Genomic DNA, 72,089 nt, shown 5'->3' with positions numbered 1-72,089 from the left:
CAGGGTGTACCCTGTCTTCCTCTGGAAGTCTGTTAGCACCAATACAGTTGCAGTTACTGTATCAGGCCACATTTACAGCTGATGAACAGCAGGTGGCAGCACTGTGTTGCAACATATTATTTTGGCCCTGCAGGCTGTCCTCTCAGTGTTTGATTAGTGAGTGTGGAGCTGTAGGCTCCTCACAGGCTCTCATGTAGTCACACAGACACAGTTCCCCTCTCTATCTCACGGCGTATACTCACTGCATAGACACTCATACACTTACAAATGTCCATGTGCACACACAATCTCACATATTGTACAGGCATACATAAATGCACATACATGCGCACTCACACAAACCATAAACACGCTCACATATAAGTTCCCATGAGCATGCACACACTAACATAAAGTCCCGCACACAAGTACACAGGTATTGACATTTACCCTAAAGATCCCATGGGTGCACTTGCATTGGCACACACATGATCAAACATAAATGATAATGCACACAGACACATTTACAAATTCCTATACACACACACGCGCACAAACACACCCTCACACGTCCCACATTCACACATTCCCCCCTCTCTCTTCCCCTCTCTCTCTCTCTCACTCACCCAGCCTCTGTCTAACAGATGGGACGAGGGCACTGCTAGATCCTGGTCCCCTGACAGAGTCCAACAATCTGATATGTGAGAGAGAGGAGGAAGAAGGGATGGGGTTTGATGATGACACACAGGGCTCAGAAGACCCCAGACACAGACAGACAGACAGACAGACAGACAGACAGACATACATACATACAGACAGACAGACAGACAGACAGACAGCCAGACAGCCAGACAGACAGAGACAATAGGAAAAGAGAGTGATAAAGTTAGAGATGAGAGAGAGATAGGAGTGATAGACAGATAGGAGCGAGAGAGCAGGGGGGGTCAAGAGCTCTTTAGCGACTGGCTAATGGCTTTGAAATGACAACCTTGGTGACATATTCATGACATATTTATTTAGCACAGTTAGCGATGCAAATCAGTGGGCGACGGGGAGCGATAATTTACATGCTAATACGTTCTTGTTTATGTGTAGAAAAAAGCAAAACGGTCATAATGCACAAGCTTCTGGTCAGTTAGTCCCAATTTTATGTTAAAGGCTTAAAGGCAAATTATTTCAAAAAAGTGTGTGTCCCTGGTGAGATGCAGAGGAACTGTAAAAAAGTATTTCATTTTACAGTTTGTCAACTTTGAATCATTTTATGGTTATCAATTATGAGTCATACCTCTATGACAATACACATTGCCTGTAAGGTATATCCCAGGGACCAACCAGCTTAGCCTGCTACAGCCTGATAGGAGACTGTCCTATTGTCCTATTGTGTTCAGATTAGTCATGTAAATCACATTTCTTCATTTGTTTTCATTCATTTTAATTGAATAAAATTGAATTGGGAAATTGCCTGTATGTGTGTACTTGTTTGGGCAGAGAGGGGTCTCTGTTTCTCCTTCTTTGACAATATCATGATTTCCCTTTTCTTCTAAAACCTTTATTAACCACATTAAGACCAATCTACAGTATGTAAATGTTTTCAGTGTGATTCAAATCCTTTTGGATGTATGGATCAGGTATGAAGCTGTGAGATTTGGCATTACTCATGATAGGATTGGAAAATAGCATGAAAGGCATTTAAAGGATTAGTGTAATGATGAGTGAAGGTAAACAAATCACATTGAATCAGAACTGACTGGCTCTCTATCTCTGCCACACACACACATACATGCGCACACACACGCACACACACACTGATATGAGAGAAATCTGCCTAAGCCCTCTGCCAGAGGGAATGAGATAATTTTAGAGAGCGTGTGTGTGCGTCTACATGTACGTACATGCAGGCGGGCATGTGTGTGTATGTGTGTGTGTTTGTGTGTGCGTGCAGGAGTGTGTTTAAATGTCCGAAAGGATTGTAAGCAATCACGGCACAGCTGTGCGAGAGGGAGAGAGACACAAGTTATCAGTAATGACTGTCTGAAACACGTGTCAAACATCTGGACACATTGGGCAATACCCTCCACATGGCTTCTCATTTGGCAATAGTGGGGCACTCACAGCCTTACTGATGAATCCTCTCGGCACCCACACAGAAACAGCCAGATGGAGTGAGAGTGAGGAGAGGATGAGAGAAAGAGAGGGAGAAAAAGAGACAGAGACCGGAAATGAGCGTGCAGGAGAGAAAGAGGAAGAGAGAGAGAAAGAGGGAAAGGAAAGAGAGATGCAAGAGAAATAATCTAGCAGGAAATGAATGCACTTTGAAGATAAGTACTGTTCCAAAGATTCAAGGAGAGGCCCCACGGCCCACAGCCCACCAACCACCATCACTCAACAACAAAATCCCAAACAGAAACCATTATCTCTCTTCCACCAAAAAAGGTACTCCCCATCAGATTCCATATTGCATTTTAATATCATGATGTTGTTAGCTTAAGCAGGTCTGAGCATAAACAGCATAAACATGAAAATAACTAATGTAACCGGACTATGTAACCAGACTCTCCCTGCTCAGCCAGGTGAACCCAGCAAACCAGCCACATAAATAGACACAAGGCAGGCATATGAGGCTATCGTAGCATAGCGTAGCATAGCCCAATTAAAAAGCAGTGAGCAGGAATGCGGTCGATGCTACATGCCGTACCAAAGAGATACCAAAGAGATGCTAACGACTACATGGTTGAAATAATACTTTGATACTCTGAGGGGGGAGGAGGGAGGAGAGGCAGGGATGAAGGGGGGAGAGGTTGAAAGGGTTCACTCGGGCTTAATTCAAATATGCAACATTACAGGAATCTAAATATAGCACCTAGTCTACTACTTAACAGATGAAAATTAATTACGTTTGCTATTCCTGGCTCCAAAAACAGAAATGAAATAAACTGTAACAGGTCCAGTATGGAAAATGTATGCACTCACTAACTGTAAGTCGCTCTTTTTTTTTTATCTCGCTAAAATGGGCGAAATTGTGTTTCAGTAGATTTTAGATAGTCAAGTCAATCCCAAGCTGATGTTCTACATGCTGTTAAAATATTAGGCGATTTAGGCCATAAAATATTAGGCGATTAAGGCCACAATTTTATGATATGCAATCTGACAGGATTTAAAATGCTTCTCAATTCACAGCCTGTGGCTTATTGCTCATCTGGCTATATCTGGCTATAGCCAGCATGGCAACAAACTGCTAAGCCGCTCACAGCAAGCTGCTTTCAAATAGCCTCCTACAAAAAGTGTTTGAGCCCAGATCTGATTCTGACTCTATGGCATTTAAAAACTAAACAAGCCACCACAATCAGTAAAGACCTACCAACTAGGGGTGATATGTTAATTCGCCAGTAAGCATTTAGTGAAATTCTGTGGCTGTTAGTTATCCAAATGTGGTAGCAAACAATAAAGTTGTATTACAATACTACTCCTTTGATGCAACACACTGAATACACACACCAACACGTCTGTGTCAAGCTTTTCCAGCTGCTGTACTGCAAGAAAGAAGAGACATTAACACTGCAAAAGGAAGATATTGGAGTCTACTTTGTGTGCAAACCTATTCTCTTTTTCCTTTGATGTAACAAAGACATCATGACCTGGAGCAAACTACTGTTCACATCTACTGTAGAATCATTTATTGTGAGATGCAGTCAACTCCCAATGAATGTAATGACTGGGACTGCTGTAAATGGGTGTACTAGACCAGAACAGGGAGATATCCAGAGCTATAAATATTATTTTATTTTTGAATTGGGACGGGTGAACTGCAATGCACTGCTATACAGTGTGCACTTACAGTGAGGGAAAAAAGTATTTGATCCCCTGCTGATTTTGTACGTTTGCCCACTGACAAAGACATGATTTTACTTTTTTTCTTTTTTTCTTTTTTAGTCATTTAGCAGACGCTCTTATCCAGAACGACTTACAGTCTATAATCATAGACTTACAGTCTATGATCAGTCTACAATTTTAATGATAGGTTTATTTGAACAGTGAGAGACAGAATAACAACAAACAAATCCAGAAAAACCCATGTCAAAAATGTTATAAATTGATTTGCATTTTAATGAGGGAAATAAGTATTTACCATTAATATTACCATTAATATTAATATTAATATTATAGACTGATCATTTCTTGGTCAGTGGGCAAACGTACAAAATCAGCAGGGGATCAAATACTTTTTTCCCTCACTGTATATAATATGCCCTATTGATTTAAGTTATAGGCCCTACGTGATCACATGTACGGTGTCCATTTTAGGACATTCATCAGCCAAAGACCTTATTTCACCTATTCAAAGTCACCATCCAAACATGTGTTTTCCCTAGCACATAACACGCTCTATAGAGTGAACACTTGTATTGGCTCGGGTACCCATTCTACTCGATTGTTATCTGTGTTCTGGCCTCAGGGGCTGAGTCCTGGGACCTGGGACATCATTCTGTGTCTGCATCTGCATCACAACGTATAGTAATAGGGGGCCTCTGCCCCTCGCTCTCTAGTCACTGCAGAGAGGTTTGGACCATGGCCTATCCAAATCGCTCTCTCTCCCTCCCTCTCTCTCTATCTCCCTCTCTCTCTCCCTGGTCTCCGGCCACTGTACAGAGATTTGGGCCATATGCCTCTCTCTCTCTCATTATCTTTATCTTTATCCCTCTCCCTCTCCCTCTCCCTCTCCCTCTCCCTCTCCCTCTCCCTCTCCCTCTCCCTCTCCCTCCCTCCCTCTCTCCCTAGTCCTGTGCCTGTTGACTTTGAGCCGTGCTCCAGGAGAGGAGCCAAATCCAGGGTGCTGTGGTGCACTCCCCCTGCAGCAGTAAGGAGCCAGGGCTCCAGATGAGCTGAGCTGCTCTCCAGTGTGGAAAAGGAGCAGTCACACTAGAAGCTTCGCCTCACTGCAGCTGCCACCCACACAGTGCAGAAACACATTGACACACACACACACTCTGCCACTTCACTTCACTGTAGCCTACCTGCAGAGATTAGAGTAAAATAAAAGGCATGTGTACAGTGGGCTGAAAACAGATATAAAACTGTAATACACACACACCGGATGGCACACATTGCTGGGAAACCAGAAGTGTGGAGAATGCCCTCCAGAACAGGCAGCTACACCAGCTGACAAGCAGCAGCCTCATTACCGGCACTACTTCACTCACACACTCTATGCCTCTCGGACAAACATATTGTACACAGCATGCATGCACACACACACACACGGTAAAACACACACACACACTACACACACATTCTCACACATGAGAGAGCTTCACATCACTCCCCTCTGCAGGGGAACTAGCCCTCCCCACAGCACTCCAGCACCAGTCTCCATAGCGACGTCCAATCCAGAGCTGAGGAAAAAAAGATTTTGTCATCTTTAAAGCAGAACTGGCAGAGGAAGTCCAGGAGAGGAGAGGTGCAGGGAAATATGGAGCAGGAGAGTGAAGAAGAGGGAAAATACTCTGGGGCCAGAAAGCAGAGGTCAAATTAAACCTGAAGAGAAGAGATGGAGAAGAGAGGAGAGAAGAGGAGAGCTTGGGGTGTAGAAGTGAGAGGTTGCTGTGAAGCCTTGCAGTTTTCACTTCCGCACCCAACACCACTGAATAACTGTCAAATCTCCACATGTATACTGTACAGTTGTACAACTGACCAGGTATCCCCCTTTCCTTTCCCTTTCCATTTAAAGCCGTTCCATTCGTTTGCCACCATCCCATTGAGAGGCTGTAATAGGACAATAGATTTTAGTCACATGGAGCGCTGTTACAGTGCACTCAAAGTATTCAGACCCCTTGACTTTTTTTTATTCTAAAATGGATTACATTTTTAAAAATCCTCATCGATCTACACACAATACCCGATAATGACAAAATTACAACAGGTTTTTACAATTTTTTGCAAATGTGTTAAAAATACAAAACAGAAATGCCTTATTTACATAAGTATTCAGACCCTTTGCTATGAGACTCGAAATTGAGCTCAGGTGCATCCTGTTTCCATTGATCATTCTTGAGATATTTCTACAACTTGATTGGAGTCCACCTGTGGTAAATTCAATTGATTGGACATGATTTGGAAAGGCACACATCTGTCTATATAAGGTCCAACAGTTGACAGTGCATGTCAGAGCAAAAACCAAGCCATGAGAAGACAGGATTGCGTCAAGGCACAGATCTAGGGAAGGGTACCAAAACATTTCTGCAGCATTTGAAGGTCCCCAAGAACACAGTGGCCTCCATCATTCCTAAATGGAAGAAGTTTGGAACCACCAAGACTCTTCCTAGAGCTGGCCGCCCAGCAAAACTGAGCAATCGGGAGAGAAGGGGGAGAAGGGCCTTGGTCAGGGAGTTGACCAAGAACCCGATGGTCACTCTGACAGAGCTCCAGAGTTCCTCTGTGGAGATGAGAGAACCTTCCAGAAGGACAACCATCTCTGCAGCACTCCACCAATCAGGCCTTTATGGTAGAGTGGCCAGACGGAAGCCACTCCTCAGTAAAAATGCACATCACAGCCCGCTTGGAGTTTGCCAAAAATCATCTAAAGGACTCTCAGACGATGAGAAACAAGATTCTCTGGTCTGATGAAACCAAAATTGAACTCTTTGGCCTGAATGCCAAGTGTCACGTCTATAGGAAACCTGGCACCATCCCTACGGTGAAGCATGGGGTTGGCAGCATCATGCTGTGGGGATGTTTTTCAGCGGCAGGGGCTGGGAGACTAGTCAGGATCGAGGGAAAAGATGAACGGAGCAAAGTACAGAGAGACCCTTGATGAAAACCTGCTCCAGAGCGCTCAGGACCTCAGACTGGAGCAAAGGTTCACCTTCCAACAGGACAACGACCCTAAGCACACAGCCAAGACAACGCAGGAGTGGCTTCGGGACAAGTCTCTGAATGTCCTTGAGTGGCACAGCCAGAGCCCGGACTTGAACCCGATCTAACATCTCTGGAGAGACCTGAAAATAGCTGTGCAGCAACGCTCCCCATCCAACCTGACAGAGCTTGAGAGGATCTGCAGAGAAGAATGGGAGAAACTCCACAAATACAGGAGTGCCAAGCTTGTAGCGTCATACCAAGAAGACTTGAGGCTTTAATCGCTGCCAAAGGTGCTTCAACAAAGTACTGGGTAAAGGGTCTGAATACTTATGTAAATGTGGTATTTCAGTTCTTTATTTGTAATACATTTCTAAACATTTCTAAAAACCTATTTTTGCTTTGTCATTATGGGGTATTGTGTAGATTAATAAATATATATATATATATATATATATATATATATATATATATATATATATATATATATATATATATATTTAGAATAAGGCTGTAACGTAACAAAATGCGGAAAAAGTCAAGGGATCTGAATACTTTCCGAATGCGCTGTATGTACATCGACATGTGAAGCATCCTCTATATTGTGCCACTATTTTCTGTTGTATATAGCCAGGTGTGCAACTTTGGTTTAAGAAGTGGTGGGGACAAAAAAAATATTATTATTATTATTTGAACACTCCAAACAGCCTACCCGACCGCTCGGAGGTGTCCGCATGGTCCTAAAGCACACAGTTGCCTCGTTTTATATCACATTCCAATGATAAAACTGGGGGGGTCAAAAATGCAATTTCAGAATGTGGGGGGAAAGTTGCGCCCTGTATATAGCGATAGAGGAATGATACTGTACATTGATGTGTTGTGCCTGAGCTTGAAACTGAACTGTAAAGTCAGGTATATCTCACTGTTCCTCCCCAAAGCCAACACCTCCTTTGGCCGCCATTCCTTCCAGTTCTCTGCTGCCAATGACTGGAACGAATTTCAAAAATCTCTGAAGCTGGAGACTTATCTCCCTCACTAACTTTAAGCATCAGTTGTCAGAGCACCTTACCGATCACTGCACCTGTACACAGCCCATCTGAAATTAGCCCCCCAACTACCTCATCCCCATATTGTTATTTATTTTGCTCATTTGCACCCCAGTATCTCTATTTGCACATCATCTCTTGCACATCTATCATTCCAGTGTTAATACTAATTGTAATTATTTTGCACTATAGCCTATTTATTGCCTTACCTCCATAACTTGCTACATTTGCACACACTGTATATATATTTTCTGTTGTATTTTTGACTTTGTTTTGTTGTACCCCATATGTAACTCTGTGTTGTTGTTTTTATCGCACTGCTTTGCTTTATCTTGGCCTGGTCGCAGTTGTAAATGAGAACGTGTTCTCAACTGGCTTACATGGTTAAATAAAGGTGAGAAAAAAAACATGAAAAAAAATGAAAATGTGCATTCTGTAACATAACCACATACAATTAATAAAGGATTTACAATTATTTCACAAAAATAATTATTGAAACACAAAAGTGCCCACATTTCCAGGTCAGAATCAGACACTGATTTGAAAGAAAGAGCAAAAAAAAAACAGGACACTGGCCCCAGAGAACCAAACTTGCTTGTCCCCAGGGTCGTTCCATTTGATTTCAGGGGTTGCATTAGCTTTTAGAAGTCTGCACTTTCAAAACACAGACCATCAAAATCTGCGTTTTAAAACATTTAATCTACATTTTGTATTGAAATGTGTTTTTTTGCGTCAATAGTGATCAGGGGCGTGCAACAATAGCTTTTCTCCACACAAAATAAATTAATGCAACACATTCGGCAGAAAATAGCTTGACTTTCCTTAGATGACAACAGAAGTGCAATGCTATTTGGCTTGCATTATGTGGTCCTCTGTAGCTCAGCTGGTAGAGCACGGCGCTTGTAACGCCAAGGTAGTGGGTTCGATCCCCGGGACCACCCATACACAAAAAATGTATGCACGCATGACTGTAAGTCGCTTTGGATAAAAGCGTCTGCTAAATGACATATTATTATTTATATTATTAAGTTGAACTTGAGAACACATTCAAGTCCTATTTCATCACTGTTGTTGTCAGTAAAAAAAATATCCTTACATATCGCAACGCAACCTCCAAAGCAAATGGAGACATTTGCCGTAACTGCAGGCAATGGAGATTATGGTGTGTGTTGCCCTTTTAATATACTGCCGTATTTATTCATGTTGATACTTAAAGGAAAAAGGGATTCACAATGATTTACAAACAGTTCCCTAATGGTTAATAAACTACTTATAACAGTTAATAAGTAGTGTGTGACCTTCCTGTCCTTGTGTTACTTGGTTATTCACCATTGTCTTCTATATCCTACCCCTCATTACTCATCGCTCACTTTGCTGTCAACTCTGCACTGCAACCTAAACTATAAATGTCAGGAGTCATATATCTTGACAACCCTGCACATCAGACAGGCTTACACCATATATATCCACCACACTGGTGATCACTTACAGCCTACATTACATTACAGCCAGGATAGAATAGGCACACGTCATAGAATACATCAGTGGGATTTAGATAGGGCCTTCGAATCTGATTCCGCACGGAATTCGATACCTCCCCGAAACAATTAGACGTCTGATTCAGTAATCAGTATGCTCGTGACATTTGGCTCGCTCGTTATCGCGACAGTTTTTCCAGACATGTCAAATATGCCAACCTCCTGTGCCACCGCCGCGGAACTGCTCTTCGGGCCATCGGCACGCTCAGCTACAGTGGAGGAGGAGGTGGGAGAAGGAGGTGGAAAAGGAGGTGGGAGGTGTTTACATGCGCTGTGCGCTTGCACCCCCCCCCCCCCCCCCCCCCCCAAACACACACCCAATAGCATAGTGTAACAGGTTGGTTGCCAGGGAGATGGAAAAGTCAGAAGAAGGGAGGGGAGGAGGAAAGGAGTGTACAGTCCATCTTCCTTGGCTGTCAAAATGGTTATTAAAGAAAGCTTTGGGGTGAAAGAGATAGGGAGGGGGTGAGGAGTTAGTGGGGGGCAGGGGGTGTCCAGTAGGATAGGGGGTAAAGTGAAAAAGATGGGGAGAGAGGGAGAAAGTGAGAGACAGAGGGGTGTTTGTGGGGTTTTGAGGAGAGGAGAAAAGAGAGAAGGAGAAAGTGAGAGGGAGGGAGGAATGGTGAGAGGGAGGGAGGGGTAAGGAGATGGGGGTACATAGAGAGCCAGAGAGTCGGGGGGCGGAAGGTAGCCAAGTGGTGAAGTGTGTTGGGCCAGTAACTGAAAGGTCACTGGTTTGAATCCCAGAGCCAGCTAGGTGAAAATATGTCTCTTGAGCAAGGCACTTAACCCTAATTGCACCTGTATGTTGCTCTGGATAAGAGCGTCTGCTAAGTGGGAGGGTAGAGAAGAGAGAGGGACCTTACATTGTGGCATGGCACATCCATTGAGGCATGGCACATCACACAGCCGTAATGAAGGGAACCTCTCATCCAGTTCTGTAGGGAGCTGAGGGAGGCTTTGAAGAGCACGGAGACGGACATTCAGACAAGTAGAGACATTACACTGCCACACTCTCAAGCATGCACTCTTTGTCTCTCAGGCCCAAACTCTTGCATAGGCACACCAACTTCCACACGCGCATTCTCTCTTTGTAAGCTATTAGACTAATTGTCTTCTCAAAGGCTCACACACACACACTTTCCACTCATCCCTCCTTGCAGTAAGACAATAAGTACAATTATTTCCCTCAAATAATGTTCCTGTTCTCTACCCTCTATTATTTCTTTCACACAGCACTGTTCTTCTTCCAGTATTTCCCTAGCTCAGTGATGACATCAGAATAACACTCCATACTGGTTTAATCAGTAGCAGGCCAAGGCCTTGATACCGTGGTCAAAACACTGGATGCGTCTTAAATGGCACACTATTCTCCTTATAGTCCCCTACCTTTGACCAGAGCCCTGGATAAGAGCGTCTGCTCAAAAGTAGTGAGCCCTGGTCAAAAGTAGTGCACTAAAAAGTGAATAGGGTGCCATATGGGACACAACCAAAGTCGGCTCCCTCCTCTAATGGAAGGAAACACATTTGTCCTCCAGCAGTGTTGTCAAGGACACTATGAGGCCATCATAATTGAATGTTTTGCAGTGTGTCCACCACTTAATCACTGCTCGTGATCACTGCTCTGATGAAGAGTGATAAACTTGCCTTTGGCTTTGCTCCTATCGAACAGCCTCATATTTTGGTATTCCTGCAATGCACCATCTAATACTGTAACACATGCTCTGCTAGATCAAGATCAATGACTTAGTCTAGACTGTTTTTCTAGCCCCAAAGCATACTCAAACATTGTCTGCATTGCCATCACATTATTGTAATGTAATGTCATCCAGGAGTTGTGGACGGTTCTTTGTTGTCATATGTGAAATCAACCTGCGCTAAAGTCTTTAATAAACTACAAACATACAAAATGGTTATGTACAACCTAATATTTACTTATTTATTTTTTAGCGTTTACTTCACCTGGGAAATCAGATTGAGATTTACATATTTTTATCAAGTTGAGCCCCGAAAGTCTATCAAAGTCAATCAAACTTTCAATGGTGAAATGGATACTGTGGTCCGTGTGGATCTATAATTTGAACCCATGTTACTTAACACCTGGGCGGTGCCATGCTGCTGCTGCTGCTACTGACTGGACAGATGGCAGATGGAGTTACGGGGATCTGCTTGACGCAATCCATGTTGATGAACAGCTGAACCAGCCCACTGGTTACAGGTGGCACTGGGAGCAATGGGCCACCATTTTATGATGTCTAATATGGTCTCGAGAATAGCACCATGTTAAATGGCCTTAGTGCCTCCCATTGGCGCTCCGTTGTACTTTCTGATGCTGTGTGAGTTCGATTCACTGCAGTTTCACCCAGAGAGAAGATATAAAATTATGACAACATACAAGCTTTCTCAGTGAGTAAGGATGAGTCTTTATTGGTGTTTTCAGAAAAGCCAGACCACATTCCCCAGCATCCCTATAGGCAGGATCAGTAGACATTACTGGTGCAATTGGGTAGTGGTGTGCTCATGGGACTTGTAGTTTAATTATAACAGTCACAACAGGGAGTAGTTTATAATCCAGATGGGGAAGGGAAAATAGGCTGTGCACAATACCCGCAATGCCGTTTAGTAGCATACCATCACTGTGAGGATGGGCTACAAATGCCCACAAAAAGTTGCAGTATGCATATACAGACACATAGAAAAATAGCACTGTCAAAAGTTTATAAGCTTCTGCAAACAAGTTCCAGGTATCAAAAAGTTGCTTCTTTGTCCATCAAAAGATGGGTGGTGTTAGAAGCTGGGAGATGTAGTTCAAATTCTTCCAGGGTTTCAAGTCCATAGTTTGTAGTTGTTTCAGCTTTTGTTAAATTACAAAACAAGGACAAGACTACAGTCCCCACAGTGCACCTGGAGCTTTGTACAGTCTTCAGTGGATGGTGCCAATAGTGAACAGGCTCATGGAAAATAAAGTAGAGTAAAGATGGTCTTGAAAAATACAAGGAAGATAAAATGAGAACTACATTCTCCCTTAAAAGTTGTAGCAAGGAAAATAAATATAAGAGTAATAATAATAACAACAACAATGATAATACTAGCAATCATAACTGTAATAGTAAGAAGAATAAAAAATAACATTGAATGCTATGTCTGAAATCAACAAAGACCTTAAAATCCAGAACTGGTTTTATTAGAATCTCCCTCCCAAGGTGAGTTGGTAGTACGCAGTACAATTCCATCGAATTCTACCTAATTGTACTGCCAAAATGGGCCAGCTCTGAAATGTATCCGGACAAAAAATAAAGAATCATAACTTCTGTAATCAACGTTAAGATTTATCGTAATAATTTTTTATCCCCCAGAATGCCTGAGAAATTGACAATGATTCCAATCATTTTATACTACATTTATATATTCAAGCTATGTATATTATTACATCTATAGTCACATGTTCAAGCATATATCATATACACACATATCTTGTGAGAGAATAGTTTTTGTATTTAATATTTAATAGTACATGTGTATGGTACATAAGTGCATTGTTTCATTGGGTAAAGTTGTTTAGGAGAGGTATAGACATACTCTTTTGTGTGTCAATCTATATAAGACTTCCTCTTACAATACAATACGCAAAATAAAGAACAAATAAAAATAAATAAAAGGGTATAGACAGTTCAGTTACTGTGTTGAGTTGTGTATGTTCAGATGGAGGAACAGGATGAGCACCAAAAATGATAATAATCATCATCATCATCATCATAATAATCAAACTTGGGGTGTGTTAAGTGTCAGCATGCTCAGGTTCATGCTGAACACTGCCAACTTAACCTGGGCAATCAATTCTAAACCAGTTTCACAATTCAAAATGGATCAGGAGAGGGAGAGAGACAGATTCCTGGCATATGCTGTAGAAAGTGATGAAGTGTTATTTGCCTTGACTGCTTGTGCGCTATCGTACACCGGCCCTGTGTTTCAAGGTCCAGCTTGCTTTCAGGGACAAATAAGAGTGTGTGTGTGTGTGTGTGTACATGCAGGTGTGTGTGTGTGTGTGTGTGTGTGTGTGTGTAATGTAAAAATGCATATGTTGTCACTGATCCAGCTTATTAGACTGTGTGGCTTGCCATGTTTGTTTGCGATGTGTGTGTGTCTGTGTTTGTGTCTGAGCCAAACATATTCACCCATCTACATGAATACCTGGCAACACATTTGAGCAATATTTATTCACAAACATCTGTGTGGATGCAGCTGTTCTCGTGAGAGATCACTGACTGTAGCATTTCAATTAATTTTCTCTCTCTCGCGCTCTCTCTCTCTCTCCCTCACTGCCAGACACACAATTAAAAACATTTTATTCAATAAAGGAATAAAAAATTAATAAAAAATTAAAGGGCAACTCCACCACTTTTCAAATTCATTTTTGTTATCTCCAGCACAATACCAGGGTCAATGTATGTGAAAACAGCACATTTCTAAGTTTTGTAGAAAAAATATATACATTTAAAAAGTTCTACCCGATGACATCATCAAAAGTTTAAACATTTTAAAAACAGTGATTTTCAAACACTGAGATTCGCGGTGACATGGGGAGCAAGAAAATACCCTCACTTGGGCTAGAAACTTGTTGCACCTTTCTTCTTATCTTTTTAACCACAGATCATAGAAACGCATTGTTTTCACATATGTAGACACTGGTTTGGTGTTGGAGATGATGATTATGAGGATGAAAAGTGGTGGAATTGCCCTTTAAAGGACAATTTCAAATTTTTTCAACTTCATATTCATAATCTCCAGCACCACCTCAACATCAACATATGTGAAAATTGCGTGTTTCTAAGATAAGTGTTTCCTCCAATGACATCATCGGTGTGCATCGTGTGATTTTAACCAATTATGAGTAGGCATTGCCTACTAATTGCCTACTAATTGTCCACTAACTGGTTTATGATCTAATTGGAAACACTTACCTTCCTCTATCTATTTTACTACAAAACATAGAAACGCACCATTTTCACATTTGTTGATGTTGGGGAGGTGCTGGAGATGATGAATAGGAAGTAAAAAAAAAAAAAAAACATCCCTTTAAGTGCTTGAACGAACCCACAAGAACAAAATTACAACTATACAATGATTATTTAATCTTCTATCTGTTTATGTCCACAATCTTTAACTAAGATACATCTCCTCTCTCGCCGCCATGTTATCCCTGGATACAACCATTATACATTCTCTATTACGACCTCAGACCTCTAACCCCTCTATCTTAACAGCTTCTAAGTTCAAAATATATCATTTATCCATCTACCCTATTGTTAAAACATCTTCATATAGCCCCTATCTCTCTACTAAACTCACCCATATATAAAATATACAAAATATTATTTCCAAAATCTCCTCTGAACTGTCTGTCTTTGCAAATATAAAAATATACAGTTTTCCTATGTTGAAATCTCTTTGCTTTCTTCTCTCCTGCCCACCTCTCCTACTCCTCCTCTTCTAGTTATAGCTCATTCTCTGTTTTCTAGTTCGCCCATGCCTCCCTCCCTGCCCAGTACAGTTCAAAAATATACATGTTTTGTCATAGAAATAATTACACTATTCTCCCCTGGCTTGTCTCCTTGTCTTTATCTTAAAAACATTAGTTGTCTGTATGATTTGAACACACCCATCTGAATTGGTGCGCGTATGGCCTGCGCATTACCCGCAAAAACACTGCAATGCACCTGATATAAACGCTGAATGATGTCACGACGTCCAGGTGACACAACCTGTCAAAGAGACACAGGAAGTGAAACCAGCATAGCACAGATACACAAAATGGAGGCTGCACTCACTACAACACTGTAGGCTACTCACAACATGGATGCATACGCCAGGTGTCATACAATGTTTACGTCATGTCTACGTAGGCCGTACGCGCACCGCCTCAACTAAAGTGCCTTCTCACCCTCTCCTCCCTCCTCTTCTTCTTCTTCCTCACAAGTCTCCGTGTCGGCTCTCAAACTTGTTGAGGATGTTGCGGCAGCGGCCCAGCTCCTTGCGCATGTCGGCCACTTCCTGTCTGAGAGCAGCGTTCTCTCGCTCCAGGAAGGCAGCACGCACCGTGATCTGGTTCTCCTTGAGGCGCCGGGCGTCACGTGAGCGTTTGGCCGCCTCGTTGTTCTTGTAGCGCCGGCTCCAGTACTTGTCGTCCTACAGGAGTCACCGCAAAGTAGAAGCATGTTGTGGGGGTGTGTGGGGGAAAAGGAGGGAAGAGAGGAGGAGAGGAGAGGGGCAGGAAGGGTCCGTTTTGTGATGGCAAGGGGGGAAGGAGGAGAGGTGTCACAACTGAGGATTGTAATTGCACACTTGAAGCATGTACTGTATATAACGTTTTTATACAAGTTTGTGCCTTACTAACAATGCCGTCACAATTAGCTACTCTACAGAAAGCGATATGAAAGTTTCCTACCTCATTCTTACCATGTTATTGCATGCACATCTACATACCAGTTCAAACTTGCCACTTTTGCCCCTTCCCAATGTGTGCCCTCCCTTGAGGCATGTCCCCATTGTCATTCACTTGAGTAAGAAGGAAGTTGCCCCGCTTCGTATGATGACATCATGTTGCTAACTTTACCTTTAAGCTTCTTCTACATTTAAAGCCAAGAATTGCAAGAAATGTAGTACCTTCTGCTCATCTGGCACCAGCATCTTACGGGCCTTCTTAATCATGGGCTGTGGCTTGAGCTCCTCGTCCGAGAAGCGGTGCCTCCTGGGGTCGAAGACCTCCTGGCCCGGCACGCTGGACAGCGCCACGTCCGCCGGGTCCGGGTCAAAGTTCACCATGACGTCAGCGGTGCCGTTGGTGACCAGTGGGCCTCCTGGCGGCCCGGGGAGACAGGAGGAGGAGGTGGTGGAGGAGGGCGAGAGGTCAGGAGGCATGACCTGGCCACCTATATGGAGAGAGGCCAACAAAAACAAACTTGTGGTTGGTCACATGCTTCACACCGTGGCCACGGTGAAGGCTCAAAGCCTCCAGCATGCCGAGAATAAGGTAAAGCGGATTCGTTATTTCTGTGTTTATAGTGGCATCATCACACATTACATGTTTATAAGCAGTCTGCTGCATGGTGGCTGCAGTGATACTGGTCGGCCACCAGGTGGAAGCAGAGACTACATCAGTCAGTCATCATGGGGTTGAGCTGGCAGCTAGCTGGCTGATCCAGGATAAACCAGCACCAAAGCCCAATCCTAATAACAACCATTTTGGGCAAACAGTTGAAACTGATCCAAGAACAATGCTGCTGTGTAAACAACCTTTTACATGCAGCTCTAAGCTTTCTTATGGCCATTGCTCTCTCCCCTCTTTTACCTTTGGTCAATGTCATACTATATTACCCTCAGTCAGTAGAATATGCATTATCTTTAAAGTAGTAGTTCCCTATTTTACAACTTGATGTTAGATGGTTCCTCACCCTGAAAGTAATCTATGTAATCCATGGTTCAGTTTTCTTTAAACAGCCACTACAAACTTCAGCTATCCTTAGCCACCACAAGATAACAATCAAATCAAATCAAATTGTATTTGTCACATACACGTGTTTAGCAGATGTTATAGCGAGTGTAGCGAAATGCTTGTGCTTCTAGCTCCGACAGTGCAGTAATATCTCACAATTTCACAACATATACCCAATACACACAAAAAAGTAAGGAATGGGATTTAAGAATATATACATATATGGACAAGCAATGACAGAGCGGCATGGACTAAGATACAGAAGAATATTATAGAATAGAATGCAGTATATACATATGAGATGAGTAGTGCAAGATATGTAAACATTATTAAAGTGGCCAGTGATTGTGACACACACACACAAACAATACACCTCACCTTTCATTTCACAGCAGTCTTTCCCTCAGTCTTTGTCAACAACATGTCATTCTGAAATGTTATGTCACAATGTTGTTCAGTGTGTAAAGACACTGGTATGGCAACATGGTGGTGTTATCTCTGCAATGTCAATCTCTCTGCTTCTTTATGCTAGGCTAGTCTTATGCAATGTTATGCTCTCTCTCTCTCTCTCTCTTTCTCCTCTCTCTCTCTCTCTCTCTCTCTCTCTCTCTCTCTCTCTCTCTCTCTCTCTCTCTCTCTCTCTCTCTCTCTCTCTCTCTCTCTCTCTCTCTCTCTCTCTCTCTCTCTCTCTCTCTCTCTCTCTCTCTCCTTTACTTCCCCTCTATGCCTCTCTCCCTCCAACCCCTCCCTCTTCCTCCGCCCCTCCCTTCCCGTCTCTCTCTCGCTCCATTGCTCTCTGCATCGGCACGTGACATGACGCCTGCACATGGCCCAAGCGTGTGAGAGAGGGAGGGGAGAGAGGGAGCAAGAGGGAGGGAGAGATAGAGTGACAGGTTTCCGTCTCTCTCTCTGTGCAGTTTTTACTGTACTGCAGAGTCTTCCTTAACCCTTTCCTCTCCACATTTCATTAAAATGAATAATTGTGGTGGTAAAAGAGGGGAGGGGAGATCTTAAGTTAACCTCACCATTTCTATGATTGATTCCTAAATTTGTTTATTTCTCTAAGCTAAGGTGTCACTCTGATTGTTGCAATGATTTATCAGATCTGCAAAATGGTATGAAGTATTTGTAAACTCTGAGTGGTTGTTTTGGACCCGGTACCAGATCTGGCAAGAATGTTTTGTCAGAAAATAAAAAGTGACATATCATTTGAAGGCTACAGTCCTTGTCTTTTTGGAAATCGAACTCAAATCTTACTGCTGGCAATGTCATAAGAATCTCCCCCTGCACCCCATGGAGTATGCAATGTTGGTCAAGTCACCAAAAGTGCAAACATTTAGTATGCATGGAAAGGGTACACCCTGATGGTTATTGTAAAGCATGTGTTTGTAGTTTTGTAGTTTTGAAAACGAAATGTACTTTATGAAGGTAGTATACAATATTATGCGTGGTTTAGAAAATGGCACCAGAGGGCGTCAGAGTTTAAGAGGTTAATAACCATAAAGCCACAAGTGTCAAAATAAAGGGCAGTGAAAAGTCTATTGGACTAGTTGTTTGAGACTATACCCTGTCTTTTTACCCTTTTTATATAGCATCTGCTATTTTTTTTGTCCCCTGTCCCATGCTCATCTTCCGCAAGCATCATGCCACCAATTTCACACTAGACGTTAGGAGATTTGGGGATTTTCGGATGCATCAATGCACAATGATGCATTTGTACTTTGGAATAAAGCACAAAGCCGTTCCATTGGCTCTCCTACATACTTGTTTTTGCCTTTGAGCTCCACAAACTGCCGTTCTTTCCCCCACCAATGCCGACCTAGGGCATGTTGAGGATGGTGCAACTACTGCAATGACGGTTCCAGTCATCTTGTAACATTGTCGATCTTCCGCACACAAGATTTGCACAGACACATACCAACGCAAAACACGCAAACATATGGTCAAAAAGAAACAAACACTCGCATGGACACAATCAAACACACACACATACATACCTACACCCACCCACACCCTCCCCTCCTTTACCACACACCCTACTAACCATGTAGGCATTCGGGCCCTCCCATCATGCCTGGCAGTCCGTTTGGTGGTGGCGGCACATTGTCCAGGCCCAGCAGCGAGGAGGAGGAAGATGAGGAGGACATGGAGGATGATGAAGAAGAACATGGCGGAGGGGAGGACGGCGGGCACTGGGAGCTCTGGTTGGGCACGGCCGACTGCAGGGAGCTCTGCGAGGGCACCTGGGCGCTGGCGCTGGAGCCGTTGCCACCTTTGCTGTGCATGGCCATGCCGTTCTCAGTCAGAAACTCCTCCAGGTCCATGTACTGCAGCTGGAAGAGGCCACCGTCGCTGCAGGGCAGCGTGCGCTCCCACAGATGGGGCCCCAGGAAGGCCGACTGGGAAGGCCGGCCGCCTGGGCCTCCACCCATGGAGTCCTCTTCTGAGTCCTGGGGCTTGTCTTTGTCTGTTAGTGGGAGATTGAGAGAGATTGAGAGAGAGATTGAGAGAGAGAGAGAGAGAGAGAGAGAGAGAGAGAGAGGGGGGGGATGGGATATGCGTCAACAGCAACCCTGCATTATCATCAACAGCAGATTAGTTCATTTCCTCAGTGAAAACAATGTACTGAGCAAATGTCAAATTGGCTTTTTACCAAATTACCATAGGACAGACCACGTATTCACACTGCACACCCTAATTGACAAACAAACAAAACAAAACAAAGGCAAAGTCTTCTCATGCTTTGTTGATTTCAAAAAAGCTTTTGACTCAATTTGGCATGAGGGTCTGCTATACAAATTGATGGAAAGTGGGGTTGGGGTAAAAACATACGACATTATAAAATCCATGTACACAAACACAAGTGTGCGGTTAAAATTGGCAAAAAACACACACATTTCTTTCCACAGGGCCGTGGGGTGAGACAGGGATGCAGTTTAAGCCCCACCCTCTTCACCCAACTCGAATCTGAAGTCAAATGTCTACTGTTTGCTGATGATCTGGTGCTTCTGTCACCAACCAAGGAGGGCCTACAGCAGCACCTAGATCTTCTGCACAGATTCTGTCAGACCTGGGCCCTGACAGTAAATCTCAGTAAGACAAAGATAATGGTGTTCCAAAAAAGGTCCAGTTGCCAGGACCACAAATACAAATTCCATCTAGACACCGTTGCCCTAGAGCACACAAAAAATGATACATACCTCGGCCTAAACATCAGCGCCACAGATAACTTCCTCAAAGCTGTGAACGATCTGAGAGACAAGGCAAGAAGGGCCTTCTTTGCCATCAAAAGGAACATCAAATTCAACATACCAATTAGGATCTGGCAAAAAAATACTTAAATCAGTTATAGAACCCATTGCGCTTTATGGTTGTGAGGTCTGGGGTCCGCTCACCAACCAAGAATTCACAAAATGGGACAAACACCAAATTGAGACTCTGCATGCAGAATTCTGCAAAAAATATCCTCCGTGTACAACAAAAAATACAAAATAATGCATGCAGAGCAGAATTAGGCCGATACCTACTAATTATCAAAATCCAGAAAAGAGCCGTTAAATTTTATAACCACTTAAAAGGAAGCTATTCCCAAACCTTCCATAACAAAGACATCACCTACAGAGAGATGAACTTGGAGAAGAGTCCCCTAAGTAAGCTGGTCCTGGGGCTCTGTTCACAAACACAAACAGACCCCACAGAGCCCCAGGACAACAACAACAACAACACAATTAGACCCAACCAAATCATGAGAAAACAAAAAGAGAATTACTTGACACATTGGAAAGAATTAACAAAAAAACAGAGCAAACTAGAATGCTATTTGGCCCTAAACAGAGAGTACACAGTGGCAGAATACCTGACCACTGTGACTGACCCAAACTTAAGGAAAGCTTTGACTATGTACAGACTCAGTGAGCATAGCCTTGCTATTGAGAAAGGCCGCCGTAGGCAGACCTGGCTCTCAAGAGAAGACAGGCTATGTGCAAACTGCCCACAAAATGAGGTGGAAACTGAGCTGCACTTCCTAACCTCCTGCCAAATGTATGACCATATTAGAGACACATATTTCCCTCAGATTACAGAGATCCACAAAGAATTCGAAAAAACAAACCCAATTTTGATAAACTCCCTTATCTACTGGGTGAAAAATCACAGTGTGCCATCACAGCAGCAAGATTTGTGACCTATTGCCACAAGAAAAGGGCAACCAGTGAAGAACAAACACCATTGTAAATACAACCCATATTTATGTTTCTTTATTTTCCTATTTGTACTTTAACTATTTGCACATTGTTACAACACTGTATGTATACATAATATGACATTTGAAAAGTATTTATTCTTTTGGAACTTCTGAATGCAATGTTTACTGTTAATATTTATTGTTTATTTGAGTTTGGTTTATTCTCTACTTGCTTTGGCAATGTTAACATACGTTTCCATGCCAATAAAGCCCTTAAATTGAAACTGAATTGAGAGAGAGAGAGAGAGAGAGAGAGAGAGAGAGAGAGAGAGAGAGAGAGAGAGAGAGAGAGAGAGAGAGAGAGAGAGAGAGAGAGAGAGAGAGAGAGAGAGAGAGAGAGAGAGAGAGAGAGAGAGAGAGAGAGGGAAAGAGCGAGGGGGGGGAGGGGGAGAGAGAGCGAGCGAGCACGAAAGAAAGAGAGAGAACATTGAGGAGAAGAGATAGCGTTTCCATGCCAATAAAGCCCTTAAATTGAAATTGAATTGAGAGAGAGAGAGAGAGCATGAAAGAAAGAGAGAGAACATTTTGAGAAGAGATAGCGAGAGAGAGAGAGAGCACGAAAGAGAGAGAACATTTTGAGAATAGATAACGAGAGAGAGAGAGAGAGAGCACGAAAGAAAGAGAGAGACCATTTTGAGAAGAGATAGCGAGAGAGAGAGAGAGAGAGAGAGCACGAAAGAAAGAGAGAACATTTTGAGAAGAGATAGCGAGAGAGAGAGAGAGCACGAAAGAAAGAGAGAGAACATTCTGAGGATGAGAGTGAGAGAGAGAGAGATGGAGAGAGAGAGAGATATGGAGAGAAGAGATATGGAGAGAGAGAGAGAGAGAGAGAGAGAGAGAGCGAGCACGAAAGAAAGAGAGAGAACATTTTGAGGAGAAGATATAGTGAGAGAGAGAGACAGAGAGAGAGAGACAGAGAGAGAGAGACAGAGAGAGAGAGAGAGAGAGAGAGAGAGAGAGAGAGAGAGAGGGAGAGAGATATGGAGAGAAGAGATATGGAGAGAAAGATAGCATTTTGAGGAGAAGAGAGAGAGAGAGAGAGAGAGAGAGAGAGAGAGAGAGAGAGAGAGAGAGAGAGAGAGAGAGAGAGAGGGTGATTGAGAGAGATAGATGGAGAGAGATATGGAGAGAAGAGATATGGAGAGAGAGAGATAGCATTTTGAGGAGAAGAGAGAGAGAGAGAGAGAGAGAGAGAGAGAGAGAGAGAGAGAGAGAGAGAGAGAGAGAGAGAGAGAGAGAGAGAGAGAGAGAGAGAGAGAGAGAGAGAGAGAGAGAGAGAGAGAGAGAGAGAGAGTGATGGAGAGAGATAGATGGAGAGAGATATGGAGAGAAGAGATATGGAGAGAGAGAGATAGCATTTTGAGGAGAAGAGAGAGAGAGAGAGAGAGAGAGAGAGAGAGAGAGAGAGAGAGAGAGAGAGAGAGAGAGAAAGAAGAGTCATTGAGTGCAACAATCCAGCCTCTTCAGTGTTCATCCCTGCTGTCTCTTATCATCACATAATCTGCCTGGGAGCCTCGTGCCCTCATCAGCTCTGCAGGCAACCAACCGCCATTACATGGATGCATCAGCAACAGTGGCAGCAGTCTTCCCATTCACACACAGGCTGCCTGACAAATGTGAGGAAGGGAGTGAGATGCTATGCAAATATCATGAAGGTGGACTGAAATCCTACTCTGATATCATGAAGAAGAAGTGAGATGCTAAGCTAACATAATGAAGGAGTGAGATGCTACGCTAACATAATGAAGGAAGAGTGAGATGATATGCTAACATAATGAGGAAAGAGTGAGATGCTAGGCTAACATCATGAGGAAAGAATGAGATGCTATGGTAACATTATTAGCAGAGGTGGCATCATCTGGTGTCTCAGCCCTCATCCCCTTGAGTTGAAGGCTTGGCGAGGGTAATAAGGGGAGGCGAGAGAAATCAGATTAATGAGCAAGGAGAGGGGGCTCAAAAATGGGGGATGACTATCAGTGTGACCCCGCTGAGAGCTAGGCAGAGGCAGAGGATTTCTCAGAGACAGGGAAGACGGGGTAGGGGAAAGGGTGACAGGCCTGATTCATAGTGTGATGATCACACCAGGGCTGTACTGGCGGCTCTGGACAGCACAGCACATAATTGTCAGCACGCACACACACGCAGATGGGAGATGGAGAGGAGCGAGACATGTAGGAGGGAAGAGAGAGTGGAGAAAAAAAAGGAATGCTAAATAAGCAAGACTGACAGGAGAGAGGATAGAGAAGACATGAGAAATTAAAGCAGTGAGAGGAGAGAAAGGGAGAGGGGAGAAAGGGAGAGGGGAGAAAGGGAGAGGGGAGAAAGGGAGAGGGGAGAAAGGGAGAGGAGAGAAAGGGAGAGGGGAGAAAGGGAGAGGGGAGAAAGGGAGAGGGGGGAAAGGGAGAGGGGAGAAAGGGAGAGGAGAGAAAGGGAGAGGGGAGAAAGGGAGAGGGGAGAAAGGGAGAGGGGGGAAAGGGAGAGGGGAGAAATGGAGAGGGGAGAAAGGGAGAGGAGAGAATGGGAGAGGGGAGAAAGGGAGAGGGGAGAAAGGGAGAGGGGAGAAAGGGAGATGGGAGAAAGGTAGAGGAGAGAAAGGGAGAGGGGAGAAAGGGAGAAACAAGCGATGCAAAATCAGAGAGAGAAGAGAGGGAACAGAGGAGTAATTTGAGGGGATGGAGACAGAACAAGGTGATAGGGGGAATGAATATAAGAGGAGATGGGTTGATAAAGGAAAGGGAAGAGGAGATTAAAGAGATTCAGATAGGAGGAGAGATGGCTGATAGGGCGATATTGGGGGATGAGAGGAAATATAGCAGATGATAATAAAGAGGGTGAGGAGAGAAAGAAGAGGGAGTACAAATAGGAGGAGATGAGAGAAAATGATAGAAGATAGAGAGATATGCAATGCAAAGAAAAAAAGAGGGACGAGAAAAGAGATAGAAGTGAAGGGGGAGTGAGGGAGATGTGAGAAGTGCAAGAGGAGTGAATGAGGAGATTTGGTAAACGTGCTAGAGGATGGAGAGGAGAATAGACGAGGGAGAGAGGAGAGATGCGCACAGCGAGTGGGTGTATATGAGGGCGTCGAACAAAGCAAGCTGACCAGGGAGAGAAATGTACTGTTTTTGTTCGAAGGGAAATGCATCATGCATCGAAGCCACAGGCAACTAACTATTTTGGATGCAAAAAACACTCGACTCCATCTCATGTAATAAAACCCTTCTCCATCCCTTAACATTAGTGATGCACCACGACTATGCATGCTCTGATGGTGAACTTGATGCTGGTAGGCCCTTTGTGCTTGGACTCCATTGGAGGAGCTGTCAGTCTTGGTCAGCATCATCTCTCACACAAAGACCATCCATGTAAATGGTGGAGGGATGTTGTTCAACTATATAGCCACCAGGGGGAGGATGTTAGCCAATGTGATTGTTTGTGTACAGCCAGAAGCTGACTGAGGTTGTGACATCCCTTTAACTTAAACGTTAAGTCCCCTATTTAGGTTCTGGACCGGTTCCGACCGTCATTTTTGTGTACAGAGCACTCTGCGAACGGCATAACATAAATTGCTGCGCACTCAGTGAAAGCTCTGGTTGTCCCGCTCCACATGCTGCTCTCCTCACTCATCTGAGATGCAGTATGTGAAATCTGACACCTAATTTGCATAGGGAGCGACACATCACATTTTCTGGCCTATCAAGACAAAGGATCAATTTCCTCTGGCTGTGAACCTTGCAGCTCCACTTCCAATGAATATGGCATATGAAACGGGAAAGCCTAGCGATTGCAGCAAAAGCAGTATCATCTCGCTGTGATGTTCTCAGATGGATTTAGAGCTCTCGACATGAAAAAATACAAAATCATTTTGTAGAATTTAAACAAGACCACTTTCAATTGCTCAAAGAGCAACTTCGTGCTTAAAGCTGAAGTTGTAACAAGTTAGCAGGCGTTTGAATGCCGTCTCTGCGTCGCTGGGCAGAAAATTGTCTGTCGTCAGTTATATGAAATGATGCCAATTTTGTACTGTCACTAAGTGTGATCATATTTATTTCACAGTTATAAGAAAGGTGGAATATTATAGTAAGTAATTTATCATTTGATTGTTACTATATTTAGAAAGCATTTCAATAATGTCAAGCCCTATTTCCCCACTTTTGTTGAATTCATAGGTTGCACCTCCGTCACTCGGTTGCGTCATACCATTGTTATGAACGTTCTCAAGCTGCCCTCTACCAGCGGCGCAATAGTGGTGCCCTAAAGTCGTGATAAGCCCAGTCATTCTGGACGGAGGCTAACAACTGTTTAGTGTAAATTACACTATAGTGCCAGGAAATACGATGGCATTGCTAAAGTAGTGAAATGTTTAGTAGGAAACAACTTTGCCAGCATTATCATGTCGCCAAATTTACTTTAGACAGATGGCAATGTTGTCATTAGCTAGCAAAGTTCGTCAAACAATAGCTAGCAATGCTAACCTTAGCTAGCTAAAATCAGGTGACCTCCCCTCAATCTTAGCTAAATTGTACTGCATCTAAAGTCAATCTGGCAACATCAAAATGATGACAAAAGGTTTTCCTACAAATTATTTGCCTCCCTTTGAATGGCATTGTATTTCCAAGGCACTGTAATGCACTTTTGATTAAATCTTCATCAGCGCTCATTGACGATGCATTGAGTAGAATGCTCAGTTGGGCATCAGTCCAAAGTGAACATTCAAAACAATATTGTAATGAACATGCAACCCATGAATAGGAAGAAAATCATCCATGATTTTTCACATTTCCATCATAAAAGTACTGTGAATTTGAGCTTGTGTCGGTAAAAAATAACTACACCTCAGCAACTTGTAAAGATGTTTACCAGAAAGGTGAGATTTTAATCTTTCTGGCAGTATAATTACTAGGTATTGCTTATGGCACTCATGATAAATAATTTATTTTGGGTATGTCTATTTAGGCAGAAATCTACAATTTTTACATTTAGTTAACATTTGACCATTTAAAATGGATCTAGTGTGAAAATCAATGTTTGTTGGATTGAGAACTGGTGTTAGACATCCTTATACACTGAGTGTACAAAACATTAGGAACACCGGCTCTTTCCCTGACATAGACTGACCAGGTGAATCCAGGTGAAAACTATGATCCCTTATTGATGTCACTTCAATTAGTGTAGATGAAGGGGAGGGGTCAGGTTTAACAAAATAGTTTTAAGCCTTGAGATTGTGTATGTGTGCCATTCAGAGGGTGAATGGGCAAGACAAAGGAACTGGGTACGGTAGTAGGTGCCATGTACCAGGTACCAGGTGCACGGGTTTGAGTGTGTCAAGAACTGCAATGCTGCTGTTTTTCCATGCTCAACAGTTTCCCCTTTGGGCCAGCATCCCTGTGGAACACTTTTCGACACCTTGTAGAGTCCATGCCCCGACGAATTGAGACTGTTCTGAGGGCAAAAGGCGGTGTAACTAAATATTAGGAAGGTGTTCATAATGTTTTGTACACTCAGTGTACATCAATATCATGAGCTATGACCTTATTGAAGGTCTTTATTGAAGGATAATAGCACTAATGTTCTACGCTGTGTGTGTACGTGTGTGTTCTTGTTGCTGTGTTGTCTTACAAATATGAAGCTATTGCCATAAGTAATGCATGATACAAGACAAAGCAAGAATTATCAAGTCTATACGCTTTATATTTATAAACATGAAACCAAACCAACGAAATGAAAATAAAGATTGCAGGCCAGCCTGTGTGTGTGTGTATTTATTTATTTTAACATTTCATATGCATGAACTTTCCCCTTCCCTCCCTCACTGCCCCCACCACACACATAACAAACCTCACCTTTCATTGCACAGCAGTCTTTCGCTCGCTGGTCAGCCTTGATGGGCAGCTGTAGAAGAGTCTTGAGGCTGGCCATGGAGTTCAAGTGTCCGCCGGTCGGGACACTGCCCGCGAGGTTACCCGTACCGAACTGTGGCCTCGCTCCGGCCAGGAGGTCAGGCGGTAGGAGCTGTGTGAGCGGCCTAGACATTGGTACGCCGTTGATTCCCACGGTGGAATGAAGGCGGAATATATCCGATTAATCCACAAATGATTGACTGGCTGTCAGCGGGTTCACAACACAGTGACGTGATGATTAAAAAGGTGGACAGGTGGGCAGCTGAATACACACTGCTAGACCAACTGTTATTTACCTCATTCGAACACCGAATGGTAGCCAATCTAAATATGAATTAAGAAAGTGCTAGAGAATAATAGTGAAATTCGACATGACAAATATAAACTATAGTTGCTCTTCCAACTTTCCATGAAAAAATCAAAAGTGAAAATGATGTCCTCAAAGAATTGTCCATGGTAAAATAAAAGTGTTCGATTCAATAATCTTGCCAGATGCAATGGGCCCTTTAAGAGTAAATCTCTTATCCCAGCCTCTATCTATGAGATAAACAAAGTTGGACTTCAGCGCTCAGACGAAAAATGCCTTGCTTGATGATGATGTCCGTTTATTTGAGGATAATAGGCATCACACCGAGTTGATTTTCTTCTTGACCTGGACAAAAATATTCCCCCAAAAATGTTAACAACTGAAATGGATTATGGAGCAATGCCTAGAATATAACGGACAGCATTGAAGGTGTAGTCCTACGTAAAGTCCCAAAACTCAAATAAGTGAATGTGTGTGGAGGGGGGGGGGTGATATGAGGGGGTAAAGGCTTCGTCAAATAATATCCAACAACATGAGAGTAGTATAGATGTTGATGTCCCTTGTTTTTCCTCTCCCACTTAGTCGCTCTCTCTCCCTCCCTCTTTCTCTGTCGTTATTTTTGTCGTTCACCTTCACTCACTCTCTCCCTGCCTTTCTGTAGGCTGCCAGCAAGGAAGCATCCAAGCGCGGCGCGGCAAGAGTCAACTGGAATGAACACCCACCGCTCTCGTGACATCACCGCTCACCGGGAATTGGCGCTGGGGGAGAGGCTGATTAATATTCATGATCCACACCTACTAAAACGCCCCAAACAGCATTCATGAGTCCCTCCCCTTCATAAGCAAACCGGTCACAGAAGGAGTTGTTGAAGACTGTACTCAAACCACGCCCACTATAACAAGTCGCCTCCTGCATAACTTTTAACGCCCCTCCTGGTGATGGAACCGATGAAACACGTGGTTGACTTTACTGTCAATCATAAAACTAAACCAGTAACTATGAGATTAATGGACCAACATACATATATATCTGATTAATTGATTATGATCACGGGTCCTGTAGGCTACACAAACTCCACAGCTGTAGCCAATCCTATGCCAACACAAGAATGGAATTGCTTTGCACTGTCCAGTAGCCTCTCTTTATTTTCAAAGATTTTACCAATAAATTCCTTGTAGGCTACCTGGGGTGTGGGCTATCTCTGTAATTTAAATTAATTTAAAACAAATCATTCAAATCATCAATAATATTGCATTTAATCCGCCCAAAATGTGAAAATCAGTGTTTTGGCCGAAACAAAATATCTCCCTACCACTTTAAGAACCATTCCTGCTCTCGAAGGAGCACATGGCCCTGGCACGCTCGATGCTGCCTACCGGCAGCCTTGCCTCGCTACGATTGGTTCAAATTAGGTCAGTCTCTGCCCTTTGCAGAACGCTATTGGACAAAACTAGGTCATTGGCTTCGCCCAAAGACTTCCCCATGGTAGGGCCGCGTGAGACAGAGAAGTAAAACAGGCAAGTGAGCCCAGTGAGATTTAATGGATTAGTGTTTCATTTAACAAGATCCAGAGATAATATGGAATTTGTTTTGACATGTATTAAAGTATTTAGTTGGTGACCACCCCACATTGTAATAGTTTGGCTTGATAACTTTCCTTATAGTATTCCAATAATGACAATATACTATTAACACTTGGCCCTACTAATAATATATTCAAGCCTAATAATAAGCGTCAACACTTAAAATATATCTATAAAAGGAACTTCTCTATACTACCCCTCAAGCTAATATTTGCTTTGAAAGTTAAATAATCATCTTCATAGTCATAACTAACTTCCCCTTTATGAGTCACACTTCTGAAATACAACAGCTTAATCAATGTGCCATCTTAAAAAGTACTTAAAAACACACTTTGAGTCACACTTCTGAAGGATAACAGCTTAATTGATGAGACATCTTACAAAATACATAAAAACACACTCCTGAGGGACTGTGTTTAGGAAAAGTAGAACATACCATCAAATCCACATCACAACTCCTTGTTAAATTTAAAATACAATACATTTTTTAAAAGACAGACATTCATGTTTTATATTATTTATATTATTCACATGATGGTGCCTTTCAATAGAGTGGGGGATATGTTGGGATTTACATTGAATGAACAACATGGATTGTCTGCCTTGACAATCCCAAATTTGAGTGTTATTAAACAATACCCTGTTACAATTTAATAAAACTACAATTTCCAAATGAAATATGCATTAGACCTACAAACCACTAGATGGAGGCAATAGTGCCGTTTTTAAGAGAAAATATATCAGATGCCACAATCAACACATTTAAAATATATGGACAGATATTCACACAGATTTATCAATCCTTGATTTGTGTATGTGGTGTGAATTATGTTATAGGATGGATACTTTTAATGTGCATGCATAACTTGATTTTTTAAATGTAAACTGCAATGTTTCTCATACACAAAATATTCCCCTCCCTCTCTGGTTAGGCTTCTGTAAGCATTCATAAAATGGCCTCATATTGCCATCTAGAGGACACTGAATAGTATTACACCAGTCATTTTCCAACCACAGCTGCATTCTTGCCCATCCTCTCAACAGAAATCAAATGTTAATAAGAGTTTGATGTGTATCTAATCTGCAACCTTGACTGCAAATTCACACCACTGACCCTATGATAATCTGACTGAAGTGTTATACAGTATATACAAAATTAAGGACTTTCTGAAACAAGAATTCTTGCAAATGCACCTATAAACATTCTTCCAGATAGAGGAAAACTCTCAGAACAGCCGGTTGTGAGCCTTTGACACTAAACTGCCATCCTCAGGGCATTTTTTCCTCGATTTTTAATTGAGTGTGGCACTGCACAGGGCATGTGCCAACACGTGAGCGGTGTAACATCTCTGCAGTGTAAGGTAAGGACAGCGCACTGGGGCACCAGGTGTGGAGCACCTTGCAGTTTTGCCATTTATTTGAACCTACTTAATGATCAACAAATAGGAAGTTAAATATAAACAGTGAACTGTGTATGAGCGATAATATGTGAATTGGCAAAAAGAAAGAGTTCAGAATTGCTCTAGATTTAAATCAGTGGTATTCAAAACTTCTTCAGCGGGGACCCCATTTTCTTCACCAGAATTTGACGACCCCACCACAAATCTAATGACCTTAAAATAGGTACATTTTGATTTTCACATCAACAAAATGCCTGCAATTAATTACACTTTCATATCTCCTATCAAAATTAAGAGAACCATTCATTAAAATTGTATTTTTCAAATTATCTTTCTCAATAACGTTTGTATCTTGTCCCATAAAATAATCTGTCCTCTTAATTTTTGGTCTCCCCCCACTGGGAGGTGACCACACTGCATTTGCCCCGCGAACCCACTAGAGGCAGACTTAGAATACCATCGATTTAAATAATAGGAAGGGAATGCATGAGGACATGTTTTGTATTTTTATTGTATTTTTAAAGGTTTCAACAATTCACTTTAGGCAAAGAAAAGGATAGTTATTTAGTAATAATATTTAATGTTTTAGTTTACTGAAAGGAAAACACTGGGGGACAGGACCTAAGTAATGAACAATGTGTACACGTGTTACGGGATAGTGCTTAACTAAGGCATTGGGTTGGTAAATGGGGGAGGAAAAATCACACCGATACATATACTCATCATCCTCCCATTGTTTTACAAAGATAGTCCCAAAACGTATTCCCACCCACCCATACAATAGCAACAATGATAAAATAAATGATACTTGGAGTAAAAAAAACAGCAAATAATCAATATATAATTAAATATAATACGAATTGTACAGTACACTCTGGTTGTTCCCATTATCCATTCCTGACACCTATGTCCCATTAATGTTTTCCCCATATATATATATATATATATATATATATATATATATATAAAATGGAAGTGTACAGAAAAATGGTCTCTTTCATTCCATTCTGATCCATTCCAACCTGTTCAGCTAGTCAGTTTTGCACAATTTGACCGATTGTTTGACAAGATACGTCCAGGTACACAAAGTGATTAATAAATTCAGTGAGTCAAGTTTCATAACAGGAGTGACTAATTGACAACTATCTTTTATCGGTTCAAATAGCTTCTTAGACTGACTGGCCTGTCTTACCGGCCATTTTTTTTTTGCTTCAGGCCAAACATCTGTACGAAAAAAAAATCTCTACGGGGAACAAAGAAAAACACATAGTACAGAACAAGAGACAAAAACTATTACTGTTTAACTGTGAATAATGACAGAAAACATAATAAAACATCAGTACTTTTGGTACTCCACTCTTACTAGTATGCATTCATAATCCCAGACCAAACACAGCTAACAAAAAGGATACTGTTGTTGAATGAATTTTAGAAGACAAGAGGTGCTACTCAAACACTCGCATGATCTAGAATACTCTCTCCCCTTTGGGGAAGCAAAGATAGATGGATGGTGCATTTGATGTTGGCCTTTAAAAAGTCCATGTTATCTTACAAACATCTCTGCTATAGTAAGGATTGTATGGATATATGGTAGTTATACTAAGCCTGTTGCCCACATCTTTAAAACTTGCTAGTTCTTGCTTGCTTTTTAGTTACAAAATCCTAGACTAGAAAATAATTAGTGGCTGTATTCAGTTACCACTGTTGTTCTCCCAGGCTGGCCCTCCTGAACCGCTTCTTCCACTGTCTTCTCAACAACCTCTCTTGAGGGCAAGTTCACGTTCAAGCCCCAGTTTCCACTACCTAACAGAGATTGACCCCGGCAAGCAACCCTGTGCCTCTCCAGGAGAGATCCATTCCAGAAGCGTGAGCGACATTTGGGACATGAGAACCGCCCTTGGGAAAGGTGACATCCACGATGAATGAGGGCTTTCCGTAATGTCCGAGAACGCTTTCCGCAGACTGAGCACTTCAGACGAGCTTGGTGGCCGTTATTTCTTGGAGGATGCCTTACAGAACGATGGATCAAAAGTTTGGCCTGACTGGCGAATGTGGTGCTGGGGCAGTACTGGCATGGAAAACGTTTTATGGGGACTTCCATAGATGACAGTCCACTGACCTTAACCGCACCTCCACACCATTGTCTAACTCTATACCCACCTCTCATTCTCAGGAGCTGGGCGAGTAGTTTCTTCTGCTTAAGCTTCTCATGCATTATTCCTTTTTTCCGCTTCATCAGTTTGAGTCTCCTGCTGGTGACCTTATTCAAGGCAACCCCCACTAGTTGCCCCCCTCTCATTATACTTTGATATTCAACCCTCCTTTTTTTCTCTCTTTTTCTCTTGCCACCAACCCATCCTTCTTGGGACTGGAACTGAAAAGGGCGGTGTTGACCTTGGGAGGATTGGTTTGGCATGTAGGAGCCAGACGGATAAGTTGAGGGGTGGCCTGATTCAAAAAGAGGGATGTACTCAGCTGCTTGGGAAGGATGTTGGGTTCCACCAGCTGGTTGGTTTGCTGACCCAGTGCGGCCCAATCCATGCTGCGATTGCCTGTGCCTGGACAAGCTGTTAGAATAGGCGAAAGCCTTCCCACATACCTCACAGCAGAAATTCTTTTCGCCCTTTATTCCACCACCATGGACAGTTTGTTGATGGGCTGTTAAGTGGAACTGATGGCGGAAGGATTTCCAGCATGTTGTGCATGTAAAGAGCTTCTGAGAGGGCAGAGTGGACGAGCTGGACCCCTGAGACTTATCTTGAGGGTACGGATAATAGGATTGAGAGTTTGCTTGATTTCCATCTAGATTAATAACCCCTCCATGGCCCTTAGCAATTTTTTCTCCTGGTGTACCATCCAATTCCCCTTTTGTGTGTAATTTTCCATGTCTCACCAAGCTCTGAGCGTAAGCAAACTCTTTACCACATAGGTCACATTTGTAGTTCTTCTGTCCAGAATGCACAGTGGAATGTTTAGTAAGATGGAAGTACTCACGGAACTCTTTCCCACAAACATCACACCGGTGTGGTTTTTCACCTGTGTGAACACGGTCATGCCGACGTAGGGTCTCACGTCTCCTGAACCCTTTACCACATACTCCGCATGAATATGGCCGTTCTCCCTCTCCACGACTTCTTCTTTGTCTAACTATGATTCCATCAGGTCCTGGTTCTCTCTTCTGCCGAGGCTTGCGGGGCTTTTTCGGTTTAGCATTCATCATCTGCTGGCTTGGATGGGTTAAAGGCATGGTAGAGCCACTACCTGCTCTGTAGGTCTTGTCGATTTCAGATGTAGATGATGGACCACCTGGTGAGACTCCCATATTCCCAAAGCCAAGTCCTCCAAGCAAACCTCCAATGATGTCTCTTCGCTCCTCTCCTCGACTCTCGCCAGTACTTATCTCGCAGGAGGCAGCGGCAGCTGCAGCAATTGCAGACATGGCACTGCTAGTGACCTCATCCTCAGAGTCATCCAATAGAGATGAAAGAGGAAGATGAGGCTGCTGTTGATGGAGATGGTGTTGTTGTTGTTGACTTTGAGGGTGTGGGTGTAAGGTAGGAGCCAAGGGTGCTTTTCTGAGTGTCTGGCTTGACATCCCACTGCCATGGGAGCTCTCTCCAGAATAACAAGATTGGTTAGCCTGGTTAGTCTGCTGTCGTCGGTAGTCATCCACACTGTAGGATGGTTGGTAGGATGGCCGGTTCCTTGAATAATCCGTGCCATATTTGCTCGCGCCATCTCGTTGGTAATCACCTGTACCACTGCCTCCAGCCACCATTTCAGTTTTGCTGCTACTTGCACTTGATGAGCTTTGATTTTCACCACTACTGCTTGGTCTGGGCCGGGAATTCCTTCCAGGCTTTCCACAGGTGCCAGACGCAGCATGGTTTAGCAAAGAGGTGCTCTCTCGGAAGCAGCGACCACAAGCAGGGCATCGGAAAGGCTTATCATCATGGATCTTCTCATGCCTGGTGAGGGACTCACGGCGGTTGAAAGACCGTTGACAGACACCACATGCAAATGGACGAGCCCCTGAATGGATAACACCATGCTGGAGAAGGTGCCCCCTTTTCTTGAATCCCTTTCCACATTCGGTGCAACAGAACGTTTTATCTTCGCTTGAAGTGTCTGGCTTGGCATCTTCAGAAGTCAAACCATGACTACGAAGATGCCTGCGAAGGCTTGTAAGATGACTGAAGGTCTTTCCACATTCACCACAGTGGTAGATGGCTTCAGGGTCAGGTTGACAAGGCATGGAGGCCATGGGATTTAGATTTGCAGCTTTAGGTAGCTGTGAATCATTAGCTACCAGTACAGAGGCTGTGGATGAGGAAGGGGCTGAGGAGGAAGAGGAGACCGTTGAGGAGGACTGTGTTGACGAAGAGAGGACTGATGAATGGTTACTACCAAGGCTGGTTATGGCTCCTCCTACAAGGCCCGGTTGAATGGTTGAATTTTGACTGTGTTCGGTGGAGCTGCTGTGGCAGTTAGTACCACTGCTACTGCTGTGACTGGTGCCATCTGCTTTTCTCTGAGGAAGGTAGCCAGCCATAGCCTTCTTTCTCCTGCTACCACCACTTCCACCAGACCCAGATCCACTGTCTCCTTTCCCTTCATCTTTCGAAAGTGATAAATGGAGTGGTAGAGGGAGAGGCATACCACTAGCTTCTTGTTGCATCAATGAAGCCAGCTGATTGGAGGAGAGAACTGGAATACCTTGGAAATCAAAGCCACCCAAAGATGACGGCTGAGGTGTTGGGTGAAGAGGATGATGTGGGTGGGTATGGCTGTGAGGGTGAGATAAAGCATGGGGTGCCAATGGTTGCTGCTGCTGTTGAGGTTGGGGAGTGGAGTGACTATGACTGTGAGAGGAGTGAAGAGCTGGAGGTGGGGCGAGGGCTGAGTTTGAGTCACTAGCTCCTTGGCCCAAACCCAGGCCAAGATGGTTATGACCCCCTTGTTGAACCAGAAACTGCTCCAGACTGCTGTTGGTCGGGACCCCTGAAAGAAAGTACTGATTGGCGGCAAGCATGCAACTGAACTGCTGATGTAAGCTACGTGGATCAGACTGCCCAACGAGTGGTTGCCCTAGGGAGGACACTGCACTGCCAGGGTTGTTAGAGGCGGACGATGAAGCTGACGGGGAGGGTGAGGAGGAGGATGGTCCAGATGAGGCTTGGGGAACAGAGAGGCCAGGGTGTAAGGGTGGCGGTGGGGGAGCAGATGTAACCACTCCTCCAATAACACCAGACCCTCCACTGCTACTACCCCCAAAGTCAAAACGTCCCATTCCCGAGTGCAGCTGCTCTTGGGCTAGTGCTGCTTCTGCAGGGTGAAACGGACGTAAGAATTGTGGGTATCCTGCAGCAGAGCTCCCACTCCCACTACTGCTCATCTTACTGGATTTCCGTGAACTGTGCGAGGATGAGGACTGGCTCTGGTGTGATATTGGTGGAGGTGGGGCACTCATTTTGGCAAATATAGATGAAGAATCAGCAAAAGCATTACTTCTAGACCCCTGAAGAGATCCCAGACCAAGCCCAGAGAGAAGAGCCCCTGAGGACTCCCCCTGCTGTTGGTGCTGCTGCTGAAGCTGTTGCTGGTGCTGAAGTTGGACTTGCTGTTGGTGCTGTAACTGTCTTTCCAATCCAAGGCCTTTAAACTGGTGGGCTTGGTGTCCACTTAGCATATCTAGAATGTCCAAGGGGTACTTACTGAACTGGAACATTTCCCACTCACTGATGGGAGGTTGTTCCTGGGTCACTCGCCCTACTGTTGAAGTACAACAATATCGCACCAATAATAATCAATGATCAATAGCCACAGCTACTGGAAGTAATGCTTCTTGAACAACTTTCTCTAGAATGACTCTCGCTGCTACCAATGTCTATCCCTTATCCCCTCTTATACAGATTAATGCCTAGTGCTTGCTCTTTAAACCAAGAAGAGCAGGTAAAGGTCCTTTTAAATAAATGCTTTTCCTAATTTGAAATACAATGTATAAAACACAATGTATAAATAGTATGCAGTCTATGTAGTGTTTGTAGATTCCTTCTTGTATAGTTGTAGTCTTTGTTTTTCACCAAAAATATGAAGCTGTCAGCATCCAGCTGGGGGGATGAAGGATGAAAAGGTGTTCCACTTCTTTGTCTGCCCGTTGATGCCACGCTCTCGAAGACTGGGGGGGAAACAGAAACATGGATTAAGTCCCTTGGTTAAATAGGCCTAGAGCTTGATAGTGCCTCATCCCCAGAGAACTGACCAAGCATCATATCAAATAATTTTAAGCTCCCAGTATAGGCATACATGACCACTTATTGCTAGACAAAACTCTGGAGATCTTCATTGTCTAACTTAAGATTTGTCAAAACGTAAACAAACATTTGTGCCTTTAAAATATTGTGATTTACAATAATTACGTTGCATAGACCAATGCAGCTATCGTGTTCCAAGATAGCGTAGCAGTGCGGTCGTGTTCTCTTGTGTGTCCATGTAAATAGCCTGTTTTTTATTTTTTTGTATCACACTTTTCATCCTTCTACTAAATATACTTTTCTGCAACCCGCCTCATTCAATGTGGAACGGATTCTATTATTTACTCATCTTTAATCTAGAATCTCCAGTTGAAACTAGCCAGCCAGCTAACTAGCTAACTAGCTACTTGCTATTAGCCACCGTTAGCGGTTTTCACCCAGAAGATCAGATTTTCAGCCGGAATAACTGAATCACTGGATCTTAACACCAGATCTAGCTAGCCGCAACCGAATGGATGTCGAATGGATGTTGCTGTAGGCTAATCACCACTGCCCCCGTAGCACCAGTTAGTCTTGAGCCTTGAGCTAGCCCCGGCTATCTACCCCTCTGTCTACCGGACGGGAGTAGCCAGCTAACCAGCTAACTAGCTACTTGCTATTAGCCACCGTTAGCTGCTTTTCTCCATTGTCCGTGGCCTGCACTACCTACCAGCCAGCTCTAGCCTGGACTATTATCGGCCAGTCTGCACTATCTGCACAGCGAGTTATCGACCCAGAACCTATCGTATTTTCTACCGGAATCACTGAATCACTGGACCTTTAACACTGGATAATCGCAACTAGCTAGCTGCAACCAAATTAACGTTGTTGTTGGCTAATCAGCCTTGAGTCAGGCACATCTCCCGGCTATCTACCTCTCTGTCAACCGGACGGGACCTCCTAGAGTCGACACGGAGCCCTGCCGATCCATCACGACTGGTCTGCCAACGTAGTCGTCTGTGGTTTCAACATGCTTCCCGTTGCGACGACCACGTAGATCCATCTGCTAGCCCCATCCCGCTAGCACACGCAAACTACAACCGTGCTTCCTGCTCGCTGTGCTGAAGCACCAATTTCAACTGCTCTCGGACTCACATATTGCTGTTCACTGGACCTTATGATCACTCAGCTGCACAGCTGATGCCTGCTGGACTGTTCCTTTACACGGTACCCTGTCCTGTTTATTCTGTTTAGCCTCAGCCCAAACTTTATTGCCATTACCAGTTGTTGTCTTAGCTCTCTCTAATAACACCTGTGATTGCTTTATGCCTCTCTCCCATGTCAATATGCCTTGCCTATTGCTGTTCCAGTTAGTTCTTATTATACAATTTCACCGTAGAACCCCAAGTCCCTCTCAAACTGCCTCAAATAGTTCCTTTGTTCCACCCCCCATACACGCCGAGACCGGCTCAATCGGTGCCTCCTTTCATTGTTACCCAACGCTTAGGTTTACCTCCACTGTACTCATATCCTTCCATATCCTTGTCTGTACATAATGCCTTGAATCTTTTCTACAACGCCCGGAAATCTGCCCCCTTTATTCTCTGTACCCAACGCACTAGAAGACCAGTTCTTAAAGCCTTTAGCCGTATCCTTATTCTAGTCCTCCTCTGTTCCTCTGGTGATGTAGAGGCTAACCCAGGCCCTGCAGCCCCCAGTATCACTCCTACTCCCCAGGAGCTATCATTTGTTGACTTCTGTAACCGTAAAAGCCTTGGTTTCTGCACGTTAACATCAGAAGCCTCCTTCCTAAGTTTGAGTTATTCACTGCGTTAGCACACTCCGCCAACCCTGATGTTCTAGCAGTGTCTGAATCCTGGCTTAGGAAGGCCACCAAAAATTCAGAAATTTCAGTTGCAATCTACTGTAGAGATCTATCATACTATCCAGGTCTGTGCCCAAACAGTTTGAGCTTCTACTTCTAAAAATCCACCTTTCCAGAAATAAGTCTCTCACTGTTGCCACTTGCTACAGCCCCCCCTCAGCCCCCAGATGTGCCCTGGACACCATATGTGAATTGATTGCACCCCATTTATCCTCAGAGTTCGTACTGTTTGGTGACCTAAATTGGGATATGCTTAACACCCCGGCCATCCTACAATCCAAACTAGATGCCCTCAATCTCACACAAATTATCAACGAACCTACCAGGTACAACCCTAAATCCAATGGGTACCCTCATTAGATATCATCCTGACTAACTTACCCTCTAAATACACCTCCGCTGTCTTCAAGCAGGATCTCAGCGATCACTGCCTTATTGTCTGCGTCCGTAACGGGTCCGCGGTCAAACGATCACCCCTCATCACTGTCAAACGCTCCCTAAAACACTTTAGCGAGCAGGCCTTCCTAATTGACCTGGCCCAGGTATCCTGGATGGATATAAATCTCATTCCGTCAGTAGAGGATGCCTGGTTGTTCTTTAAAAGTAATTTCCTCTCAATCTTAAATAAACATGCCCCATTCAAAAAAATACAGAACTAAGAACAGATATAGCCCCTGGTTCTCCTCAGACTTGACTGCCCTTGACCAGCACAAAAACATCCTGTGGCGTACTGCATTAGCATCAAATAGCCCCCGCAATACGCAACTTTTCAGGGAAGTTAGGAACCAATATACACAAGCAGTTAGGAAAGCAAAGGTTAACTTTTTCAAACAGAAATTTCCATCCTGTAGCACGAACTCCAAAAAGTTTTGGAACACTGTAAAGTCCATGGAGAATAAGAGCATCTCCTCCCAGCTGCCCACTGCACTGAGGCTAGGAAACACCATCACCACCGATAAATCTACAATAATCGAGAATTTCAACAAGCATTTTGCTACGGCTGGCCATGCTTTCCACCCGGCTACCACTACCCTGGCCACCAGCTCTGCACCCTCAGCTGCAACTTGCCCATGCCCCCCCAGCTTCTCCTTCACACAAATTCAGACAGCTGATGTTCTGAAAGAGCTGCAAAATCTGGACCCCTACAAATCATCTGGGCTAGACAATCTGGACCCTTTCTTTCTAAAACTAGCCGCCGAAATTGTCGCAACCCCTATTACTAGCCTGTTCAACCTCTCTTTCGTAACGTCTGAGATCCCCAGAGATTGGAAAGCTGCCGCTGTCATCCCCCTCTTCAAAGGGGGCGACACTCTAGATCCAAACTGTTACAGACCTATATCCATCCTGCCCTGCCCTTCCAAAGTTTTTGAAAGCCAAGTTAACAAACAGATCACCGACCATTTCGAATCCCACCGTACCTTCTCCGCTATGCAATCCGGTTTCCGAGCTGGTCATGGGCGCACCTCAGCCACGCTCAAGGTCCTAAACGATATTATAACCGCGATCGATAATAGACAGTACTGTGCAGTCGTCTTCATCGACCTGGCCAAGGCTTTCGACTCTGTCAACCACCGCATTCTTATTGGCAGACTAAATAGCCTTGGTTTCTCAAATGACTGCCTCGCCTGGTTCACCAACTACTTCTCAGATAGAGTTCAATGTGTCAAATCGGAGGGCCTGTTGTCTGGACCTATGGCAGTCTCTATGGGGGTGCCACAGGGTTCAATTCTTGGGCCGACTCTTTTCTCTGTGTATATCAATGATGTCGCTCTTGCTGCTGGTGACTCTCAGATCCACCTCTACGCAGACGACACCATTTTGTATACATCTGGCCCTTCATTGGACACTGTGTTAACAAACCTCCAAACGAGCTTCAATGCCATACAACACTCCTTCAGTAGCCTCCAACTGCTCTTAAACACTAGTAAAACTAAATGCATGCTCTTCAATTGAACGCTGCTGGCACCCGCCCACCCGACTAGAATTACTACTCTCGACGGGTCTGACCTAGAGTATGTGGACAACTACAAATACCTAGGTGTCTGGTTAGACTGTAAACTCTCCTTCCAGACTCACATTAAGAATCTCCAATCCAAAGTTAAATCTAGAATCGGCTTCCTATTTCGCAACAAAGCCTCCTTCACTCATGCTGCCAAACATGCCCTCGTAAAACTGACTATCCTACAGATCCTTGACTTCGGCGATGTCATTTACAAAATACCCTCCAACACTCTATTCAGCAAATTGGATGTAGTCTATCACAGTGCCATCCGTTTTGTCACCAAAGCCCCATATACTACCCACCACTGTGACTTGTACGCTCGTTGGCTGGTCCGCACTACATATTCGTCGCCAAACCCACTGGCTCCAGGCCATCTATAAATCACTGCTAGGCAAATCCCCACCTTATCTTAGCTCATTGGTCACCATAGCAACTCCCACCCGTAGTATGCGCTCCAGCAGGTATATCTCACTGTTCCTCCCCAAAGCCAACACCTCCTTTGGCCGCCATTCCTTCCAGTTCTCTGCTGCCAATGACTGGAACGAATTTCAAAAATCTCTGAAGCTGGAGACTTATCTCCCTCACTAACTTTAAGCATCAGTTGTCAGAGCACCTTACCGATCACTGCACCTGTACACAGCCCATCTGAAATTAGCCCCCCAACTACCTCATCCCCATATTGTTATTTATTTTGCTCATTTGCACCCCAGTATCTCTATTTGCACATCATCTCTTGCACATCTATCATTCCAGTGTTAATACTAATTGTAATTATTTTGCACTATAGCCTATTTATTGCCTTACCTCCATAACTTGCTACATTTGCACACACTGTATATATATTTTCTGTTGTATTTTTGACTTTGTTTTGTTTTACCCCATATGTAACTCTGTGTTGTTGTTTTTATCGCACTGCTTTGCTTTATCTTGGCCTGGTCGCAGTTGTAAATGAGAACGTGTTCTCAACTGGCTTACATGGTTAAATAAAGGTGAGAGAAAAAAAATGAAAAAAAATGAAAATGTGCATTCTGTAACATAACCACATACAATTAATAAAGGATTTACAATTATTTCACAAAAATAATTATTGAAACACAAAAGTGCCCACATTTCCAGGTCAGAATCAGACACTGATTTGAAAGAAAGAGCACAAAAAAAACAGGACACTGGCCCCAGAGAACCAAACTTGCTTGTCCCCAGGGTCGTTCCATTTGATTTCAGGGGTTGCATTAGCTTTTAGAAGTCTGCACTTTCAAAACACAGACCATCAAAATCTGCGTTTTAAACCATTTAATCTACATTTTGTATTGAAATTTGTTTTTTTGCTTCAATAGTGATCAGGGGCGTGCAACAATAGCTTTTCTCCACACAAAATAAATTAATGCAACACATTCGGCAGAAAATAGCTTGACTTTCCTTAGATGACAACAGAAGTGCAATGCTATTTGGCTTGCATTATGTGGTCCTCTGTAGCTCAGCTGGTAGAGCACGGTGCTTGTAACGCCAAGGTAGTGGGTTCGATCCCCGGGACCACCCATACACAAAAATGTATGCACGCATGACTGTAGCTTTGGATAAAAGCGTCTGCTAAATGGCATGTTATATTATATGTCAAAGACAACAGAATAGGCTAGACCCCAATTGCACTCTTTGACTCATTTGTCATATAAAAATTAAGCTGGGTTGTTCCATATAAATTTCACTTACAGACTGCACCACTTTTGATTTGAACAAAATCTTTCACACGTTTGCCCATGGTGGAAGTGGTCAGAAAGTTACTTTTTGGACCTGAATGCCAAAACAGGTGCTCAAAGTTTCCCATTTTGCATACCCCACCCTACCATGAGATGTCTTCATCACTGAAAAATATAAAAAGTTGAGTTTGATATCATTTGAAAGCTTACAAACAGGGTTGTCAAACTATTCAATGTTTTTTTTTTTGTATGTAAAATGTCTATTGAGTTTACAGCTATCTACTTCACATGCTGATATTGACTTTGGTATTATTGTATGTAGCTACGTTTGCTAGCTAGCTACCTAGCCAGCCCATAGACACAGCATTGCATTGTGGGTTTTGTAGTTGACATGAGCTGCAACAGATTTCCACGTTGCTACCAACCTTATTATAATGACAAAATTAAACATTTGTTCACAAAAAAAATAATGTTTCTCACATATTAATGTTATGCAACACTGTAAAGTATAGGAATGAGTGGTTTGGGGCAGATTTTTTTTTAAGCATTGCACCTGTACTACCATTACTGTACCTCAATTCCACCTTGCAAAGTTTGCATTTCCTTCTCATTTAACTTCTCAAAGTATTGCCATAAAGGACTTCGCTGCTGTCATTTATCGTTCTCTGTCAATTTCCAAAATAATTGATTCCTCGAATCCTTCACCCTTTCTGAGTGTCAAGACTCCTAAGATTCGGTGTTTTTGGAACGGAGGAGACTGACTAGTTGCCGTACCTCCAAGAACAAACACTCACAATTTTCATAGTGATCTAGCGAGGGACGGAGAGAGGGGGGAGGGACACAGTATAGGCAGGTCGGCCACCAGGCACACGGAGTCAGAACGGTGCACTAGGCCAATCTGACGGCTAGGATATTGAGATGAGCTAAATGCAACACTTCGCTCTCTCACAGTATTTGCAAATGTGCACGGGTTCGCTTTAAGCTGAAAAAAAATAAAATCCACTTTTCCGTTATGGATCTTTCTTAACGTTAAGATCCTAATTTCGTTTTAACGTTCACAACCCTACCTTAGACCAGGGCTGGGCGATAAGGCTAAAATATCATATCACGGTAGAAAAAAAAATATTCACGGTATTTCACTGTATTTTATGTTTTTTAATAATAAATGTTCAACATTTCCTTTATAAAGTAGTGTGACCCTAGGGTAGCAACACAAACATTCTAAGTGATTTCAATGGTTCTTTCTCCATTCTGATTGTTTTATAATGTTCAATTTAACTTCAACCAAAAATTTTCAGCATTTGCAAACATTTCTGCATTTCCTGCACTCATTTGAGATCATTTCCACGTAGTGCTGCACAATATGGGCAAACAATCTAGGCCTTATTTTTAATCAATTGTTGCAACTGCGATTTGACTTGCAATTTAGAGCACTTGGGTGAACTGTTGGAATCATGGATGTCGCTGTACTTTGATCCGTTCATCTTTCCGTCGATCCTGACTAGTCTCCCAGTCCCTGCCGCTGAAAAACATCCCCACAGCATGATGCTGCCACCACCATGCTTCACCGTAAGGATGGTGACAGGTTTCCGCCAGGTGTGACGCTTGGCATTCAGGCTAAAGAGTTCAATATTTTGGCAAACTCCAAGCGGGCTGTCATGTGCCTTTTACTGAGAAGTGGCTTCCGTCACTCTACCATAAAGGCCTGATTAGTGGAGTGCTGCAGAGATGGTTGTCCTTCCATCTCCACAGAGGAACTCTGGAGCTCTGTCAGAGTGACAAATCGGGTTCCTTGTCACCTCCCTGACCAAGGCCGTTCTCCCCCGAAGTTTGGCCGGGCGGCCAGCTCTAGGAAGAGTCTTGGTGGTTCCAAACTTCTTCCATTTAAGAATGATAGAGGCCACTATGTTCTTGGGGACCTTCAATGGTGCAGACATTTTTTGGTACCCTTCCCCAGATCTGTGCCTCGACACAATCCTGTCTTGGAGCTCTACGGACAATTCCTTCGACCTCATGGCTTGGTTTTTGCTGACATGCACTGTCAACTGTGGAACCTTAGAGGTGTGTGCCATTCCAAATCATGTCCAATCAATTGAATTTACCACAGGTGGACTCCAATCAAGTCGTAGAAACATCTCAAAGATGATCAATGGAAAAAGGATGCACCCGAGCTCAATTTCGAGTCTCATAGCAAAGGGTCTGAATACTTATGTAAATAAGGTATTTCTGTTTTTAATGTTTTATAAATTTGCAAACATTTCTAAAAACCTGTTTTCGCTTTGTCATTATTGGTTATCGTGTGTAGATTAATGAGGAATAATTTTAATTTAATCAATTTTAGAATAAGGCTGTAACGTAACAAAATGTGGAAAAAGTGGAAGGGGTCTGAATACTTTCCGAATACACTGTACATTTCTCAAGACCATCAGACTGTTAAATAGCCATCACTAGCCGGCTACCACCCGGTTACTCAACCCTGCACCTTAGAGGCTGCTGCCCTATGTACATAGACATGGAATCACTGGTCACTTTAATAATGTTTCTTACTGCTTTACTCATTTCATATGTATATACTGTATTTTAGTCAATGCCATTCCGACATTGCTCATCCTAATATTTATATATTTCTTAATTCCATGATTTTACTTTTAGATGTGTGTATTGTTGTGAATTGTTAGATACTACTGCACTGTTGGAGCTAGGAACACAAGCATTTCAATACACCCGCAATAACATCTGCATGTGACCAATAAAATTAGATTTGTTTTCGAGTTTAGCCAACTTGGATCTAGGTATAATTTCACAAGCTCTGAATTCAGCCAACAAGGCAAAACAGTTGAATTGTTATGAACGCAACCTTCTGTCCGTCTCCAACTGTTTGAACAGCATGCTACCCTGTACACTTTGTTCAGATGTTGAAATCAAGTGGCCTACCTTATTTCTCAGAATGATAACGAGTTGCCAATTCCTTATATAATTGTTTTATGCTTATTGCACATTTATATTGCTAGTATAACTATCTTTATTTGACTAAAATGCTGCTAGCGATACGTGGTACCGTAATGCACACGCGACAAACATAATTAATTTTCCAGAATGAATGTTCATTGGTACATCCATTTTAGTAGTGTCTGCTCGAAATGTGAGGAGTTGAAACATAAACAGGGTACGGTTCGAAAGGTTAACCTCTTACAGAAAAATTATGTCTCCATGTGTTTCGGTGTCCATATGACCGATTCTGTTGTACCAAACCTCAAATGCAAATAGCAAGTTGAAACAGTTTGTCAGAGAGGAAGAAGTGACCTCTCATCTTTGTTGTTGTGAGTGGTAGGGGGAGAGGCTTGGGAGAGAGGCGAAGTGAGAGGTTTAACTCTCGGCAAAATCTGTCCAAAATAAGCCAAATTATTTTCTATGCGCTTATTTTGAACCTAAGCTTGTCGCCTGCCTTCGGGACAACGACTCCCATTGTTAGGGCGGAGACATGGGCATCTCGTCATTATATACAGCTCTCTGGTGTAAATGGGAAGGTGCAGAGCACAGAAGGAGCGAATGAGACGAGACCAAAAAGACAACACGAGAACAAGCAGACAAACTCATAAAAACGAAAAATACTAAAAACCTTGATACAGGCATTTTGAATATCGCGTAAAAACAAATTTGAATTAGATATATCGCCCAGCCCTACATTACACATGGCGTATCACATTTAAAAAACCAAACATTCAAATACCGTTATAGAAGGTAAAGTGAAATTCCAAACCGGTCCGTGCATCAATACTGGTATATCGTAAAATATGGTATACTGCCCAGCCCTACCTTAGACCTTATTTTACATTTGTGTTGTGCCCGTCATCAGTTGAGACAGCATCATCTTGAATACAGGGTGGGTGTCATTTCAATCACAGAAATATAATTCATAGAACGGACCTATCCCTTCAGACACCTGCAATTTATCTGGTACACTGTTGACATTTAATTGAAACTAACTTCCAATTACTACCAGTAAGATAGCCGCCGGTTCAACCACTGTCAAATGTCAACTTGAATGGGAATGTATTATCTATATTTTTTATAATTTCAATAGGTTTCCAATGGTAGATTGACAGTTTAAAAGGTCCAATGCACGTGAGCCGTTTAATGTGACAGAGATTAACACCTCCGTTAGAAACGTAGAAAGAGGGAAAATGTAAATATGCAACAACTAGGATGGGTTGTTAATATGACAAGGATTGTACCTTTGACTTCTGGACAACGAGAGAAAGTTGATATGAAAACCAGTAGAACAGGAGATAAATGCTGTGAAACTTTTTTGGTTGCCAGCTTAGCTGTTTTTAGCTGCTTAGTGCTGCTATTCTGTCTCCCACAGCCTGCGTCTGAGTAGCCTAGCAACGAGTCTCCCCTCGTTTGCCTGCGGCTCACTGACTAAAGACAGCCATTAGTTGACACAAGAAAGCTACTTTCTAACTCTATAAACTCACATTACATTACTATTTTCTGCTAAATAATAATTCTGGTCGGCTCCGACACTGTTTCTGTTTTATGACTGACGAGATGTGTTAAATTCTGACACCAATTGAATTATGTAAATTAACCTATAGACTGATAAGCATGACTGTTCAAATGTATTTTCAGCGGCTAACTGACTAATGGTTAACATCACTAGTTTGGAACTCTTATTGGTCTATTAACTAAATTACCGCCTGGTGAGGTTACCAGGCAGGCCAAAACTCCATCCCACCACAACAGGCTGAAATTTCAGGCGGTCCTTTCAAACAGCTCTTAGACTAAAAGGGCATTATCATCAATTTCACAGTATTATTCAAACCTCCGTGTGAAAAATATATTTGTAGTACCACTTGAAAGTTTAAATGTCAACTATATTCACATTTTAGTACATTTATCAGCAAAAGCATGACACGCCAACCATGAAGACGGAGTATGCTGTGTCTCAAACTATGGCAGGTACAACAAACACCTCAGATGATGTAAAATAGGATCTAAGCTACAACATACACTGAGTATACCAAACGTTAGGAACAATTTATTGAGTTTACCCTCAGAACAGCCTCAATTCGTCGGGGCTTAGACTCTACAAAGTGTCGAAAACGTACCACAGGGATGCTGGCCCATGTTGACTCCAATGCATCCCACAGTTGTATTAAATTGGCTGGATGTCCTTTGGTGGTGGACCATTCTTGACACACACGGGAAACAGTTGAGGGCGAAAAACCCAGCAGCGCTGCCGTTCTTGAGACAAACCGGTGCGCCTGCCACCTACTACAAACCCCGTTCAAAATGGTTTTAAATATTTTGTCTTGCCCATTCACCCTCTGAATGGCACACATACACAATCCATGTCTCAAGGCTTAATATTTTGTAAATAAATCTTAGCCTACAATTTCCGTACCCCCACGGAAAATTAATTAACATAAAAAAAATCCCATCAAAATCCGTCTGATTAAGCTAGAGATATCTGGTTTTTGTAGGGGTTGTGCCTTAATCCACCGCATCCGTCGATATTGCCCTTCCACATCTGCAGTGAAAGGTGGCTAAATTATCCTTGGTATGACCATCTTAAAACAATTCCATATGTTAGCATAGGACCCCCCCCTGTTTAGAATCTAGAGCAGAACTGCCCAACCCTGTTCCTGGATAGCTACCGTCGTGTAGGTTTTTGCTCCAACCTAATCTAGCACACCTGATTCTAATAATTAGCAGGTTACTAAGATGAATCAATCAGGTTAGTAACACCTGGGGTTGGAGCAAAAACCTACAGGAGGGTAGCTCTCCAGGAACAGGGTTGGGCAACCCTGCTCTAGAGGGTTAACCTGTTTCCTCTCCTTCATCTACAAGTGGATTTAACAAGTGACATCAATAAGGGATCATAGCTTTCACCTGGATTCACCTGGTACATTATGTCATGGAAAGAGCAGGTGTTCTTAATGTTTTGTATAATCAGTGTATATGAATAAAATCTGAGTTTACATGTTTTTAGATAATTGACGTCAATGTGTAAAAAAAATTATGTTTTTTTATTTTTTTATTCAATAAATCATAAAACATTTTAACAACCCTGTTTGCAAGCTTTCAAATGATATCAAACTCAACCTTTTATATTTTTCAGTGATGAGGACATGTCTCATGGTAGGGTGGGCTATGCAAATTGGGTCAAATTTGAGCACCGCAATCTCCTGAATGTTTTGTCATTCAGATCCAAAAAGTAACTTTCTGACCACTTCCACCATGGGCAAACATGGAAGGTTTCGTTCAAATCAAAAGGGGTGCAGTAAAAATGTTATTGAAATCATATGGAACAACCCAGCTGTTAGTTCAGCCAATCATACTTTCCTCGTGCACCTCAGGTTTGCTTTGAAAAGAGGAGAGATGCGAATTCAGTGTGTGCAGTTAATCAAATCAAAAGGGGTGCAGTAAAAAAGTTATTGAAATCATATGGAACAACCCAGCTGTTAGTTCAGCCAATCAAACTTTCCTCATGCACCTCAGGTTTGCTTTGAAAAGAGGAGAGATGTGAATTCAGTGTGTGCAGTTAATTGTGCGCAACCCTGGTCCTAGGGGTCCACATCTTTGTTCTAGCCCAGCATTAATTCAATTAACCTTTATTAGTCTAGTTGAGCTGTGTAGGTGTGTAAGGGCAAAGCCGCCTATAAATATATTCAGGGGAAACACTGGTGTGGTTGAAATAATCTTTCACCTCCTTTACCCTTTTCCAGGTGACTTTTCTGACTTGGTTAGAGACATGGGTAAGTGAAGGCCTGCCACAGATACACACCCACCTCACCTAGACTAACTATAGGATACATTTTAATATGGCAACACCAGCGGCGAGTTTAGCAGGACGCAATGTTTTGGAACGTTCAGATAGAAATATGCTATGTAGAACAGACATGTTAAATAAGGAATCACGTCGGCTCTATTCATGGAATTTCTATTTCTATCTGCAATGTTCAAGAATGTTTTGCAACTGAACGTGGCCCTGGGCTACACCTAACCTTCAGTCTTTTAAGGTAAATATCACAGGAACCCCAGGGTGAAACTTCTGCTAGAGGACAACAGTGAATTCACTGTGTCCTTCCCCATAACAATAGACAAACTGTTTACTGTCGTGGGTAATTTTCCATTACCTTTCTTACAGGGCGATAAGGTCACCCAACCTATTGTTACCAAACACTGTAGGTATAATAGCCAAGAAAATGAATATAACCTTGTGGAGGTTGGTACAATTGTCTTATGTAGCCTACTACACAGATTATTTTTGTTGTCATGAAACTTTGTAAAATGATTTAGGCCATTTACTCCAAATCAAGGCCAAAATATGAATGGTGTTACTCTCATGGAATGACATTCCTTGAGCACTACAGTTAGGTCTAGCGTTATCTCATAGAAATGAAGTGCTACCAGTAACGTTATTTGCATAGGATGCATTTTCTGTTTTCTCCATTTGCTTTTTTGGGGGACCACTTTGATAGAATGCACCAATTGAAGATTGAGGCTTCAATGTATAGCCTACAAGGTAATGCAAATTAAATGTATGCAGGTAGTTATGGAATTATCTACCCGAGTGGCGCAGTGGTCTAAGGCACTGCCTCGCAGTGCTAGCTGTGCCACTAGAGATCCTGGTTCGAATCCAGGCTCTGTCGTAGCCGGCCGCGACCGGGAGACCCATGGGGCGGCGCACAATTGGCCCAGCGTCGTCCAGGGTAGGGGAGGGAATGGCTGGCAGGGATGTAGCTCAGTTGGTAGAGCATGGCGTTTGCAACGCCAGGGTTGTGGGTTTGATTCCCACGGGGAGCCAGTATGAAAAATTGTATGCACTAACTGTAAGTCGCTCTGGATAAGAGCGTCTGCTAAATGACGTAAATGTAAAGTGCCAAGAAGGCAATCAAATAGGCCTAAATAGAATGTAACCTGGGCCTAGGTCAAATCAAAGTTTATTGGTCACGTACACATTTGCTGGTGTTATAGCAGGTGTAACGAAATGCTTATGGTACTGGCTCCAACAGTGAAGTAGAATGTTTCGCAAATGTAATAAAAATATATAAAATCATGAATAGCGCGAGCATCTGAGAATCCAGAATATAAATACGTGACAGAACTTGTGCAAAGTTTGGCGAAAAACTGATTGGCATGCACAGCATTTCATTTTTATGATAAAGTAATCCTTCTAACCCCCCCCAAATTGTAAAGTGGTTATCCCACTGGCTATAGGGTGAACGCACCAATTTGTGAGTCGCTCTGGCTAAGAGCGTCTGCTAAATGACGTTAATGTGCCCTTGAGCAAGGCACTTAACCCTACTTGCTCCTGTAAGTCGCTCTGGATAAGAGCATCTGCTAAATGACTAAAATGTAAATGTAAATGTATCTTTATGTAAAGCAAATTGACAAAACTAAGGATGATAGCCAACATGGCCATGTCTAGACCTGTACATGATAGGTGCCAATAGCTTACAGTTGAGATATTTGTAACCATAACAGAGAATGTGTGTTCATTTTAATTTACAAAGGAATATTGTCCTAAAAATGTTCAGTGACGTTCCCAGTATTTCCTAATAACTATTGCTGGTCTGTGAAGACCTAGCCTAACTACAACATTAACGTACCATTTAACAATAACCTAATTTTTAAACATCTTACCAACAGGTTTGGTGGGATGTATATGGGCTGGAGACTGGTGTAGCACTTTCTGCTTGATTGAAGACCAAAAAGAGGGAACAGGTAGAAACGAATGAGTCTACTTCCATTGATCTTCAGGTAGGTAGTTAAGTTAGCTAGACTAACTTGAAAACCCACCAAAATTTCAGGTCGTGGCAAAATTCCAAAATTAGTAGCGCGGCATTCGTCATTAGCTAGCTAACGTTAACAGGCTAACATTACCTTGTTTTATAGGTGGCTGCGTAAAGTTTTCAACCAAAGCAACAAGAAAAAATAACTTGTATCTGAAATAAAGGAGTCTTTCAATCATGTCGTTGTTAGCTAATAAATTAAAATGTCGTATGAAAACCTGGTTACATAGGTAGCCGATGCTAAGCTAACTTAGCTGTTAGCTTGGTAGCTATCTTGATAGCTGTCTTTTTTTAGCTAGCTAACCTTATAGCTACCATTAAAATCGCCTGTCAAAATAGTCAAAGAAAAAAATCATAGGATAAAAGTGCGCGGGAAATGCCGTGATAACTTATTTTCTATGTCAGATAGCCATTTTTCTTCAGCCAGGGAAAAATATTTTCAAAGGCCTGCCTCTCCATCGGCCCAGGAGGGCTGTTTTCGACTCGTTAACAAAAACTATTTCCGCTGGGTTGGCCTGCTAATTCAGATATGTCCCTTGTTTGATGCAGTAGTTTCGATGCTTGAATTGTTATCTCTTCGAATTGATCGATATTACCCCTTTCTGGAGTGTTTGTCGTATTTTCATTATTTTTCTTCGGTCAAATATTTTCCGCCCCGTGTCAATTTTAGGTGTCCCCGTCTATGGACTACGGCTACGGTTGCTAATGTTCTTCGCCTTAAAATGGTAGCTTCCGGTCTGTCTTCTATTTCCGGGTAGTGTCACAGGCTAAGAAGTCCTGTGTGTGCTCGTGTTGTCTCTGAATTTGTGTGTGTGAATAACCCAACCAATTTATGTATGGCCATTGCATGACCATTGTCAAATGCATTATGAAATGCATGTATTTCGTTGAATTATGCATTTGACACACAATTGAGATGGGTTAGCATCAGCAAACAGCAACTTTATTATATTCAAATACATTTACTTTTGTCTAGGAAATGGTTTATTTTCATGAAATATTGCCAGGTTTCCATGTGTGCTTATACTGACATCATTCATACTGAATCCACAAGGGTAAAAGAAGGGAAATAAAGGGACAAATGACTAAATGTTTTGCTAGAAGAAAGGATGAGAGAACAATATCAAAGTGGCTCCCATATTACTAGACACTTAACAGCTGCGCATCACATATGTGAGGTAAAGCAATTAGAAATAATTAGTTCAGAGCGTGTGGTCCAGAGTTTTATATTCCTGGAATTTTAAGTACATGAGTACAGTGTAATTATAGGGCCATTTATAGAATTTACACCCAGTTTGAATACTTTATTTATTTTATTTATTAAGGATCCCCATTAGCTGCTGCCAAGGCAGCAGCTACTCTTCCTGGGGTCCAGCAACATTAAGGCAGTTATATACAATTACAAATATTACATGACATTACATTTCATAACACTTTTCACAACACATGAAGTGTGTTCCCTCAGGCCACTACTCTATTATTAATTAATTAATATGCCATTTAGCAGATGCTTTTATCCGAAGCGACTTACAGTCATGTGTGCATACATTTTTACGTATGGGTGGTCCCGGGGATCGAACCCACTACCCTGGCGTTACAAGCGCCATGCTCTACCAATTGAGCTACAGAGGACCACATCAACCGACTCAATAGACGAGATCTCCAACAAGGAACTGGCAAAGGAGGAAGTAATCTGGGAAGATACTGTCACACAAAGTGGTTGATTATTGCAAAGGTTTCGACAAAGACATTCCAAATTAATGTGAGAAAGCAACACAGCTCTATACAAAGTGACTACCCCAAGGGAGAGGCTGACAGTTAAACCCTCCTAACTTTATTACTGTGAAAAACTCTATCACATATCTACAATACAAAATCCATGTGTAGGTTGATTCTGCAACTTCCGGCACTTTGGCCCTGCAAGCTTTCAGTAATTAAAACTTATTAAAACACAATTTTACCAGTATTTTGATTGTCTTTGATTTGTCTTGAAACAATATCTGATAATGGCTGTGATCGTACTATTCAGGAATTTATACATTTTTGTCATTTTTCCCAGAGAGCCATAGACAAATGTCATTAAACATCCATTTTAGTTGAAAATGAAATATCATAAAATGTATTTATAACACATTTCTTATGTATTTGTACATTCAGTTGTATTGAGTATTCATAAGGTTTTCCTAATATTAATAATTCAACACGACGCCTGAATGTATAAACTTGCCTTGGTGACAGCTGAAAACATTTATTTATCATGGAAAATAAGATATTTCCACCCAACCGTTTTGTGAGATTATGATTAAAAACCATATGATTTCTCTATCTAAAAGCAATCAATGTAAATTATCCATAATATACTAATTTACCTCATATGGGTTGTGATGGAAATTTACAAGGTGTGGTGGAAAGGACAGCTATGTAAAAAACACTTATGAAAACAATATTTTATTGCAAATGTTTTGAACAACAATCATTGTTTAACATTTTATTAATATAAGACAAAGTTAGATTCCAAAACACTGAAACTAGCACTTTTTCAACATGAGAACAATGTTTTGTCATTGTCTACACTTACTGTAGACGCAACAGCTAGAACGTCAAGCACCTATATATTGAGGGAAGAGTTAATTGAGAGCTGCACATGTTTTATTTAATGTATGATTTACATATGTCCTGCTTTGTATGTACTGTATAGTGAGTTTCCAAGGGTATCTAAGGCTTAGAAAGAGAGCTAAGTTCCTCCCAGACCAAGGCATCCAGCTCCATGTGCCCTTTGCTCACTGGATGAGGCTCAGGGACAAATCCAAGCACATGCTGTGGTCTGTACCATATGATGTCGTCTCTCATCGGCCAAAAAAAAAACAGTTGGGGCAAACACGACTAATGGTTTTCACAAGAGCACCACTCTCTGTGTGAATGGCTTGCACGATGCCAGGGTAAACGTCATGATCATATTCCACCACTTTCTGATCAATGCGTCACTTAGATCTTCAATGGGCTGGAAGGCGTTGTGAGATGTGTTGGATTTTCCATCTTGGTCTGCCTCTGTTTTTTCAACCAGAGTCAGTCTGTGCGCTGAAACCGCTGCAGTGATGTGGAAAGGAAAATAAGCAACTGAGTAGCCTCTGGACTGTCGGTGACCATCTGGAAACACAGGAAATTCTAAAAGTTATGCACATTCAAAATATGTAATGATAGCATAGTCTAGTGACCCATAGCGTAGTGATAATACGTTTGTATAACAAATGTGAGATTTGACATAAAATAACCCACAACTATTACCTGGTGTATCATTGTCCCATGGATTGTCTCCAGGTGATCCAGTAGGAGGGCCTCCATGCTCTCCTCCTCTGAGATATAGAAGAGCTTGATAGCTGACTGATCTTTTGACAGTAAAATATATAAATAAAAAATAAACAGTTTCTCAAATACAGTTCTTCCATTTGGGAGGTCCTGGCCTTGTGCCACAATTCCATCTGCTCTTTGTTTCACAGCTGCTCCTACCCAATCAGCTGGGCCTTTTCCATGTCCGGCTTCTAGGAAATTCTATGTGACTCCCGGGAAGCCAATTTCAAAGGGAAGGGTGGAGAGCTAGTATAAATTATTTTTAGACATACTGGGTTGTAGGCCCATCACTCACAAAGTGTACAGCAGTAGCCGATGGGCAGAGCTCAACGAAGTAGGCCCGTGTTTTTGAGAGATGGGCCCAGATAGCAGAGGGGTCATAGAAGCGCTCAGTGAGCAAAGTGAAACTGTATCATTTGTGGTATATCCAAAACAGGTGTGGAGGGTGACCTGCTTGTGAGTATCACCAAAGTGAATTGCCTGGATTTCACTGGTGTATTTACACAGGTAGTTTTCTGAAAAGTCAATATGCACGATGATCTCCTCTCCCCAGATTCTCTTTTGACTCTCTCAGTTTGGAGTATTGGTGTCGAATGTTGTACACGTGTTTCCCCAACTTCTCTTTCAATCCTTTGGCGAAGTCCTCCAATAGAATCTGCAGTGTGCCACACACCTTTTCTTTTACTGTCAAATGTACAGTGAACATCTCCATGTTTCCCTCTTTGTTTTTCTTCTCTCTCTTCAGCTTTGTTTTTCCACTCAAACCACTGTCTGCACACCAGCATCAAAGGCAGATGTTTAAGCTCTTTTGCTTGGCAAAGGGAGCATTCTGTGTACATGCACACTTTCTTCAGGTTCTCACAGCACATTAAGGTTCATTAAGTTTCTCAATGTTGCTGCAGCTGATCACTTTGTGATACTGCCATTCAGGAAGCGCTTCTGCTTTTTCTTCTTGTTCCTTGTTAATGTGTCATTTTTCCCTGTTGTTGTTCTACTGTTGTCATCACATTCATAGAATCTAGTGATTTTCTCTTCTGTAGCTGTGCTAATTCTGTTACACTGCTTTTTCCTGGAGTATTGAATACTTGTTGGCCTGTTTTCATTTGCCCTCATTGCTTTTGCTGAAAATCCAAATTATCTGTTTGCGGCTTTGACCAGGCCATACTTTCTCAGGATGTTGTCTCTGAGCATTTTTGAAGCCACTTGTTTGTCCTTGACACAGCACATTTTTTGATACTTTTGCTTTAACTCTACAATGATGGCATTTTGAAACAATAAAATAGTACTTCGGAGTTCCCTTCATTTGCTGTTTTGTTTTTGTCTTTGGGAATCTTGTCTCCATTTTCTTCATCAGTCGATCATACCTTTTTTTTTGTATTTTTCAGCTTTCCGTAAAGCATTATCAAGTTTGACATTTGTCATGCAAAGATCAATATGTTTTTGAGCAACCTCTTCCAACAAGTATTCAACTTCTCATTCCTGTTGCAGACAATGAGGAAGGTGTATCAGGGCGTGTGACACTCTGGCTCCAGGGACTCTGATTTATGGAGCCAGGGTTGTTCATTTTCATTTGGGTGTATTTCTATGTTGGGGATTCTAGTTGTTCATTTCTATGTTGGGTGATTGTGTTTGATTAGTCATATGACTCCCAATCGGAGGTAACGAGTGTCAGCTGTTCGGCTCGTTATCTCTGATTGGGAGCCATATTTAAACTGTGTGGTTTCTCCTTGGTTTGTGGGTTTTTGTTCCGTGTTTCAGTCGTTGTACTGTGGACTTCACTTCGTCATTTGTTTGTTGTTTTTTCGTGGTTGCTTTAATAAATAAAGTCATCATGTTCACTCCACGCGCTGCGTATTGGTCCGCTTCTTCAGACGATCGTGACAGAAAAACCCACCATAGAAGGACCAAGCAGCGTGTCCAGGAGCAAGACAGCTGGACATGGGAGGAAGCGCCTGGTAAGGAGCTCGAGAGGCTGGCGATGGCCCAGGTGGGCAAATCGTGGTCCTGGGAGGACATGCTCGGGGGCAAGGGACCTTGGGGGAAGATCAAGGCCCTGGCGAGAGAGGAGCAACGGCGTCAGCAGGGCCATCATCGTTGGAAGGACGAGAGGCAACCCCAAAAAGTTTTTTGGGGGGGGCACATGGCTTGGGCGGCTGGGCAGCAGGAGGCTGCCACAGGGAGATGTGGAGAGAAGGCGATCGGATTACGGGAGCCATTGGCGAGTAGAGGGAGGGAAGTTGTTGTGGCACGGCGTGAGAGACTGATGTGTGTTACCAGTCCGGTCCGGCCCGTTCCTGATCCCCAGTTAAGGCCAGTGGTGTGTGTTCCCGGTACGGACCGACCTGTTCCTACTCCACGCATCAGGCCCACGGTGTGCGTCGCCAGCCCAGCCCGGCCTGTTCCTGCTCCACGCACAGAACCTACGGTGTGCGTCGCCAGCCCAGCCCGGCCTGTTCCTGCTCCACGCACCAAGGATACGGTGTGCGTCGACAGCCCTGCCCGGCCTGTTCCTGCTCCACGCACCATGGATACGGTGTGCGTCGACAGCCCTGCCCGGCCTGTTCCTGCTCCACGCACCAAGGATACGGTGTGCGTCGACAGCCCGACCCGGCCTGTTCCTGCCACTCGCACCAAACTGACGGTGCGCGTCGCCAGCCCGGTCCGGCCTGTTCCTGCCACCCGCACCAAGTCTACGGTGCGCGTCGCCAGCCCGGTCCGGCCTGTTCCTTCTCCCCCGCACTAGCCCTGAGATGCGTGTCCTCAGCCCGGTACCTCCAGTTCCGGCACTACGCGCCAGGCCTAAGGTGCGCCTCAGACGGCCAGAGTCTGCCGTCTGCCCAACGGCGCCTGAACTGCCCGTCTGCCCAACGGCGCCTGAACTGCCCGTCTGCCCAACGGCGCTTGAACTGCCCGTCTGCCCAACGGCGCTAAAGCCGCCCGTCTGTACTGAACCTGCAAAGCCGCCCGTCTGCCATGAGCCTTCAGAGCCGTCCGCCAGACCGGAGCCGCTAGAGCCTTCCGCCAGACAGGAGCCGCTAGAGCCTTCCGCCAGACAGGATCAGCCAGAGCCTTCCGCCAGACAGGATCAGCCAGAGCCTTCCGCCAGACAGGATCAGCCAGAGCCTTCCGCCAGACAGGATCAGCCAGAGCCTTCCGCCAGACGGGATCAGCCAGAGCCTTCCGCCAGACAGGATCAGCCAGATCCGTCAGCCAGCCATGAGCAGCCAGATCCGTTAGCCAGCCACGAGCAGCCAGATCCGTCAGCCAGCCATGAGCCGTCCAGCCAGGATCCGCCAGAGCCGTCCAGCCAGGATCCGCCAGAGCCGTCCAGCAAGGATCCGCCAGAGCCGTCCAGCCAGGATCCGTCAGAGCCGTCCAGCCCGGATCCGCCATTCAGTCCGGAGCTGCCCCTCAGTCCGGTGCTGCCCCTTAGTCAGGTACTGTCCCTCAGTCCGGTGCTGCCCCTTAGTCCGGTGCTGCCCCTTATTCTGGTGCTGCCCCTTATCCTGGTGCTGCCCCTTCTCCTGGTGCTGTCCCTTAGTCCGGTGCTGCCCCTTAGCCCGGTGCTGCCCCTTAGCCCGGTGCTGCCCCTTAGTCCGGTGCTGCCCCTGAGTCCGGTGATGCCTCTTAGTCCAGTGCTGCCCCTTAATCCTGTGGGGTTTAGTTGGGGGGTGGTCATTTGGAGGAGGCTACGTAAGCGGGTAGTGACTATGGTGGGGTGGGGACCACGACCAGTGCCAGAGCCGCCACCATGGACAGACGCCCACCCAGACCCTCCCCTAGACTGTATGCTGGTGCGCCCGGAGTTCGCACCTTTAGGGGGGGGGTACTGTGACACTCTGGCTCCAGGGACTCTGATTTATGGAGCCAGGGTTGTTCATTTTCATTTGGGTGTATTTCTATGTTGGGGATTCTAGTTGTTCATTTCTATGTTGGGTGATTGTGTTTGATTAGTCATATGACTCCCAATCGGAGGTAACGAGTGTCAGCTGTTCGGCTCGTTATCTCTGATTGGGAGCCATATTTAAACTGTGTGGTTTCTCCTTGGTTTGTGGGTTTTTGTTCCGTGTTTCAGTCGTTGTACTGTGGACTTCACTTCGTCATTTGTTTGTTGTTTTTTCGTGGTTGCTTTAATAAATAAAGTCATCATGTTCACTCCACGCGCTGCGTATTGGTCCGCTTCTTCAGACGATCGTGACAGGGCGTGCATCAGGGGCAGGTAAGTTAGGAGCAGGTATGTTTGCCTCATGTTCTGGCTGCAAGTCATCTGGTGACTGAGGTGGTGTGTTGTCTGATAGGTAGGTCTCCATTGCAACTGTTCTCTTTAAAGTACACTGCTCAAAAAAATAAAGGGAACACTAAAATAACACATCCTAGATCTGAATGAATGAAATAATCTTATTAAATACTTTTTTCTTTACATAGTTGAATGTGCTGACAACAAAATCACACAAATTATCAATGGAAATCAAATTTATCAACCCATGGAGGTCTGGATTTGGAGTCACCCTCAAAATTAAAGTGGAAAACCACACTACAGGCTGATCCAACTTTGATGTAATGTCCTTAAAACAAGTCAAAATGAGGCTCAGTAGTGTGTGTGTGGCCTCCACGTGCCTGTATGACCTCCCTACAACGCCTGGGCATGCTCTTGATGAGGTGGCGGATGGTCTCCTGAGGGATCTCCTCCCAGACCTGGACTAAAGCATCCGCCAACTCCTGGACAGTCTGTGGTGCAACGTGGCGTTGGTGGATGGAGCGAGACATGATGTCCCAGATGTGCTCAATTGGATTCAGGTCTGGGGAACGGGCGGGCCAGTCCATAGCATCAATGCCTTCCTCTTGCAGGAACTGCTGACACACTCCAGCCACATGAGGTCTAGCATTGTCTTGCATTAGGAGGAACCCAGGGCCAACCGCACCAGCATATGGTCTCACAAGGGGTCTGAGGATCTCATCTCGGTACCTAATGGCAGTCAGGCTACATCTGGCGAGCACATGGAGGGCTGTGCGGCCCCCCAAAGAAATGCCACCCCACACCATGACTGACCCACCGCCAAACCGGTCATGCTGGAGGATGTTGCAGGCAGCAGAACGTTCTCCACGGCGTCTCCAGACTCTGTCACGTCTGTCACGTGCTCAGTGTGAACCTGCTTTCATCTGTGAAGAGCACAGGGCGCCAGTGGCGAATTTGCCAATCTTGGTGTTCTCTGGCAAATGCCAAACGTCCTGCACGGTGTTGGGCTGTAAGCACAACCCCCACCTGTGGACGTCGGGCCCTCATACCACCCTCATGGAGTCTTTCCGACCGTTTGAGCAGACACATGCACATTTGTGGCCTGCTGGAGGTAATTTTGCAGGGCTCTGGCAGTGCTCCTCCTGCTCCTCCTTGCACAAAGGCGGAGGTAGCAGTCCTGCTGCTGGGTTGTTGCCCTCCTACGGCCTCCTCCACGTCTCCTGATGTACTGGCCTGTCTCCTGGTAGCGCCTCCATGCTCTGGACACTACGCTAACAGACACAGCAAACCTTCTTGCCACAGCTCGCATTGATGTGCCATCCTGGATGAGCTGCACTACCTGAGCCACTTGTGTGGGTTGTAGACTCCGTCTCATGCTACCACTAGAGTGAAAGCACCGCCAGCATTCAAAAGTGACCAAAACATCAGCCAGGAAGCATAGGAACTGAGAAGTGGTCTGTGGTCACCACCTGCAAAACCAGTCCTTTATTGGGGGTGTCTTACTAATTGCCTATAATGTCCACCTGTTGTCTATTCCATTTGCACAACAGCATGTGAAATGTATTGTCAATCAGTGTTGCTTCCTAAGTGAACAGTTTGATTTCACAGAAGTGTGATTAACTTGGAGTTACATTGTGTTGTTTAAGTGTTCCCTTTTACTTTTTTGAGCAGTGTATGTCTTCTAATCCATTGGTTGCATTTCCATTGCCTTCTCTTGCTTCTTTGTTCTCGCTTTGTAAGCTCAGAGATAGATTTCACTTCTCCCTTCTCTTTTTTCCCCTTTGCCTAAAGTAAAAAATAAAAACGAATAGGATAATGGATATTTGTCATTTCAACCACAGTTAAGTTTGTGATGGAAATGACGCTTCTACAGTTTTTGGAGAAAAATGACAGGCTGCTTAGCATGCTTTGGCTAGTATTACAGCTAGCATATAGTTTACACTAAATACCAAAAATATACTTTTTTTTCCCCTCACAATTCTACCACAAATTAAAGAAATTATAGACTGTTTGTAAATGACTGAAAATATCATTTACCTAGATTTTTCTTCAACTTCTGGACATCACATCTGGAGCAACTGTCTGCTGCATCCATGTGCTTCAGTGTCACAATAAGTTTCCATAGTAACTAAGTTAACATTCTCTTTAAAAAAACGTCATTAATGAGGAATTTGTCCTCAGTGGTGGAAAAGACACCATTACCAAAGGACAGGTACACTACCGTTCAAAAGTTTGGGGTCACTTAGAAATGTCCTTGTTTTCAAAAGAAAATAAAACATTTTGTCCATTTTAATATAACATCAAATTGATCAGAAATACAGTGTAGACATTGTTAATGTTGTAAATGGCTATTGTAGCTGGAAACGGCAGATTTTTATGGAATAATGGAATGTCTACATAGGCGTACAGAGGCCCATTATCAGCAACAGGTACCCGCAAAACACCAGTCTCAACGTCAACAGTGAAGAGGCGACTCCGGGATGCTGACCTTCTAGGCAGAGTTGCAAAGAAAAAGCCATATCTCAGACTGCCCATCTTAATCTTTTCTTTTTATTGGCCAGTCTGAGATATGGCTTTTTCTTAGCAACTCTGCCTAGAAGGTCAGCATCCTGGAGTCGCCTCTTCACTGTTGACGTTGAGACTGGTGTTTTGAACAACAGATAGAAATACACCTTATGGAACAGCGGGGACTGTGAAGAGACACACACACACACACACACACACACACACACACACAGGCACAGACGGACTGGCCCGCCCATTCCCCAGACCTGTTTTGCGGATACTATTTAATGAAGCTGCCAGTTGAGGATCTGAGGCGCCTGTTTCTCAAACTAGACACACTAATGTATTTGTCCTTGTCAAGGGCTGATGTGGATGCGGTGTTGGAGTCAGGCGCAGGACACAGAAGCTTAGTCGAACCGACTTTAATTGTCACAAATACAAAATAACGGGCCTCAAAACACAGGAGGCGAGCGATTACGCAAACGGTGCGTAAAACACTAAACACTAGAAAACAATAAACATACACCAACGGACAGGCGTTCAACAACACACAACTGCAAACAAAACCAAAGGAAACTTATAGGTGACCTAATCAATACATAATACGAAACAGGTGCACCAACAAGTTAAAACCAAACAAACATAGAGAACATCAAGCGGTAGCAGCTAGTACTCCGGGGACGACGAACGCCGAAGCCTGCCCGAACAAGGAGGAGGAGCAGCCTCGGCGGAATTCGTGACAGTACCCCCTCCTGGCCTCGGGGACGGCCAGGAGGACGTGGAGCAGGGCGCGTAGGATGACTCCGGTGGAACTCAGTCAGGAGGGATGGATCTAAAATGTCCCTCCTAGGCACCCAGCACCGTTCCTCCGGACCGTACCCCTCCCACTCCACGAGATATTGTAGACCCCCATCCGACGTCTCGAATCCACGATGGACCGGACTGAGTACGCCGGAGCCCCCTCGATGTCCAGTGGGGGCGGAGGGGTCTCTCTTATCTCACTCTCCTGGAGTGGACCAGCTACCACCGGCCTGAAGAGAGACACATGGAACGAGGGGTTAATGTGATAGTCATTAGGCAGTTGCAACTTGTAACACACCTCGTTCAATCTCCTCAGGACTTTAAATGGCCCCACAAACCGCCGGCCAAGCTTCCGGCAGGGCAGGCGAAGGGGCAGGTTTCGAGTAGAGGGCCAGACTCGATCTCCAGGGGCGTATACTGGACCCTCACTGCGGTGGAGATCGGCGCTCGCCTTCTGCCTGCGGATGGCCCGCTGCAGATGTACGTGTGCAGCGTTCCACGTCTCCTCCGAGCGCCGAAACCACTCATCCACCGCAGGAGCCTCGATCTGGCTCTGATACCATGGTGCCAGAACCGGCTGATAACCTAACACGCACTGAAAAGGGGTCAGGTTAGTAGAGGAGTGGCGGAGAGAGTTCTGAGCCATCTCTGCCCAGGGGATATACCCCAACCACTCCTCCGGCCGGCCCTGGCAATAGGATCTCAGAAACCTACCCACATCCTGGTTCACTCTCTCCACCTGCCCATTACTCTCAGGGTGGTAACCCGAGATAAGGCTAACCGAGACCCCCAAGCGTTCCATGAACGCCCTCCAGACTCTAGAGGTGAATTGGGGACCCCGATCAGACACTATATCCTCGGGAACCCCGTAGTGCCGGAAGACGTGGGTGAACAAAGCCTCAGCGGTCTGTAGGGAGACCCGGCATTGGAATGAGACGACAGGCCTTAGAGAACCGATCCACAACGACCAGAATAGTGGTATTCCCCTGAGAGGGGGGAAGGTCCGTGACAAAGTCCACCGAGAGGTGAGACCACGGCCGTTGTGGAACGGAAAGAGGTTGTAACTTCCCCCTGGGCAGGTGTCTAGGCACCTTACACTGAGCGCACACCGAGCAGGAGGAGACATAAACCCTCACGTCCCTAGCCAATGTTGGCCACCAGTACTTAACACTAAGGCAGTGCACTGTCCGGCCAATACCTGGATGTCCAGAGGAGGGTGACGTATGAGCCCAATAAATGAGACGATCACGGACCTCGAGCGGCACGTACGTCCGACCCACTGGACACTCTGGGGGAGTAGGGTCGGTGCGTAACGCCCGCTCAATTTCCGCATCGACCTCCCATACCACCGGTGCCACCAGACAAGACTCCGGCAGTATGGGAGTGGGCTCAATGGACCTCTCCTCTGTGTCATACCGCCGGGACAGGGCGTCTGCCTTACCGTTCTGGGACCCTGGGATGTAAGTGATCTTAAAAACGAACCGGGTCAGGAACATGTTCCACCTAGCCTGACGAGGGTTCAATCTCCTAGCTGCCCGGATGTACTCCAGGGTACGATGGTCAGTCAGAATGAGAAAAGGGTGTTGAGCCCCCTCAAGCCAATGCCTCCACACCTTTAGGGCTTGAACCCCGGCTAACACCTCCCTGTCCCCTACGTCATAATTACGCTCCGCCGGGCTGAGCTTTTTAGAATAAAAAGCGCAGGGACGGAGCTTAGGAGGCGTGCCGGAGCGTTGCGACAGTACTGCCCCAATACCGGCCTCTGACGCGTCCACCTCTACCTGGAACGCTAAAGCGGGGTCCGGGTGCGCCAGCACCGGAGCCGAAGTGAACAGGTCCTTCAGTTTACAAAACGCCCTGTCCGCTTCAGCCGACCACTGCAAACGCACCGGGCCCCCCCTTCAGCAGGGAAGTAATGGGAGCTGCTACCTGTCCAAAACCCCGGATAAACCTCCGGTAGTAATTGGCAAAACCCAAAAACTGCTGCACCTCTTTAACAGTGGTTGGGGTTTGCCAGTTACGCACGGCTGACACACGGTCAATCTCCATCTTCACCCCTGACGCTGACAACCGATGACCCAAGAAGGAGATGGACTCCTGGAAAAACAGACATTTCTCTGCCTTGACATACAAGTCATGCTCCAACAGCCTCCCCAACACTCGGCGCACCAGGGCTACATGCTCGGCTCGTGTAGCAGAGTACACTAGGATGTCGTCAATGTACACTACCACTCCCTGCCCATGCAGGTCCCGGAAGATCTCGTCCACAAATGATTGGAAGACTGAAGGAGCATTCATTAACCCGTATGGCATGACAAGATACTCATAATGACCTGAGGTGGTACTAAATGCCGTCTTCCATTCATCTCCCTCCCTAATGCGCACCAAGTTATAAGCGCTCCTGAGATCCAGTTATGTGAAGAAACGCGCTCCGCGTAATGATTCAGTCATACTCGCAATCAGAGGAAGAGGGTAACTGTATTTCACAGTGATCTGATTGAGACTACGGTAATCAATACACGGGCGCAACCCTCCATCCTTCTTCTTCACAAAAAAGAAACTTGAGGACGCAGGGGAAGTGGAGGGCCGTATGTATCCCTGTCTCAGGGACTCAGCTATGTATGTCTCCATAGCCGCCGTCTCCTCTTGAGACAGAGGATACACATGGCTCGCGGGAGTGCCGCACCTGTCTGGAGGTTTATCGCACAATCTCCCTGTCTATGAGGTGGCAATCGCGTCGCCCTCGTCTTGCTGAACACGAGTGCCAAATCCTCATACTCAGGGGGGAATGTGCATTGCGGGCACTTGGTTCGGACTCTCCACCGTGGTCGCCCCAACGGAAACACCTAAACATCGCCCAACACACTGGCCAGACCATTCCTTGAGAGCCCTCTGTTGCCACGAAATGGTGGGGTCATGGGTGATTAACCAAGGAAGCCCCAGCACCACGGGATACGCAGGGGAGTCAATTAGGTACAACTGAATAATCTCCTCATGACCCCCCTGCGTCTTCATCTTTAGTGGCGCTGTGACCTCCCTAATCAACCCAGATCCCAACGGGCGGCTATCTAGGGCATGGACAGGAAAGGGTGCATCAACGGGCAGGAGGGGAATCCCTAACTTAGAACAAAATTTCCGATCAATAAAATTCCCAGCTGCGCCTGAATCGACTAGCGCCTTATGCTGGGAATGAGATGCAACCTGAGGAAATACCACAGGTATACACAAGTGAACAACAGAGAGCTCTGGGTGAGTGGGGCGCCTACTCACCTGAAATGACTCCCCAATGCGCGACCTGTTGCCCCGATTCCCTGGAGACCCTCCCCAGCACCTAGCCGCAGTGTGTCCTCCAAGGCCACAGCTGGTGCAGGGGACGGCCCCTCTCGGGTTCTCTCTCCTTCTCTCTCTAGCGCCAGCACCCCCGAGCTCCATAGGGCTCGGCTCGGAGGTGCTGGGGGATGGAATGAACGGCCCCAACTCGGGACGTCTGCGGGTGGCCAGCAGGGTATCCAGACGAATGGACATGTCCACTAGATGGTCGAAGGACAGGTTGGTGTCCCTGCAGGCCAGCTCTCGACGAACGTCCTCACGCAGGCTACACCGATAGTGGTCGATGAGGGCCCTCTCATTCCACCCCGCATCCGCCACTAGAGTCCGGAAATCCAGGGCGAACTCCTGTGCGCTCCTCTTCCCCTGTCGGAGGTGGAACAGACGCTCCCCCGCCGCTTTACCTTCAGGAGGGTGATCGAAAACAGCCCTGAAGCGGCGGGAGAACTCCGCGTAGCTGATGGTGGCGGCATCTATTCCCCTCCATTCGGCGTTGGCCCACTCCAACGCCTTGCCGGAGAGACAGGAGATGAGGGCGGAAACGCTCTCGTATCCCGAGGGCGCCGGGTGTATGGTGGCCAGGTAGAGTTCCACCTGAAGGAGGAACCCCTGACACCCGGCTGCGGTGCCATCATACGCCCTCGGGAGCGAGAGCCGAATCCCACTGGATTCCGGAGCTGGTCTGGTGGGGCTGGCCGATGGTGGTGGTAATGTAGGAGGAGGTGTGGGCACGCCTCCCCTTTCCCATCGGTGCAGGGTGTTCATAACCTCCTGCATGGCGGAGCCGAGTTGCTGGATCCTGGCGTCCTGGCAGCTGACCCGATCCTCCAGCGACTCGGTCACCGCCGCTGCTCCTGCTGACTCCATATTCGGGTGTGTTGTTCTGTCAGGGGCTGATGTGGATGCGGTGTTGGAGTCAGGCGCAGGACACAGAAGCTTAGTCGAACCGACTTTAATTGTCACAAATACAAATACAAAATAACGGGCCTCAAAACACAGGAGGCGAGCGATTACGCAAACGGTGCGTAAAACACTAAACACTAGAAAACAATAAACATACACCAACGGACAGGCGTTCAACAACACACAACTGCAAACAAAACCAAAGGAAACTTATAGGTGACCTAATCAATACATAATACGAACAGGTGCACCAACAAGACAAAACCAAACAAACATAGAGAACATCAAGCGGTAGCAGCTAGTACTCCGGGGACGACGAACGCCGAAGCCTGCCCGAACAAGGAGGAGGAGCAGCCTCGGCGGAATTCGTAACAGTCCTCTTGCTCAGCTGTGCACCGGGGCCTCCCACTCCTTTTTCTATTCTGGTTAGAGCTAGTTTGCGCTGTTCTGTGAAGGGAGTAGTACACAGTGTTGTACGAAATCTTCAGTTTCTTGGCAATTTCTCGCATGGAATAGCCTTCATTTCTCAGAACAAGAATAGACTGACGAGTTTCAGAAGAAAGTTATTTGTTTCTGGCCATTTTGAGCCTGTAATCGAACCCACAATTGCTGATGCTCCAGATACTCAGCTAGTCTCAAGAAGACCAGTTTTATTGCTTCTTTAATCAGCACAACAGTTTTCAGCTGTGCTAACAATTGCAAAAGGGTTTTCTAATGATCAATTAGCCTTTTTAAAATGATAAACTTGGATTAGCAAACACAACGTGCCATTGGAACACAGGACTGATGGTTGATAATAATGGGCCTCTGTACGCCTATGCAGATATTCCATAAAAAATCTACCGTTTCCAGCTACAATAGCCATTTACAACATTAACAATGTCTACACTGTATTTTTGATCAATTTGATGTTATTTTAATGGACAAAAAAATGATTTTCTTTAGAAAACAAGGACATTTCTAAGTGACCCCAAACTTTTGAACGGTAGTGTATATTATGTGTAAAAAACAATGTAAAGGGCATACTCACAATAAATATTGATATAGATTTTATTTAAATGACTCTTTCTCTAGTAGATAACATTATATAATGTGTAATTATTAATGTTTTCTCATAGAAGCTCAAAAGTCTGGGTCAGAGACAAGGGCAAAACAGTGAAATTGAGGGATAAATGTCACATCCTGATCTGTTTCATCTGTCTTTATGATTGTCTCCACCCCCATCCAGGTGTCACCCATCTTCCCCATTATCCCCTGTTTGTCTGTTGCCAGTTCGTTTTGTTTCGTCAAGCCTACCAGCGGTTTTCCCCTTGCGCTGGTCTTTCTCAAGTTTCTGTTTTCGAGTTTTCCCGGTTTTGACCATTCTGCCTGCCCTGAGCCTGCCTGCCGTTCTGTACCTTGTCACACCACCCTGGATTATTGACCTCTGCCTGCCCTGACCCTGACTGCCTGCCGTTCTGTACCTTTTGGACTCTGATCTGGATTACTGACCTCTGCCTTCCCTTGACCTGTAGTTTTGCCTGCCCCGTTTTTTAAATAAACTTCTGTTACTTCGACACTGTCTGCATCTGGGCCTTCTCCTGAAAAGTGATACAAATGCATCTGAAAAGTAGCTAAAATACTTGATAGAGGTGTTAAAAAAAGTCTGGGGTGATTGTAGTGTGAACTTAACATATAAATCCTAAAAATTGACCCCAAGGACATAGAAGTGCCGTAGTTGCAGAATCACCCATGTAGAGTGCGTGTCTTATCATGTGTGTCTGTGCCTGTGTGTGTGTGTGTGTGTGTGTGTGTGTGTCTCTTCACAGTCCCCGCTGTTCCATAAGGTGTATTTCTATCTGTTGTTTAAATCTGATTCTACTGCTTGCATCAGTTACCTGATGTGGAATAGAGTTCCACGTAGCCATGGCTCTATGTAGTACTGTGCACCTCCCATAGTCTGTTCTTGACTTGGGGATTGTGACGAGACCTTTGGCGACATGTCTTGTGGGGTATGCATGGGTGTCCGAGTTGTGTGCTAGTAGTTTAAACAGACACCTCGGTACATTCAGCATGTCAACACTTCTTACAAAAACAAGTAGTGATGAAGTCAATCTCTCCTCCACTTTGAGCCATGAGAGATTTACATGCATATTATTAATGTTAGCTCCTCCACTTTGAGCCATGAGAGATTTACATGCATATTATTAATGGCCCTGTTCTGAGCCAATTGTAATTTTCCGAGGTCCGTCTTTGTGGCACCTGACCACACGACTTAAACAGTAGTCCAGGTGCGACAAAACTTGAGCCTGTAGGACCTGCCTTGTTGATAGTGTTGTTAAAAAGACAGAGCAGTTCTTTATTATGGACAGACTTCTCCCCATCTTAGCTACTGTTGTATCAACATGTTTTGACCATGACAGTTTACGATCCAGGGTTACTCCAAACAGTTTAGTTACTTCAACTTGCTCAATTTCCACATAATTTATTACAAGATTTAGTTGAGGTTTAATTTATTTTTTATTTAACCTTTATTTAACTAGGCAAGTCAGTTAAGAACAAATTCTTATTTACAATGACGGCCTACCAAGGTTTAGGGTTTAGTGAATGATCTGTCCCAAATACAATGTTTTTAGTTTAGATGAACTTATTCCTTGCCACCCATTCTGAAACTAACTGCAGCTCTTTGTTAAGTGTTGCAGTGATTTCACTCGCTGTAGTAGCTGACGTGTATAGTGTTGAGTAATCCGCATACATAGACACACTGGCTTTACTCAAGGCCAGTGGCATGTCATTAGTAAGATTTTTTAAAGTAAGGGGCCTAGACAGCTACCCTGGGGAATTCCTTATTCTACCTGGATTATGTTGGAGAGGCTTCCATTAAAGAACACCCTCTGTGTTCTGTTAGACAGCTAACTCTTTATCCGCAATATAGCAGGGGGTGTAAAGCCATTACCCATAAATGTTTCCATCAGCAGACTATGATCAATAATGTCAAAAGCCGCACTAAAGTCTAACAAAACAGCTCCCACAATATTTGTATCGTCAATTTCTCTCAGCCAATCATCAGTCATTTGTGTAAGTGCCATGCTTGTTGAATGTCCTTCCCTATACGTGTGTTGAAAGTCTGTTGTCAATTTGTTTACAGTAAAATAGCCTTGTATCTGGTCAAAAACATTTTCTTCCAAAAGTTTACTAAGGGTTGGTAACAGACTGATTGGTCGGCTATTTGAGCCAGTAAAGGGGGCTTTACTATTCCTGGGTAGCGTAATTACTTTTGCTTCCCTCCAGGCCTAAGGGCACACACTTTCTAATAGGCTTAGATTGAAGATATGGCAAATTGGAGTGCCAATATCGTCCGCTATTATCCTCAGTAATTTTCCATCTAAGTTGTCAGACCCCGGTGGCTTGTCATTGTTGATAGACAACAATAATTTTCCACCTCATCCACACTCACTTTACGGAATTCAAAATTACAATGCTTGTCATCATTTGATCAGTTATACTTGGATGTGTAGTGTCAGTGTTTGTTGCTGGCATGTCATGCCTACATTTGCTAATCTTGCCAATAAAAAAATCATTAAAGTAATTGGCAATATCAGTGGGTTTTGTGATGAATGAGCCATCTAATTCAATGAATGATTGAGCTGAGTTTGCCTTTTTGCCCAAAATGCCATTTAAGGCGCTCCTAAGCTTTTTACTATCATTCTTTGTCAATTATCTTTGTTTCATAGTATAGTTTATTTTTATTCAGTTTAGTCACATTATTTCTCTATTTGCAGTACCTTTGCCAATCGGTTGTGCAGCCAGACTTATTTGCCATTCCTTTTGCCTCATCCCTTTCAACCATAACATTTTTCAATTCCTCATCTATCCACAGGGATTTTACAGTCATTTTCTTAATGGGTGATTGCTTATTAGTAACTGGAATAAGGAATGCCATAAATATGTCAAGTGTATCATCTAGTTGCTCCTCATTACACACCATAGACAAACACATATTCTTTACATCAACAACATAGGGATCACTACAAAACTGACTTATTGTATGACCTCTCGTACATTATATTAGGCCCAGCCTTTGGAAGTTTGGTTTTCCTAGATATGGCTACTATATGTGATCCCTACATCCGATGGATTTGGATACTGCTTTAAAGCACATTTCTGCAGCATTAGTAAATATTGTCAGCTTCCTGCTTCCCCTGTTTGTCTCCTGGCCTCTAGAGGTCAGCTGTGTTCCCCTTTGCCTTAGTTTTTCCTCATGTGTCCTAATTAGCTTATCTATGTCACCTGTGCCTTGTTTCCCCTTGAGTATTTTAGCTGTGTGTTTTCCCCTTGTTTCTCACTTGGTTATTGCGTCCTGTCTATGTGTCTCCTGCTTTGTCCCACCGTATCAGTCCTAGTAAGTTATTCAAAGTTATCTTTAGTTTGTTTTTCTCCCCTCGGGGAGTTGTTTTGTTTTGCCTCCTGTTTTGGAACATTAAATCTACTTACCTGGAGTATTGCCTGGGGTGTTTCATTTGGGTCCTACAACATCTCCTCTGTGGCTAAGGGGTAGTACCCCCAGCTCTACACATTTGAGACCGGAGTTCTAGCCCGGCTTGTGACAGAATAACCAAGTCAATCATGGACCCAGAAACACTCAGTTCCCAGGACCTGTTGGCGGTGATCATTCGACATGAGGCTTCTTTCCAGCGCCATGAAGCCGTTCTCAGCCGACAAGAGGAGCTGATGGCTAGACATTCTCAACTCCTGGCCGAAATGATGAGTTCCCTTCACCAGCTCTTTGAACGCCTCCTTGGTTCTCCCCCTTCCCCCGGTCACCTCCCAGTGACGACAGGCCTTCTCGGTTGGCGGAGCCCCGACTACCACCTCCCAAGCCCTTTTCTGGGGATCCAAGCTCTTGTCAGGGTTTCCTCACCCAATGCTCCCTCACCTTCGAGCTCCAACCCTCAAGTTTTCCCACAGACCGTTCCAAGATTGCCTACCTCATTACCCTTCTTTCAGACAAGGCGCTCGCCTGGGCCTCTGCGGTGTGGCAGTCCCAGGAGGCCTGTTGTGACTCCCACGCTGCATTTGTAGAAGAGTTCAAGCGGGTGTTCGATCATCCTGTCAGTGGGCGGGAGGCTTCCAAGCGCCTACTGTCTCTCCGTCAGGGCCCCCGAAGCACGGCAGATTTTGCCATTGAGTTCCGAACCATAGCAGCAAGGAGCGGATGGAATGATGAAGCGCTGAGGGTCTGCTTTCAGGGAGGGTTATCTGAGCCCCTTCAAGATGAGTTAGCCACCCGTGAACCAGCTGAAGATCTCGAGTCCCTCATAGCCTTGGCCATCCGCCTGGACAATCGTCTAAGAGAGCGGAGAACGGCTCGCCGTCAGGTGTCTCAGTCCCAAGTTCCTCTGAGCAGCTCTGTTTCTCCTGTTTGGACTCCGTCATTCAGAGCTGCCCCCGGCTCCTGAACTGCCCCAGGATTCCCCGGAGAGCATGCAGTTAGGCCGTTCCAGGCTTTCTTCCAACGAAAGGGAACGTCGCATGAGGGAGCGTCGGTGCCTCTACTGCGGGGTTGCCGGCCACTTCCGCTCCACTTGCCCCGAGCTTGGGAAACGCCTGTCCCCGCCCAGCTACAGGAGGGTTGTGATGGGGAAAATTAGAGCTCCTCCTACTAACGCGGTCCTAGCTATTCCAGCCACTCTGTCCTGGGAGGGCCACCAGCATCGGGTCCAGGCTATGATCGATTCCGGTGCCGCAGGTGATTTTATGGATGTAACCTTGGCTAAGGAACTTAAGATCCCTACCCAACTACTTCCTCAACCCCAGGCAGTTACAGCCTTAGATGGCAGACCTCTGGAACCAGGAAAAGTTACTGAGGCGACTCAGTCCCTGCGACTTACCATCTCTCAACACCAGCAGGAGGAGACCTTCTATCTCATTGACTCTCCCGAGTATCCTATTATCCTGGGTCACCCTTGGCTATGCAGACATAATCCCCAGATCGACTGGCCTACTGGCACCATTCTTAGCTGGGGTCCCACTTGCCAAC

At 44.4% G+C, this 72,089-nt stretch overlaps 2 protein-coding genes across 2 annotated transcripts; both read right to left on the bottom strand.

The window, feature by feature from the left end:
* Window positions 1-13,342: 13,342 nt before the first annotated feature.
* On the bottom strand, window positions 13,343-28,272 carry LOC121586416 (hepatic leukemia factor-like). The gene is made up of 4 exons (XM_041903073.2): window positions 26,988-28,272; window positions 18,949-19,371; window positions 16,076-16,341; window positions 13,343-15,598 (listed from the first exon to the last, which is right to left on the bottom strand). Exons 1-4 carry the CDS (start codon window positions 27,175-27,177, stop codon window positions 15,383-15,385), a joined length of 1,095 nt encoding a protein of 364 aa, XP_041759007.2. The 5' UTR covers window positions 27,178-28,272; the 3' UTR covers window positions 13,343-15,382.
* A 2,553-nt stretch (window positions 28,273-30,825) lies between these two features.
* Window positions 30,826-51,673, bottom strand: LOC121586415. Its single transcript, XM_041903072.2, has 3 exons — window positions 51,041-51,673; window positions 50,801-50,849; window positions 30,826-36,512 (listed from the first exon to the last, which is right to left on the bottom strand). The coding sequence occupies exon 3, from the start codon at window positions 36,060-36,062 to the stop codon at window positions 32,013-32,015; it is 4,050 nt and encodes a 1,349-aa protein (XP_041759006.2). The 5' UTR covers window positions 36,063-36,512; window positions 50,801-50,849; window positions 51,041-51,673; the 3' UTR covers window positions 30,826-32,012.
* Between the last annotated feature and the right edge of the window lie 20,416 nt (window positions 51,674-72,089).

The sequence above is a fragment of the Coregonus clupeaformis genome, chromosome 17 (assembly GCF_020615455.1).
Source record: "Coregonus clupeaformis isolate EN_2021a chromosome 17, ASM2061545v1, whole genome shotgun sequence".
Taxonomy (NCBI): domain Eukaryota; kingdom Metazoa; phylum Chordata; class Actinopteri; order Salmoniformes; family Salmonidae; genus Coregonus; species Coregonus clupeaformis.
Note: the sequence above shows the minus strand (reverse complement) of the source record. Positions and strands in the feature narration are given on the sequence as shown.

Bases quoted from the DNA above. Each gene is read 5' to 3' on its own strand.
- LOC121586415 (XM_041903072.2), bottom strand. From the start codon at position 36,062: ATGTTCCAGTTCAGTAAGTACCCCTTGGACATTCTAGATATGCTAAGT.
- LOC121586416 (XM_041903073.2), bottom strand. From the start codon at position 27,177: ATGTCTAGGCCGCTCACACAGCTCCTACCGCCTGACCTCCTGGCCGGA. The intron at 16,342-18,948 runs GTTAGTAGGGTG...CTCTCCATATAG, and splicing joins AGGGCCCGAATGCCTACATG to GTGGCCAGGTCATGCCTCCT. The intron at 15,599-16,075 runs GTACTACATTTC...TGACTCCTGTAG, and splicing joins TGGTGCCAGATGAGCAGAAG to GACGACAAGTACTGGAGCCG.